At 35.9% G+C, this 53,056-nt stretch overlaps 4 protein-coding genes across 5 annotated transcripts; all 4 read right to left on the reverse strand.

The window, feature by feature from the left end:
- Positions 1–3,782: 3,782 nt before the first annotated feature.
- LOC115963609 (auxilin-related protein 2-like) lies at positions 3,783–9,461 on the reverse strand. Of its 2 annotated transcripts, none has more exons than XM_031082679.1 (6): positions 8,549–9,461; positions 5,255–6,926; positions 5,044–5,152; positions 4,839–4,936; positions 4,613–4,678; positions 3,783–3,938 (listed from the first exon to the last, which is right to left on the reverse strand). In XM_031082679.1, exons 1-6 carry the CDS (start codon positions 9,208–9,210, stop codon positions 3,798–3,800), a joined length of 2,748 nt encoding a protein of 915 aa, XP_030938539.1. In that variant the 5' UTR covers positions 9,211–9,461; the 3' UTR covers positions 3,783–3,797. The 2 variants fall into 2 exon arrangements, with proteins under 2 accessions (XP_030938539.1, XP_030938538.1); XM_031082678.1 differs by having other exon boundaries at positions 5,044–5,176; positions 8,549–9,460.
- Positions 9,462–34,744: 25,283 nt separating this feature from the next.
- LOC115964755 lies at positions 34,745–35,278 on the reverse strand. Its single transcript, XM_031084010.1, has one exon. It carries the CDS (start codon positions 35,276–35,278, stop codon positions 34,745–34,747), a length of 534 nt encoding a protein of 177 aa, XP_030939870.1.
- A 1,154-nt stretch (positions 35,279–36,432) lies between these two features.
- Positions 36,433–41,500, reverse strand: LOC115964756. Its single transcript, XM_031084011.1, has 5 exons — positions 41,208–41,500; positions 39,525–39,551; positions 39,218–39,371; positions 38,470–38,820; positions 36,433–36,546 (listed from the first exon to the last, which is right to left on the reverse strand). The coding sequence occupies exons 1-5, from the start codon at positions 41,498–41,500 to the stop codon at positions 36,433–36,435; spliced, it is 939 nt and encodes a 312-aa protein (XP_030939871.1).
- A 476-nt stretch (positions 41,501–41,976) lies between these two features.
- Positions 41,977–44,567, reverse strand: LOC115964757. Its single transcript, XM_031084012.1, has 5 exons — positions 44,313–44,567; positions 44,011–44,142; positions 43,784–43,924; positions 43,604–43,636; positions 41,977–42,081 (listed from the first exon to the last, which is right to left on the reverse strand). Exons 1-5 carry the CDS (start codon positions 44,565–44,567, stop codon positions 41,977–41,979), a joined length of 666 nt encoding a protein of 221 aa, XP_030939872.1.
- Positions 44,568–53,056: the final 8,489 nt, after the last annotated feature.

The following is a 53,056-nucleotide window of genomic DNA, read 5'->3' on the forward strand; positions in this document are numbered from 1 at the left end:
GTGATGCAGGTTTGGGGATTAAGAAGCTAATGCTTTTTAATCAAGCTTTGTTGGGAAAATGATCGTGGCATTATGGGGAAGAAGAAAATGCATTATGGAGGAAGGTGGTAGATATAAAGTATGGCACTACTTGAGAGGCTCTAAGAAGGTTAGGGACTTTATGTTGGTGAAGGCTTATGAAAGAATATTAGAAGTGGGGAAAGTTTCTCACTGTTTATTAGATATTCTGTTGGTGAGGGGTCTAGAATATGATTTTGCATGATTTAAGCATGATTTGTGGAAAGACAAGACCACTCTTTAGGAGAGATAACCAAGCCTTTACATTATTGCTAGGGTCAAATATGCTAAAGTGGCAGATTACGTGGAGAATAGGAATGGCCGTTTTTATAGGAATCCATTATTCATTAGAGAGGTGCAAGACTGAAATAGAATATATGATTCAATTACTGGATGATGCATATACTACAACATTATGTCACGAGGAGGAAAGACAAACTAGAAAATTGGTATGGCTCCCTTCAAAGACTAAAGGCTTCCAAGTGAATAGTTATTATAAGCAATTGAGAAGAAGTAGGAGAATCTCTTTTTTTTTTTAGACATGGAACCCAACCAAGGCAGGGCCCTTTGGACCCACCCCTAGAAGTAAACCACATATACACAACCCTAATGCCAGAATGGTGTATCAAGTAATCCAGGGTAACTCCTAGTGGGGATTGAACCTAGGATGTCTAGGTGTACAGCTCATCCCAAGCCTTCAACCACTAGGGTGCTCCCTGACAGGTTGAGAGGAGGTAGGAATCTTTTTCCTTGGCAATGTATTTGGAAAGCTCACGTTTCGCCAATGGTGGATTTTTTTTCTTATGGTGTGTATCGTTAGGTAAGATCTTTGACTACAAATAACCTTAAGAAGCAAGGGTTAATCATTATGGATTGGTGCTTTATGTGCAAAAGACAAGGAGAATGGGGTAGGTCATCTCTATCTCCATTGTGCAGTGGCTCAGCAATTGTGATCTCAAAATTTCTGTTTCTTTGATGTGGCCAGTGTAATGCCTTCTTTCATGTTGGAATTATTCAGTTAGAAGGGGTACTTTGGTAAGGGAAGCAATAGGAAGGTACAGAACATTGTTGTTCCCTTGTGTTTAATGCAGTGCATTTGGAGATAAAATAAAATGCTCATTTGCTTTTAGGGGTAAGAGATGCACACGTCAAAGTTGAATTTTTTATTCTTGGAGGCTTTGTATGATCAAACTTTCAATTCTCATCTAAAAATTTCCAAGAGTTCTTGGATACCTTGAGTTTGAATTAACCTTTGTTGTTTTCTTTACTTTATTTTTAAATTTTCATTTGAGCTTTTCCTTTGTATACCTCCCGTGTAATTGAGTTGTGCCCCCTTTAGCACTTTTTTTTTTAATGGATTTTCATTGCTTATCAAAAGCATTATCTCAACACCCTTAACACCAATTCTCAAATACAAAAGGCACAATGGGACAGTCTAACCAAAAAAGCCACAAATCTTAAGCCTACAAAACTGGGATTTCCAACTAGATCCAATAATAAAGACAAAAGACCATAGCTCCCAATGGAGAACGGAAAATATAATTTGGCCCAAGCCTTGTCTAGTGCTAACAAGTGGAGCAGAGTTCAGCTAATCCCCCCCCAACACCCCCCAAAAAAAGGCCAAAAAGAAGAAAAGAAAAAGTCTATAGAAGTGATCTTTCATCACACTATTGCAATTCTCCTCTCTCCTATTATCCGCAAGGTGGCTGTCCAAACAAAGAAAGCAACATTCGGAAGCAATCTATATATATAAGCAACATAATTTCATTAAAAATAACAAAATAAAGCGCAATCCTAGTTCATGGGTGTATACAAATGCCATGGATCTACTCTCCCTCAAAAGTATGCATATTCCACTCTTTCCAAAGACACTACACGAAACAAGGAGCAGTCATCCATATTTCCCCACTATTGAGCTTGCCCAACCTCCTCCAAGAAGCCAACATAGCAGTTACTGAATTGGCCATTACCCAAGTACCACCAAACAAACATAACAGTAGGTCCAACAACTCATCAACTCCCTAGCAATGGGACAATCAAGGAGAAGATAATCCACACTCCCTATTGGATTTGCACATAAACCACCAATCTACAACATTTGGAGATAGTCTTAACACACCTAAACAAAGGTCAGCTGAATTCACTAAAAATCAATGATTGTACACCAACCCCTTAATTTTAATCTCACCAAACGCCTACAAAGTAACAACTTTTTATCTCATACATCCATTCTCATTTCCCCAAAATTTGTTAGATAGAGAATACTAACCTTCCTAACTCCTAAACCTCCAACTTGAGAAGAGAACAAACAAGGCCCCCACAAAGAAAGTCCTCTTTGGTATATAAACTCCACCAGTGACAGACCAAGGCATGGTAACAAAAGACACAAACAAGTATGCAAGTTGGTTTATGTAGACAAAGTAACATACACATTTGAACCAAGTGATATTTGAAATCATGCCCCAAGGCCCACACAAAGAAAGTCCTCTTTGGCATATCAACTCCACCAGTGACAGCCCAAGGCATAGTAACAAAAGTAACATACACTTTTGACAGTAGATTTCCTTTTAGCCTGCCAATCTCTTCTCTCTCATCTTAACCTCAAAATTCTAGATCATAATAGCTTCGTAAATAGAGCCTAATGGTAAGCCCGAAAAAGTCATTTGAAGAGAGCTGACCTTACAAAATAATGTATCAGCACTTACAAAAAAAAAAAATGTATCAGCAATCTCCCCAACACCAACCACCCCAATCAATACCATAACCCTTTACTGAACAGATTTTTAGGCCAAAAGAACCTCAAAGAAAAGAAGGAAATGCTCTAGTTATCTAAGTTGCTCTAGATGTGAATTGTGACCCCACTAAAATTAATGGTATTGTCCACAAATAGAATATTAGAAATAATAATCTCAGGTTTATCAAAGGTCTTCAGCTAATCATTGCTATCATAATATTCAGGTCCTACACCACACAAAAGAAATAGAGAGGGGGAGAGTAAGAATGGGGGAAAATTCGCTATACAAAGACTCTATATCTTCCAAAGAAACCAACAGCTTGGACATTCACCAGGAATAAATCTCCCTGCGTGCATACATGCAAAATTACATATCCATTTCAATATCATTCTCACTGATCATATCACTATCAACTAACTAACATGGGCAGATCACCATAGGTAAGGCATATAAGCTTTGAAAGAGAATTGTTTTATTGTCTTAAACTCATCGTTGGTAACTACAGGGACATAGAACATTCAACAAATCAAATCCCTAAATTCAACATGATGAATTCATTTTATACATAGATCACAAATTTTCATTTGCATCAAACACTAAAACAATAAGAAGGTGAATGACATGCAGCTAGAAAGCACTTTGTTAATCAATTCAAACAGCAGCAAGCTGAGGGTGATAGAATTTGCTATTTGAACAAGCACACAACTTGGCCAAGGAATTTTGAAGAAACAAAACAGTGCTGCACCTATGTGTTACATAAAAAATTACTGTATTAAGAGGAAGCAGGCCAAAATACTTCTAGGCAATCAATTGATGTTATATGAGAGGCATAAAAGAGCATGAAGGAATATAGATAATGATAACATATATTATCAACAAACAAACAAATACACACACACATATATATATAATATAAGAATCATACATATTGCAAATCCAAGTAAAAAGCATGCGCACAAACACACACACATATAATGTACAAAGAGAACGCAATCCAAGATACTACTAAGCATTAATTGATGTCAGATAAATGGAATATAGATCACAAAAACATACATATTGCATAGTTGAGAGCAAAGCACGCAAATTCCCCTCTTTCCCTGAAGCCCAACGCTTGATCTCAGCATCCAGTGTTTCCGCAATCCTCTGAAACCATGCATGACAGTATTGCACAATTAATAAGGACTACAGTAACTTCACATGAGTTTCAGTACAGCCTAGCATCTAAGACACACAAAAGCAATGAAACAACATGTGTACATGTGTGCGTACAGAATATGACATGCACTGAACGAAGAAAATAAAATACAGCAATCCATACAACTATTATATTTTTTTTTTAATAAGTAAAAAATTATTAAAAGACTAGAGAGCACCACCAAGTACACCATATGTGTACTTGAGAGGCACCAAAAATAAAAATTACAAAAAAAAAAAACAATTTTATAATTAATAATCATAAAGATGCAGTGTTGATCAATGGCATTTTTCACTGAACTAGAATAAAGATGCAATGTTGATCTGTGCAACAATGTTATTAAAAAAAAAAAAAGGCACAAACCAGCCTAGTCAGTCCTATTTGGTTCAGTTTTAGGTTTATAAAATGAAAATCATTTAAATCTAACTATATATTTCCCATAAATCAGGCCTACCCATTCATAAAATGATGGGATGGCAAGGGTGTGTAGTCATCACCATTAACATTTTTTTTGGAAAAAGAAAGGGGGAGGGAGGGAGGGGGGGGGGGGGGGGGGTGGGTGGCACAAAACAAAAACAAATGAGAAAATTAGAACATTTGATAGGAAACAACAGGTACTTACATGTCTCTCGGCTTGATCCCTCTGAGTTTGAAGGTCCCTCTCATTCTTCTCAGCTAGTGCTTTAGCCTAAAATGCAGACAATAATAACAACTTCAGTGACACTGCACTGATAATAAACACATCGAATGAACCATAGCCACCATTTAGTCCAAGTGGAATATGTACTTTAAACCCATCCTGTATACAAGGGGACAGAGAATAAATTAGTCTAGTGACAGACACATACCGCACGCTCCTGGGTCCTCTGGTGGCGTTCCAACCTGGCTCTTCGTCTGTCTTCATTTTCTCCTTCAACATCCTGGAACTCCCCAGATGATGGAGCAGCTTTCACCCAGAAATAAAAATAATAAAACATCCAGCAGCAAAATGAGATAGGAGACCACAAAAGAAGTAATATCACTACGTTATTACTAAAGCTGCGTTCAAACTACCTCCAAAAATTGACGAAAGGTCGTCAACAATATTTGTTGCTGAATTTGCTTTCCTAATGTTTGTGGAAACTGTTGCAGATTTTCTCGCGACTTCAGGTTCTTGCCTGTTCTGAAATTGGGAATCAAATGGTTCCTGAGATATACAATCAGGAATTCAGCAACCCAAAATTGCATGCTAAAGTAAATATATGTTTCAACCTCAAATACTCACCGAAGGGTTATTCCTAGGCCTTGGCGCACTGCTGGCTCGACCCATGCTAAAGAAGGATTCAAGATCATTTTCATTCTTTTGTTGGTTCATCCTCGCAGCAGCTGCAGCCCTTTCTCGAGCCTCTGCTGCAGCCCTTTCTACAGCAGCTCGTTCTGCCCTTACTCGTGCTTCGGCTTCAGCCCTTGCTACTGCAGCTCTCTCCTTTGCTTCTGTTGCAGCCCTTTCAGCCCTCTCCTTTGCATCTGCAGCTGCCCTTTCACGGGCTTCAGCTTGTGCTCTCTGGACAGCAGCCCTTTCAGCACGCTCTCGAGCTTCAGAATTTGCCTTCTCAACGGCAGCTTTTTCAGCTCTTAGGCGAGCATCAATAGCAGCTCTTTCACGTGCCTCCCTAGTAGCCCTTTCCACAGCTTGCCTCGCTCTCTCCCTTTCCTTCTCAAGCCTCCTCTGTTCTCTCTCCTTCTCCTCCCTTTCCCTCTCAATTTCCCTAGCTCTCTCCCTCTCCTTCTGAAGTCTTTTTTGTTCCCTCTCTTCCTCTGCCCTTTCTCTCTGCAACCGTTCACGGTCTATCCTTTCTGGTTTCTCTCTTAATACTCTCTCATCTTGCGTAGTTCTCTCATCTTTTTCAAACTGCACAGTATCTCTACTTCTAGCAGCTTTTGTACTCTCTCTCTCCCTTACTTCCCTCGCATGTCTGAATTTAGCCTCAGCTCTATCCATAGCCTCCTTCATGGCAGCGGCAACTGAGTTCATCTCCAATTCTTCACTAGGAACACCATTTGCTCTCTCATCAACATTATTTTGACTCCTACCCATGGCAAAGTCATCAAGGTCATCAAAGGGAGATGCAACTGAGTCACTCGCTGCAGCAGAAGCTGACTTGGGACCCTGAGAGAATCGAGCAGAATTCGGGAAAGAATTGTACTCATTCATCTTTCTTGAATTTGTGTAAGCAGGGGAACCTGATCTTCCCCTTGAATTTGAAACCTGTACTGGCCTGGGGGGAGGGGGCCTTGAAGGTGGTGGAGCATTCGTGGGTTGTGTGAAAAGAGGAATCTCTGATACAGTCAGCCATACATCTTCCGATGATTCCAAATTTTCTTCAGATCTAGGAGACATATCTACATGAACATTTGCCTCATTAGAACTAGCATTTACATAGGAAGGGGGAGAAGCTGTTTGACCAAAAGATTTATGAGAATCAGATGAAAATGTTGGCATGTCGAATGGGGTCTGATGAGACTCCTGATCACTTTGAACAGGTGTTTTCCTCTGTGAGTGACTTTCAGGACTTCTCACAGACGTTCTTTGAATTGATTCTTTACTAGTGGAAGTTCTGTTCCAACTTGCATTCGTATCTGTCCTTGAAGGACTCTTGTCCTTCCCCCTGTTACTCCTCTCTGCTGAAAATGCTGGTACAGATTTCCCAAGGCCTTCAAAGGGGTCAGCATCATCATTTGCTCCTCCATTAGCAGCAGAAAAATCCTCACTTTTTGTGCTTCGTGAATTATTGAGCTTACTAATTTCTTCTAATGGATCAACAAAGTGCTCAGGAGATGAAACAACAGGATGTGAAGTTGATTCTAATATTTTAAAGGGGTCTTCCACGTCGCTGGAGGGAGATCTAGCTGCATTGACAGTTGGTTCTGAGGACCAGCTGGTCTCTGAAGTTGGCCTGTGAAAAATGCAACATGGTGCTAATGCATAAATCAACTAATACAGCTACATTACAGCAAATATGTAGATAAATATTGGCATATACTTACACAAGATATTACAGTATATAATGAAACCAACGGAGTAAAAGGTATTACATAACACTGTTACTAATTTTTCTTTCTTGTGTTTCAATAAGTACATACTAGTACTTATCAAAAAAAAAATGTAAATACTAGTGTTAACTAGAAAATATTGGTGAATGTTACCGTGTCTGTCCCATTTCTACATAATCTCAGTCATTATATTCACGTGATTACAGAGATTGGACGCATCAAAGACTGACTAGCATGTTAATGCCAAAGAAAAGGATAGTGAATGTCAAAAGTATCTCAAACATAATTTTCATTGGGTGACACTTTTTTCTTTTGATAAGTAAATGATGTGACACATAATGACATAAAGGACACTAAAGACTCTTCTATCCCAAAGAAAGATGCTTGTTCATGTTGGATGCCATGATACAGGAATTGACTTTATACCAAAAGACATTTTAATAAATTCATTGTTAACATGGAGGCATAAAAAAACAACCAACAACAACATACCATGCAGTTACTGACTGTATAATCCTGTTTTGTGCATGTAAGTGCATTTGTCCATTTTTATAGTTCTACCATCCCAATTAACCGCAACGCCCACAAATCACAAAAAATTTATGATTAATCATCTTCAAAAGGTTCCAACATGGTTATTGACACTGAATGCTATCTCCAATGATTGCAGGAGACATAAAATTTCCTCCAAAAATCTCAAGTTCCAAACATGTACCTTCCACAATCACAGAAATATATTTACAAACCAAAGTTTATATCTGATACAGAATATACAGAAATTTCTTTTCTTCTCCTTGATTAAAAAAATAAAATAAATCCCACAATACAAGTAAACTTGAGTAATTAGAGCGTGTTAGTAATTGGATTACACAACTTGATAACCATCTCTCTTCTATTTTTCGGTTTGTCTTTTCTTTTTCTTCTTTGAGGGGGAGGGAATTCTTGAACTGCACGTCTTGGGAGGAGGAATCGATGTAACATTGAACAGAACCCAACCTTTACCAAGCAAACACACTATCCTTCTCCAGTTTACGCATATATTTAAACAACATCAGCTGGCGATTTTCCTTATTATTTCAAGTGCCCTCTCAAATGACTTCTCTTAGTTCATTAGAAATTTTCACTATTCTCCAACCCATTTTTTTTCTATTTATTTACTTTACATTGAATGAAATCAAATACAATATGTTTTCCAGAATTTCCTTTGTCAAATCCAACCTCAACCCACAAATCAAAATCCAAATCAGATGCTACCCATAATCCAATTCCACTCCACCAGTAGTTAGCTCTAAACCCAATTAACTATTACCACAAAAATGTCAATCGAATCACACATAAAAACCAATATAACAGCTATATAGTTCAAAATTCAAACCCAACAAATTCAACTATGCAAAATAAACTTAGCTAATCAGCAAAATGCCAATCAAATTCCACATCAAAACAGATACGAATCAAACTAAAGCCAAAGAAAAAACTTAATTGTTTCAAATTGAAGATCAGTAATCTTAGTTAGAGCAATTACCTTTCACTAGGAACCCTAGAACCACCGAAGCCAGGTAGCAAATCATCGAAATCCGGCACACTCTTCTTCTCCTCCCTCTGCGATCGCTTTACATTTACGCCCGAACCCTTTGACTCACGCTCCACCTTCCCGAATCCCCCTAGAAGATCGTCAAACGCATCGCTCCCGCTCCCAATCCCGCTACCGCTCCGTTTCGGCGGCGATGAAGCTGCAACCGATGTGAAAACGTCTTCGTACTTCGCGTTTGCCGACGAGCTCTTGAGCCCGGGGACTCCGTCAAAAATGTCATCATCGTAAACCGGCTTGTCGTAGACAGGTGGAGGAGGCGCCGACGATGAAGACGAAGACTTCACCGGAGCACCGGAATCGCGAAACATATCGAAATTGAAGGAGGAAGAAGTCGTGGTGGTGGTGGCGTCCAATTTGGGGGCGTAGCGAGCGGAGCCGAAGAGATCGCCGAATCCGGAACCGAAATCTTGGGATTTCTGCTGCGGGTTGGCCGTGAAGAGAGAATCGCGATCTTCGAAGGAATTGGAGGAGGAGCGAGGACGCGTTGACGATCCTCCGATGGTGGAGGTGGATTTGGAACCGGCCATCGGAGCCGATTTGCCTTGGGGTTTGAAGCCGAAATCGGAGGCTAATAGGCCCTCGAAGTCGTTCATTTCGGCCGGAATTTCGGAGGGCAAAATCGGAAAAAGGAAACGAAAATTTTCAGATCTGAGGTATAGGAGAGAAATGAAGAGATCTGAATTTGATTTTGATATTGACAAGGTCCAAGCATACAGTGAAGAGATATAGAGAGATAGAGAGGATTGGAGTTGTTAGCTCCAAGGCCTTCTTCCCTTCTTCTTCTTTATTCCTTTTTTTTTCTTTTGTGTGTGTTTTTTAGTTTTTGAATTGTATTCCTTTTCTTTCTTCTTCTTTTTTTTTATTTTTTTTATTTGATGGTTTGGTTTGGTGGTGGTGAAAAATAATGTTGGGAGAGAGGGGAAAGCAAAGCATAGGCAATGCGTCTATTTTTGGGTTAAAAGGTACATGGTGTTAGAAGTTTTATGAGAAAGAAGCCACACCAAACCTTTCAAATAATATCTAATTTATCTACTACTGCCATTTCTTTATTCCTTTTTTTTTTTCTTTTTTAATTTGCTGTGGATGGGTTTTGTGTTTACCTGTTGGCATGTTTATTGATTTTTTTTTTTTTTTTTTTTAGATTTAGTATATTTATGGTTTGAATGATTCTCTCAATTTTCACATCACACCAAAGCAAAAATGTGTGACTTTCAATTTTTTAAAGATGACCGATTATATGCTTGTCCTTTTTAAAAATAGTATTCTTTTGGTCAATATGGAAAGTATCATTTGGTGCTAAGCTAACCGAGGAAAAAAGCAAAAGAAATACCAAAAACAAACAATATTACAGTGAAAAAATATAGGGGAAGTGCATTATCTCAAAATAAATAATGACACAATAGCAGTAAAAACTCTAATTTTTTTTCTTTTCTTTTTTATGTGGGGTTATATCATCAATTCACACATTAAATTTGTGAAATCACTAATTATTTTATTGTTTCTAACAAGGTTAAATATAGTTAATATTCTTAAGGTTTGGGTTAGGTCCAAAATTTTTCAAAATTGACTAATTTGATCCCTAATCTTCGTGAAAGCGGAGAAAAACGAGTAACGGTTTAGGAACTAAGTTGATTAGTTTTGAAAAGTCTTAAATGTAACTAGTATTAGCCCAAAATTCAAGAGTGTTAACTATATTTTATTCTTTCCAAAAAAAAATTTATTTTACTTTTTTATTTTTATTTTTTCCTTTTTAGAAAAACAAGATAAAAATAGTTGATTAACTTATTTGTAAGGACAGAACCAGATTTTAAACTAGGGAAATGCATACCCAAAAAGGAAAAAACTTTGTTGAAGAAATGGTTAATAACCTCATACACCATCCCATTCCTAATGATGATGCCCTCTTTGTTGTAACCATGTGTAATATTCTAGGAGCCAGAGTTTGATCTATTTGAATTAGTATGTGATATACTTCTTCTTCTTCTTCTTCTTTTTCTTTTTTTTGAGAAAGAAACCATCTTGTGTGTATTATTCAAGATGCTAGTAAATCAGCATTAACAAAGCCAACTATATCTAGGAGAATAGACTCCAACCAAATAGAAAGCGGAAAAGAAAAACGAGCTCTTCTAGCTAAAGCATCTATTACAGCATTACCTAGCCTAAGTGTATGAGAGAGCGACCAACTCTTTAAAGAGTTTAAATGGGACAGATTGTCTATGAGAAGATGACCAAGAGCTAAATTAAACATGTTTCCATTTTTTTGAGCATTGATGAAGATTTTAGAGTCTCCTTCAAGGATGGAATTATTCAAGCCAACCTCCTTGATGAAAGAAGCAACATGCCTTGCTGCCATCAGTTCCAAAACAGGTACAAAGTAGGGATTTTGGATTTTTTATTAGAAAGGGAGGCCACCACTTTACCCCTTGAGTTCCGGATGACCACCCGAATTTTGGCTTCCCTTGAGTCCTCAAAGACAGTGCCATCAAAGTTTGTCTTGTAACAATTGCAGTTTGGGGGCTTCCATTTGACCATTCTGAGTAGCTTAGGCCTTGTTTGGATTTTTTTTTTTCCCATCACTCATCACTCCTCACTCAATTTCCGTCACTCGTCACTCATCACTCATCACTCAAAATACCCCAATTTCTATACCCCACCCGTTTGGCAAATATTTTCAGAATTTCATCACCCAATTTTTTTGTATTTTCTGTGGGACCCACTCTTCTTAAAACCACCAACAAATAAACAGTATTAAACGCCACCCAAAAAATAAAAAAAAAATCTCTCTACCTCCTCCTCCTCTTCTTCTTCTTCTTCTTCTTCTTCTTCTTCTTCTTCTTCTCTCAAACGCTCTCTCTGTGTGTGTGGTTCGTGGTCCAATAGATCGAAAATGGGTCCGATCGTTTTGACTCAGCTAGCAACGGGTCTGGGTGTGTTAGCCAGAGTAGCCTTGGTCAAATCAGTCATGGACCAGAAAAACATGGCTGGCTTGTTTCCGAGGTGCCCATGTTCTGACAGCAACAACCGATCGTTTCCAACATTCTACTCCTTAAAAACTTTGAAACCCACCACAGCCACAACAGCAACAACATCAACATCAACATCAAAAATTGGAGATTGTTTGAGAAGTGTGGGTTTTTTTTTTTTTGGGAGAAATCTGGGTTTGGTGATGCTTTTTTTTTTTTTTTATGATTGAGAAGTGTGGTTGATTGTTTGCAACCAAACCCAAAAACCCAATGAAAAGGAAAGAAAAGAAGAAGAAAAAATCCAAGCCCAGAAACCCAGTGAAAAGGAATGGAAAAAAAAGAAAAAAGAAAGAAAAGGAAGGGAAAAAAAAAAAAAAAAACGAACGAACTGAGATGAGAAAGGCGAAAAGGAAGAAAAAAAAGAAAGAAAGGCCGAACAGAAGAACAGAGAAAGAAGAAAGAAAAATGGAGAAGAAAGGAAAAAAAAAATGAGAGTCAAAAGTTGCGGCTGGTGGGTCCTGTGTATGTTTAATTACGAAAATGCCATTGAAAACAGAGTTATAGAAACTGAAAACAGCTAAAATGAGTTTTCAAATTCCATAACTCATCACTCAAAAATTAGAGAATTGAGTGATAGAAACAGAGTTATTGAAATCCAAACAAGCTTTTGAGTCATGGGTCCCACTATTTTTGAGTTATGAGTTATCGAAACAGAGTTATGAGTTATGGAAACTCAAAATCCAAACACCCCCTTAGTCTTCATTGGGAGATCACTAAATTTTCTGTATTCGAAAAGATAGTGGTTAGCTTCATCTGGAACTTGAGCTAGCGGTTGAACAGACTATTTTAGGCAAGTTTTGTTTCTCCTATTCCAAACAATCCAAGCGATAACAACGAATAGCTCCATCATCTGAGGTCTGGTGAGAACCACGTTCCACAAATCGACAAAACAACCTCTAGCAGCTTTTCTTCTATCAACCCAACCAAAATCTCGGTCCTAGACAACTCTGCTAGCATCACAGTTCCACAAAGAGTGCAAAACATCTTCGGTGTGAGATTGACAAATTTCATATATCTCGTTAGAGACTATTCTCCATTTCCACAAGTTGTGATTTGTTAGGAGAGAATTTGTACAAGCCCGCCATAGGAAATGCTCAGTTTTACCTGGGATCCGTAGTTTCCACACACCAGACCATAAGCCTCTGGCAGCAAATGAGGTTGAACTTGAAAGATTATCTTTGGCTTATTCTTCACATAATATGTTTTACCCCGGCTTGACAACATAAGACCCATCCTTGCTCTTTTGCCAAATAAGAATATCTTCCTGGGCTACTGTGCTGATAGGGATGACTTTTATTTTTCTAGCTTCAAAAGGCAGAAATTTTTGATCAATAATCTATGAGTTCCACCAACCTGTCTGTGGATCAATGAGGTCGGCAACAATAGCATCGAAGGGTAGAAAAGAAATTGGAGACATCACCTTACTATCACTATCACCTAGTAACCACTGCTCACCATATACCCAAATCTTCTACCCATCCCTAACTCTCCACTTCGCTCCCATCTTAATGACTTTCCTAGCTATTAGAATGCTCTTCCAAGCAAAGGAACCAGAGCTTGATTTTGCTTCAAAGATAGAGGAAGGAGGAAAATATTTGGCTTTAAACACTTTAAAGAAGAGAGATTCCTCATCATGGATTAGTCACCAAACCTGTTTAGTTAGCATAGTATTATTGAACTTGCTTAAATCTTTCAACCCTAAACCCCTTTCATCTTTTTTTTTTTTTTACACAAAGTATCCCAATTCTTCCAATGCACCTTCCTATGGTCTCCATGTTGACCTCACCAAAATTTCTGGATCATCACCTCATAGCAAAAGTCGAGATTGCTTGGACCACAACTTTAAGCAAGATTTCTTTACCTGCTTGGGATAGAATCTTCTCCATCCACCCCTAAAGTAGGTGGTGCCTGGGTCCTTTGTGTATGCTCCACTTCTGTCTAAATTTGTTCCTTTCTAGCTTTCACGCCATTCATGCTGCCTTCGTGTTTGTCTGATTCTGCTGTACGTTCTAGTGGGTGTTTAACTCTTGTAGCGTGAAGAACATATGGGTTTTTTGGCACATGTCCCTTGCTTTTCACTCCTTCCCTAGGCTAGGCATTGTTTGGGTGAAGGCCCTCTCCTACTTGCCTAGCCCATGTTCCATTCTTTCCTGTGTCCGTGGGCCTCTTGGCTGGGGATCCTATCATGCCACTTCATTGTTCCTGCTATATCATTACCTCTATTTTATTTCTCATTACCCGTGGGCTTACAAGCTAATGCTCCTGCCATGCTAGTCCACTTTCCACATCTTTACCTCTTTTGGGTTTTACTAGCCAACATTCCTACTGTGCCAACCCATTTAATTTCCTTGAGCTTCCTTAACCCATTTATTTCCTCTTTATCTCTTTTACTCCCATGGGTTTTTTGCTAAATCCTTTAGGCTTCCTCGGCCCAATTACCACATCTTTACCTCTTATTGCTTTTCGGGCTTATTGGCCTTTAAGCCAACCCAATGAATTTACTAATTCATTTCCTGAACTTCCTGGCCCATTTACTCTCTCTTTACCTCTTATTGTTCTCATGGGCTTACTACTTCATTTTTTGGGTTCCTTGGCCCATTTACTTCCTCTTTACCTCTTATTATTCTAATGGGCTTCCTGGCCATCATTCTTACCATTCCAGCCTGTTGGGTTTGCTTTACTATTTTCTCTTCTCAATTTCTTCATATTTGTTGGGTTTCTTCTACTATTAGGCCCTTTGTCAAAAGTGGGTATCAACACTTATATATATTAAGCACCACTTGGATGGTTTGAATGTCCCCCAATTGAGCTCTATAGAACCGCAAACTGTCATCTACAAAAACCAACCAAGAAATCTTAGATTCATTCCTACAAAGAAAGTAACCTTTGATTTTATCAACTTAGACAGCTTGCTTAATAAGCTGAGTTAGACCTTCATAGCATAAAAGAAACAAATAAGGAGAGAGAAGGTCCCCCTGTCTGACACTCCTAGAAGGTTTAATAACACTCAAGGGTTTTCCATTCACCAAAATTGAATATGAAACAGTGCTAATACATTCAGAGATAAGTTGGATCCATTTGCTATCAAAACCCATCTTTCCCATAAGTTTTAAGACATAAACTCACACAACTCTGTCATATGCTTTGCTCATATCTAACTTCATGGCTAAAAACCCCTCTTTCCAGATTTCTTAGTTTTCATATGGTGAAGGGTTTCAAAGTCCACCAGGATATTATATGATATTTCTTTATCTGATTGGAAAGCATTTTGGGAATCAAACATAATATAAGGGAGAATTTTTTTTAATCGATTTGCTAGCACCTTTGATATCAACTTATATAAAACATTGCAAAGAGCTATACTTGAAACTACTCATGGGTTTTAATTTTTTTTATTTATGATGATAATGATGCCCTGTTTTGCTTGCATAGACTAAAAACTACTTATATGACACTAATATGTACGTAAATTTAATATTTGATAATCTTTATTCATGTGTTATCCTAATGTCAAAGTAGGTTCATGCTTCCTAGTATATAGTGACAAATAACTTTAATTATACAATTGTTGTAATAAAGAGATGAGGCATGTACAAAATTGAATGTAATTATTTAAACTTTTTTTTTTTTTTTTTTTTGCATGAAGATTGCATTACTTCATCATATGCCTAAAAAATTTGTAAATACTCAAATTTGACTGGACATGCATTTCTATGGAAGTGCTAAATGTTGCTAATGATATATGCTATGAGTTGTTCCAAATGAGGAAGGACATGTTATTTTTTTATACAATATAATCCAATCATCCTATTTTATTGAGTATTGAATGTTTAAGCTTGGCTCAACAACAAATATAAAATGTTTAAGATTGGCTTAAACTTGAATCAAGTTTACAAATGATGTTTGAGCTTGTTAGATAGTTTTAAAGTTTGAGCTTATGGTGGGCCTTTTTGCATTGTTGGGTTTTAACCCCTCCTGCTGCACTACGGCCCATAGATTTGTGGTAAGAGAGCTAAGACTGGCCTGAATGGGACAACACTGTAGGCTAGCTTATGCACAAGTCGAGCTGTCCCAATATGGACGCATTCTGGCAGGGGCATCGCGGGTTGAGCGTATGTTATGGGCATGGCTAGAATAGCTGTTACAAATGTTGTAACAGGAGCATGATATGGCAGAATAACTAAAATACTAAACGAAATGAATAAGACTAACGACAGTAAGGAAAGTAACTAATAAAGTTATAGCAGAATAATACAACAAATGGAAATAACGCTACGGCAAACAATTTAATAACTAAACGGTAAACTAATCACCCAATAAGCATAAATAACAAAAAGAGAAAGCTTGTCTACCAGAGAAGTAGGCATAACTTTTCAGCAAAAACGAGTTTAAGAAGGGAACCAATCTCCAACATGAGTAATCTCAAGGAAGGCTTCTGCCAAAGAAGTTACGTACTTTAGAAAAAGGGCCTAAATTGTTTTAAGTTTCAATTTTCAATCCCTTAGAGAGTAGGTCTGTCAAGACGGAGAGAAAAAGGTAGTCTATTGATGCATACCCTATTCCTTCCACTTATATCTCTCTAGTTTTTTGTGTGTTCTTTCTTTTTCTCTATTCTTTCTTTTTCTTTTTTTCTACCTCTCCTTCCTTTCATTCCTCCCTCTTCACTGTTTACAGCTACCACTTTTTATACTATCTGCCATGGTGGGATTTACTATTTTTACCACTCAACTGCTTTCGGGTCCTAATGGGTGTCCTTCTAGGATTGCTCACTGGTTTGCTAGCTACTCAGCCACCACCATTACTCTAAATGTGTTGGTTACACCACTCTCCATTCCTAGACAAAATTGCTTGTTTTTTTTTTTTTTTACCTCTCTCTATTTTTCACTTCCCTCTTTCGGATAAGGATTAAGCTTCTTCATTACCTACCTCTATGGCATGCATTAAGCGGCCCCAACCCATACTTACCTCTTTTAAGTGAGATGTCATCCCAGCAAGACATCTCTCCTCAAAAGAGCTTAAGCAGAAACCCCAAAATAGACCTCTTTTTTCTCCCCACCGCCAAACCATATCCTCTAAAAGCCTTGAACCGTGGCCCACCTCTCATGTATTGGTTGGGTACAAGTAGGTGGTGCCTTGGCCCTTTGTGCATGCTTCACTTCGTCTTAATTTGTTTCTTTCTGGCCTTCACACCATTTTTTACTACCTCCGTGTTTTTTTTTTTTTATTTTACTGTACGTGCTAGTTAATGTTTATCTTTTGTGGCATGAAAGATGCATGGGTTTTTGAGCTCATATTCTCTATCTTTTACCCTTTCTTGGACTGGGTGTTGCTTGGGCAAAAGCCCTCATTTTCCTGTCGAGCCCATGCTTTCCTTTTTTGTGTCTATGGGCCTTTTGGCTATTAATCCTGCCATATAACTCCATCATGCTTGCTATGACTTTGCCTCTCCTTTCATTTCTTGTTACCCCATGGGCTTGCAGGCTGATGCTCTTGCCGTGCCAACCCACTTCTTCGTCAATCTTTTACTCAGGGCTTCCTTGGCTCATTTTTCACATTTTTACCTCTTTTGGATTTTGTTGGTCAACATTCCTACTGTGCCAGCTCATTTTACTACTTCATTCCTTGAGCTTCCTCAGCACTTTTACTTCCTCTTAACCTCTTTTACTTTCATGGGCTTTTTGCTAAAATCTTTGGACTTCCTCGGTCCAATTACCATATCTTTACCTTTCATTACTTTTCAAGCTTATTGGCCTTTAAGTTGACCCATTGAGTTTACTAATTCATTTCCTGGGCTTTCCTGTCCCACTTACTTCTTCTTTACCTCTTTCTTCTTCTTCTTTTTTTTTTTTTTCCATGGGCTTACTGCTTCATTCTTTGGGCTTACTGCTTCATTCTTTAGGCTTCCTCGGCCCATTTACTTCTTCTTTACCTCTTTTCTTATTCTTGTGGGCTTGCTGGCCATCAATACTGCCATTTCAGACTGCTGGGCTTATTTCTTTATTCCTTTATTGTTTTCTCCTTCTCACATTCTCTATTGTTAGGCTTCTTTTGCTATTGGGCCCTTTGTCAAAAAATGGGCATCAACAGAGCTCTACTTGGCTTTACTTGATTCATTAGTCAAGTCAAACTCAATCTCAATATCAAGTTTAAGCTTAAGCTAAATATCAAGTTATTGAGCTCAAGATCCAAGACAAGTACATTATCAAACTCATATTAAGCATATTATCATTTGGTATATATATGTGGTCCTAACTCCTAATTAATTAAAGACATAGTGTATGAGTTTATTTTTTCTAAGCCCATAATCAATCTAAGCTTGACTTGTTTTTTCTTAAGCCATATATATTGTTCATGAGCTTGTTTATGGACTTCTTCTTCTTCTTCTTCTTCTTCTTTTTTTTTTTTTTTTTTTCTCGCTTAGGCTCAACTTGTTTATTAAACAAGCTTAAAATTAAGACTCAAACTTGGCTTATTTATAAACAAACAAATATAAATGAGCACTTTATCTAGCCAAGTTTGAGCTATTTATGAACAAGTTGGTTTTTCATTTACAGCCCGTTCTCCCAACACCTCACAGACACTTATACTTGTGGAATGACCATTGCGCCGAGAGTGTGCAGTGGTAGTGATGTTCCACTTTTCGAAGGGCAGGACTAATGTGCTAAAAATTTAGGCATTATTTTATTACTTTCTCTCTCTTCTATTAATAAGGAAATAATAAATAAAGAATATCTAAATAAAGTGGTAAAAGAATAGAAGATGTAATGTATGATGTATTGCAAAGTGGTGTATTAAAATAGATAAAGTAATTTTTTAATGTATTAAAATAACATTTTTATAAAACAGCTGATGCTAATGCTCTTAGAGCACTGGTATTAGATGTGCTATTTGTTAATTTTTAGCATTTAGTACACCAAATACCAAAAATACACTTTCAACATGTATGTCATAGGCCAAATTATTTTTATATGTAATACAGTATACTTCTACTAGTAAAAGTGTATTTTAATTATTGTTGAGGCTCATTTTTTTTTTTTTTACAAAGCCCAATAAGAGAAAAGGCCCAGTAACACGGGCAGACCAAAGTTAGCAAACAAGAAAAAGTCATTGAGCCCAAATGGCAAGAATGAATGGCTCATGGGCTCATAAAGTGGGTCCTGAAGAAGCAAACGGGCCTGAACGGGCCCGAAAAGAGAGAAGAAGCAAACCCATTGGCAGTATGTAGAAAAGCAAGAATGTGCCATAGCAGGCTCAAAGTAATGCAAGCAAAGAAAGTAATGGGCTAATAGAAGACCCATCAACCCTAAGGATGAGGTATAAAGTAATTGGGTCAAGGAAGCCCAAGAGAATTAGTAAAAGCCCATGGGAAAGCAAGATTGGAAAAAGGCTGAGGAAGCCTAAGGCAAGCAAATGGGCCAAAGATGCCCAAGAGGGAAATGGGACATAAGAGCCCGCAAACAATGTAAGAAAAGGCCCAATGAACACACTGAGTCACTGGGAGGGAAATAAATGGTAGGCCCAAAGAAGCCTGACAGGATTGAGTCAAATAACATTACAACAGGAATAGCAGAGTGGTACGACAGGAAAATGCTAGCAAGGCCACACAGTGAACACAGAGTAGGTCGGGGGGAAGGAAGGCCCATGACTGAACAAGGCCCAACCCCCAAAAGAAGCAAGTCATAAAGAATGGCAGATCGAAAAACAACCCACGCCATAAGAAGCCAAAATGCACGACAAAACATACAGACCAAGGTGAAGAAGGTGAAGCACGTGCAAGACCTAGACACCACCAACATGTACCCAGCTAATATAGGAAGTGGTGGGCCATGGGTCAGAGGTAAGAGAGGGCATGGCCTGGTGGTGGAGAGGGGGGAAAAACCTATTCTGGGTTCTTACTCAGGCTCTTTTGGGGGAAATATCTTGTTGGGATGACATACCACCCAAAAGAAGAAATGATGAGTTGGAACCACCTGGTGCATGCCATGAGGGATAGAGAGAGAGAGCACACACACTGTAACGGGTAGAAAAGCCACAGCAAACTAACAAACAAAATAGCATTTTTTGTTTAGTAGTGGGGAGCGGCACAACCAGCACAGGTAAGTGGTGGTGGCTGAACCACTGACGACCAATAAGTGGTCGGCAATGACACTCACACCAGACAAAGGTAGTTAAAGGTTAAAACAGTAAATACTAGTCACGGCAGGCTTTATAAAGGACCCCTTGCTGTGCACTGAGTGAGGGGGGATTCGAAAAATCACAGTAATAGGAATTTTAGGGAAAAGAAAGAAACCATAACCCAGAAGTAAGCATTGAGAAGGGAATAAAGTAAAAAAAAAAGTAAGAAGTAACAAGAGAAAAAGAAAACAGAGAGTTTAGAATGGTAGGTATGTACCAATAGGTTGATCTCCTCTCTCCCTCAATAGTCTTGCTCTCTATAAAAGGCAAAAGATTTGTATTTGGGCATGGACTATTTAGGCCTGTTCTCTCAAAGCAATTAATTTCTTCTTTGAGATTACTTGCGTTGAGGAAACGGTTTTTCCCTTCTTGGTTTCAACCCCGTGTACTACTTGGTGTGGCAGACTAACGCTTTGAATTTGCTAACTCTTTTTATTCTTCACTTAGCTTATTCTGTGTACAAAGAGCCTTTTGTTGCTCACTTTTATTTATTGTGGCTAAAAGTAGTGATTTTGTTTCTTATATCATCTTTATTATATCTGTCTGCCATAACTTACTCACAGCGGTTCTGCCTGCCGTGGCTCTGTGATTAAACTTTGGCGAACGGGGCATAGTTGGTACACAAGCCGGACCAAAGTGAGTTACAATTGGACCAGTTCTAACTCCCTTACTTAGAATATTTGGGCCAATACCGCAGGAGACAGCCCAGCCCAACATTGAAAAAAAGGCCCACTACAATTATGTACTAATTTTTTTAATGATTTATCTCTCCTCTCTCTCTCTCTCTCTCTCTCTCTCTCTCTCTCTCTCTCTCTCTCTCTCTCTCTCTATATATATATATATATATATATATATATTGTTTTTGTTTTAATAGACGATGAGTGCTATTTTAGGTTATTTTAATGGGTGATGTATTAAAATAAAAAATTAAATGTATGATGTAATGTTAAATGTTATGCTAAAATAGATAAAATAACTTTTGGTATATTAAAATATAATTTTTTTTAGAACATATAATGCTAACTCTCTGGAGAAGACATAAATATTATACAATTTTTGAGTTAAATATTCCTTACTATTGAATACAATTAATATTGTCATATTTATATACTACATTTTATGTTATTATAGAATCATGTCAATGTTGTTGGTGGGGCCAACTCAAAATCATCTAGGGTGTTTTAGGCAAAAATTTTAAATGGAGCCTTATTATATATACCCAGATATTAATTAACAATTTCATTTTACTTTTAATATCATTTTTTAATGTAAATTTAAATTTCTTACTTTTTTAAGATACAAAAATACTAATTAAGTTTTCATATCATAATTTGACTAATATTTCTTTTTTCAATCGGCAATTGGTTATATCCTTGTTCAATTTTTCACCAAAAAATAATAATAATAACAAAAACAATGATGATACACTATAAAAGAAGTATATATAAAAGTGCAAAAGTAGACACTTATATACTATGAAAAAATTTTCCTTTAAAAATAATAAAATTTTGAAATAGCAATGTTTTCATATTTTCTAGGAATTTAATATTTGTGTTTCATGTTATTTCTTTGTGTCCTTTTCTATGTGATAAAACATTTTGGGAAACAGAATTGCAAAACTGCACTTGGTATGTTATGCTATGCAATGGAGTGAATTAAGTTTTACATAATTCTCTATGCAATTTACTTTCTTAGAAAATGCTATGCGATCTTATGTTTACCTATGCCCTTTTGACATTGCTTTCTAAAATAAATCATTTATATATAATATGTGCAACTAACCCATATATCTCCCAAAACTAACCTGATCTAACACAACTTGCTGAGTTGGGTTGGATTGTCAAAATCTTTTTTATGGTGGATCGTGTTGGGTGTGGGTTAATAGATTCACAAATTTGCTTAATTCAACACAACCCACCTATATTTAATATATGTTTTAAAAATATATTATTTACTTCTTTTTTTTATCAATTGAGTTGGGATAGAACTATATAATATCCTACTAACTATAGAATAATAAATTAGTTTATGTTTATTTAATTTCTCAACTGAATTGAGATTGAAACTATAGAATAATGAACTTGTTCATGTTTATTTTTTGGGCATCCAAGGACCGAGGAAGGATGCAATAAGGTGTAACTATCACTAGAAGAGCACTCAAAGTCCAAGGAGAGGGTCTGCCCGAGAATGGGAGGAGAAGAGACAAAATATTTCCTAGAAGTCCGAATGGAAGGAATAGTGTTTAGATTAAGGATCAGAGTGATTGAAGGAAGCTTCTAGTGAAAGTTCACATAATTCCTCCACATTGAATGACTGGCAACAGTTTTATCAGCCGCATTAATTAGGAAATGACCTGAACAATGGAATTCATAACTAAGCAGCTCCTTCTACTACTTTCACCTGAAGTTTAAGAGGACAAGTGTCCAAAGGGATTTAGGAAGATGGTAAATGTAAGGCAAAGATGCAACAAGCTGGAGAGTATATAAGAGAAAGGGAACTTCCAGATAAAGAGGGAGAGGAAAAAATACTCTAAGGATAGAAAGGAGAACAAGAACATTGAAAGAAAAAAAGGGAACAGTGTACCATTCTGTGTGAGAACTGCCTCCTCGAGCAAGCTTGTAATAACCTTCATATATACATAAATTTTGATCTTTAGTCATTTTTGCCCTATTATTGTCCTCGGGCTAAGCCCCCTCTCCTTTGTTTTTAACCCACTCTCTTATAAATATCTATTGATTTGAGCCTAGTTGGGCTGCACAAACTTCACTGTTCTAAGTGGGTTCGAACTCGCCTGATTTTTGTGTCCTTACAATTTTATTTCTTAACTAAATTGAGATTGAACTATTTCATATCTTAACAATTAAATGAGATGTTATTTTGATTTGATTATTTGTGTTGGTTTGATGCACTACCAATATAAATTTGTTATTATTTTTATTGGTTTAAACTTTGAAGCACTAATAAAAATAGTTTGTGTTAGTTTGGTGCTATGCTTATGTTTATTAGGTATAAATTTGTTCTTATTTGTGTTGGTACGGTACTAATGCTCAATTAAAAAGAATGTTCAACCCATGGGTCCAACCAAATCTAGGTGGGTTGGATTTTTTCAACCCAACTATAGTAGGTTAGATTGAACAAACCCATCAACCTGGCCCAACTTCACGCATGCATACTCCTTAATTACATGTCATCTTAGAATAAATTACACATATTATTTATTTACATGTCATCTTAGGATAGATTACACATGTCATTCTCATCCTATGATAGTTTATACATGTCATCCTAGTCTAGATTTCACATGTCATCCTAGGATAGATTACATGTCATGCATTCACATGTTACCTATGGTATATTATACATAATATACATTTACATGTAGAATAGATTGGTTTTCTTTTATTGCACATGTACATACATAATATCCTTAATTTTTAAAACCAAATGCCAAATATTTAGTTATTATTTTAAATGGTGAGATTAAGTTATATTAAATTCGAAACAAGGTATCATCATTTTGGATAGGTGTTGTAGGGTGCCTAGTACATTCCCCACATGTAAACGAGCTTCCAAATCCATGTCTTCTAGTTCAAGACATTCTTCTATTTTTTATTTTAGCTTAGGAGTCATTATGATTTAGGAGTCATTATGATTAGGAAATAAAATCAATTGGATTTAGGTGACCAATTCACCTTAGAATTCCAATTGTTAGTGGCAACTACCAAAAATGAATATAATTAAGGAAGTTCACTTGCACATACCTCACCCTAATGTTGTACACATGTCACACATTTTTGTAGTTTATACTAAATTCACGAGGTCAAGTGAAAAACCCTCAATGGTAGAGGGGACAACGTCATGTGGCCGAAATCCAAGTATGACAGCAAACAAATAGAAAAATTATTTCAAAATGTTAACATAAGCAGGAAGTCTTATTGAATATATTTTTGATTGATCAAGATGTTTTTGGATGACAATTGACAAAACTATGGAATTGTGTTAAAGTTAAAATTATATATCTTATAGTTCCTTCAAAATAGCCTTGTTTTTCAATGACATTAAATTTAATATGGTTATGTGTTTAAGTTTAATTGATGGATAATGTGTAGTGTTGATATTGTACTTTGTTCGACTCTAAATCTTGATAGAAGTTTTAGCCCTAAAAATGAAGGATTTCATGATTTTAATAGTTAGACCCCATTTTTTGTTGATTTTCATCAATCTCTATGCGGTTGACAAAATTTAATTGAGCTTTATCCAAAATCTAACCATGTGTTTAGATTAATTTTGGAACTATCAGATCATTAAAATTCTTTTAATTTGACTGGTTATGGGCAAAAAATGAGTTTGAATCAAATGAGATATCACGTAATGAATTAAATTACCCATTTTGCATTTTAACTGTGTAAAAAGTATGTAATTCTCTATGGAATGCGTGCCAAAATTCTAGTGTAATTTTAATGAAAAATTAGTATTAAATATACCATTTGGATCTCTTTTGTTGAGCATGACATTAAGGTTTAAGAATCAAATTAATTAAGGAATTTAATTGATTTTTGTAAGTTATGTGTCCTGTTTTTCTTTAGGTCCATTTACTTTGTCATGTTTGGTCCCTTTTTTTTTTTTAATCAAGTCATGCATGTGATTTTTTTTTTTTCTAGAAATCATGTTAATTTCTTTCAATTAATGGGCATGCCAAGTATTATTATGAATTATTAATTGTTGATTTAAAGTCCACACAATTCCTTAAATGCACTACAGTCTAGGTTTTAATCCCTTGCGTAGGTGAATTAAGGATTGTCCCAAATGCTAGAATATTCCAATGCATGTGATGTCACTGATCCTTGCATTAAGATTGTGTGACAACCCATCCTAAGGGTTAGGAATCCTATATAAATATCTCTTTTTCTTCTAATCATCAACAGCAGTCATCAGCCCCATTTAAGAGGCCTAAGGAAAATCAAAGCGCTTTCCATTCTAACAACTAGACATTAATCTTTCTTCTTTTTTTGGGCTACATTCTTCAACATCATCCATCCATTCCACATTTACCCAAAAATCCTAACACTCCTACAACCCAAAAATCCTAACACTCCTACAACCCAAAAATATGACCACCTCAACCTCCAAATCAACCCTTCTAAAAATACTAGCAACAAAAAAGAAAAACCCTTCCTTGCATAACCCCAAAAAACACATAAAAATTCTTCATTTTTCCCATTCTTACCAACACAAAACCACATAGAAACCAACCGAAAAATTTCTACGAAAATCCAATGTAAACCCTCAAACAAAGCTCAAAAATACAAAAAGCAACACCCTTTCTTCTACAAACCCAAAACCATAGAAAAATCCCTTCTTTCCTCATCTACCTGAGACCCCCATCTATAGCAACATTAGACTTGAAGAGGATAAAATATGAGCCTGATGGGCCTATGGTAATAGGCCTGACGGATAGGAACTGTTGGGCCGGTGTAAAGATGATCCAACGCTCTTTGAAGACCCATTGCTGAAGGGCACAGTAAGGGCCCATGATCTAAGATCTCTATCGCTCATTGCCTAGAAACGCCCTAGAATTCCAATATGGAAATCCGAGCACAAGGGTGATTCTAGAAGACACGCACGCTGAAAATAGATCTCCTCTATAAGGAAACCTTGCTCACCACGCTCAGAAAGACTTGAAGTGGAGTCCCATATGGAAAAGACTTCGACACCAAGAAGGAAAAGCCGACTCTCTACTACTATAAAAGCCCTAATACCCTCGCAAATTAAGGTACGCATAATTTACCCTCTCTAGCACTCTAAAGTTGTGAGAATAATTCTAACTTGACCTTCGGAGAGTATTTAGCAGGCACCACATCGGTGCTCTCTAAGGTTTTCTTTCGATTGTTGTTGTTGTGCAGGTTCGCTTTGAGTCGCGAGTGCTGTGTGACCTATTGGTGATATTTTCGGCATCATCAAGACTAAGCAACTATAACCAAAAGAAGTAGAGCGGCAAATCACATCAAGACCAGTAGTAACCACAACAAGCATGATAAGAAGACTACAAAAGTGAAATATTAATAACCAACAAGCTACAACCACAAAAAATACATAGAGATTTTTGAATAAACCTTACTCTTTTCCCTCCTCTTTTATTTGTTCTTTCCTTTCCTTTTTTAATCCGGATTTCACTTGTGCTTTATGTGTTATTTATTTATTTATCTTTTTTAAGCCACACAAAACATGGAAGCCCTAAAGCAGAGTAAAGAAAAAAGGATGTAGATTAAGAGTAGAGCAAAAAGAAGAAAGAATTAGAATAACCAAAATAGTCAAAACAGAGTAATATATGCTTGCTAATACATGCTTGTTTACATTAACACATATTTTTCTATACACATAAATGTACATATTTTCTTCTTCTTTTTTGGCTATCACAGATGCATACCAATGCACACAATAACATAAACCTAAAACCCCCCCAAAAATCCCCAAATCAATAACATACATGCAAAAACAACCAAAATCCTAAATCAAACCCATACATATAGATCCAAACCCATTGCTAAACAATCATATCCAAACCTAAATCAAATTCAAATTTTTGAACCCTCAAGCCAAAAAATCCAATCCTCAAACCCACAAGCAATGGGAAAAGAAAGAGTTTTAGGAATTTTTAACAAACAGTGGGCAAGGATTAGGAAGGAGAGTTTGAGAGTAAAGAGATAGTTTTAGGGATTTTTAATTTAATTTAAAGAAAAAGAAAAGTAAAAGAGATTTAAAATAAATAAAAGATGAGATAAGGGTGTCAAGTGTCTAAGTCTCATTGGTCCTTTAGATTTTTCCTAAGTCCTGATTGGTTGAAGGGAAATTTCATTAAGGTGAGTTGGACCGGGTTAAGCCTAGTCCAACTCGTGGACTCAACCCTTTCAGTATACACTTAAGAGAATTCACATTGGTAATGCTAAAATAGCTAAAAAAAAACTATTTTAGCACCAAAAAAAAAAAAAAAAAAAACTCCTATATCAATATTGTTGTATCTAAAATTTTCAAATCCTAATTTTTTTTTAATTACTCCCAACTCTCTCTCTCTCTCTTTCTCTCTCTCAGACCTCTTTCTCTTCCCCCTCCGAAAGCCTCAAACTCATCAACCCTAACCTTGAGCTCCTCCAAACATCAATGGAAGATTGTCAACAACTTCATCTCTTTGGGGTGTCACCATTATCAGTCATGGGTTTGCAGTGGTGGTTATGGTGGTTGTGGGTCATTATGGTGGATTTTGGGTTGCTTTTGGGTTTGAATTGGTGTGGTTATGGCGATTATAGAGGTTGTTGTGAGATTGTTTGTTGTTGTAGTAAAGATCAACGTTTGTTTTTTGTTGTGGCTTGTGAGATTAGCACTGATTGGTGTTTTTGGCTCCATTGTGATTGGTTGGTGAGATCGATTTGGGATTAGTTTTTGTGATGGTTGTTGGTTGTTTAAAGGGATTAGTTTTGATATTTGGGTTTGGCAAATTTTTCCAGTGGTTGTGGCGGTGGTTATTGGTTGTTATTGTGGCTGTTAGGGCTATCTACGAGTCGATTCAGGTCGGATTTGTGCCCAACTTGGACTCAACCCGACAACATTGGGTGGGGAAAATCTTAACCCGTAACTAACCCAAATGGAGTTTTGGATCAGCCGGATTGAGTCTTATCAGTTTCGTTTTGCAAATCTTGTTGGATTTTGGCCGAAATCTTGCTAGATCTCGTCAGATCTGACTGAATCTAACAAGATATAGCCAATATTCCTTTGGATCTATTGAGATTTAGACGAGATCTCTTTGGATATGTCAAGATCTAGCCAAGATCTCATTATATTGATGGAGTTAGAGTTCGGGCTTATTGAATTTTTGCCGAAAGTCGCAATTTTAGACAAGGAGAGAACAAGTCATCGGGCGGGTCAGGTTTGTCGGTTTCTCAGACAACCAAACCACCACTCGAATCAATAGTTTTGAGTCCTAGCACCAACGACCCATGACTGACCGAACCACCACTTGGATTGGTCGATTATTGGGTGAAGAGCTTTGGGTTTAGGCGGTTCTTCGGGTCTAGGCAGATGGTGGACATAGTGGGCATGTATTTTATGCATTGGTTCAAAGATTTTTATTAGGTTATTTGTATTATTTTAATACATTGTATGTTAAAAATAGGAGATGAGATAAAGAGTGTATTGTAAAGTGAAATGTAAGAAATGATAAAGTAACTTTTTGAGTTGATAAAGCTTGAAAGCTTTAAATTTTTTAGCATCAGCTATGATTGCACTAAATTTTAAAACTCCCCACACCTCTTGAGCTGAGGTCATTTAAGCCCAAATCCACATCCCCCAATTCCCTTCAATCCAACCCAAAAATAAAAACCACCGAAGCCCAACCCGAAAATAAGCCTAACCCAAAATCATAAGCCCACAAATAAAAACAAGCATCAGCCTCCCTAAATAATCGAAAGTCCAAACCCAACCTTCCGTCCAACCCGATACAACCCAACTGAAACTTTCTCAAGCTCAAAACTTATTCCTAATCTCAAATACAAACCTCATTTAAACTCAAACATCAGCCCACTTTTATCTTTTATCACCAAAAAACAAAAACACAAAAATCAGCCCACTTCATTTAAAATCCCAAGCTCAAACTTTTAATCCATCTTTCCCCATCCAGGCCCAATCGGAAAATAAAATACACTCAACCCCAAGATGAACCCAACATGCTCCAGCCCATTCACTTAAACTCTTCTAGCCCAAACTGTGAAACAAATTAAGGCTAACCCATGATAACATCAGCCCAGTCCAATACCCCAGCATCTACTTGGACCCATCAGCCACCAAATCCATACAAAATCACGAAAATGACAACCTCCCAAAATTACAAGTCAACCACAAACCTTTTTAAATTTCATTTATGACCTCAAAATTTCAAAAAATTATATTTTTGACCCAAAACTTTTCCAAAATACAATTGTCCCACCCTAAAACTTCCTAAAATTATATTATAGCCCTAACTTTCAGAAATTGCAAAATGACCCCAAAATTCAAAAAATTGCTCAAAGGCCCTTTTTTAGGCCAAGAAATCCCTTTTCAATCTCATATTGTGCCAAAAAAAAAAAAAAAAAATTTCCTCCAAAAATAATAAGATTGTTAAATGACATTTTCGTATCTTTATTGGGATATAACTTTTCTAATGTCCCTTGTTATTTCATTCATTGTGCTTTTGCACGCATGAGATACAATACTTTAGGAAAAAAATTTGAAAAATTGACTTGGTATGATATCTTCGATTATTCCTTTTTTCCCCTTGAATTTTGTACTTTTTTTAATAATGTTTTTTCATACTCATGTAGTGGCGGCTCTAAGAATTGTTTTTAGAGTGGTCATTAAGAAATTTAAATTATACAAAATCTAATAAAGCGAGAACTTAAATATTTGTTACAATTGTGAATTAAATCACTAAGGAGAGCAAAATTGTTGCGATTGCAAAGCCAAAAAGAGTATAACTATCGTCACCATAAAAAAGAACTTACAACCACAATATTCTTCTTAGTACCATTTTTTAAGGAAAAATGAAATTAGAGATTATTTTATTAAATAGGTTGAATGATCTACAAATTTAAATGATTAGCGATTTTTATCTTTTTATTTTATAATAGGCTTTTTTTTTTTTTTTTTTTGGATAGGATTTATAATAGGCTTTTTGTTGAACAAAATGTTCACTTGTTGTTGTTTGGTCTTGTCTTGTTTTTGTTTGGTTTATATTTGTTGTTATTTGGGCTAATATTTATTGTTGTTATTTAAGATTTAAAAAAAAAAAAAATTATAAAAGGGATTAAGGATTATATTTGGGGTCATAATTAATTTTGGAGTAATGCTACATTCACAACATTTTTACAATAAATTTTATACAAAAAACTGTTATTGGTAAGTAAAAAAATAATATTGGTATTTGGGTCAAATTAGAATTACTAACAATTTACTACATTGAATTTGTTGTGAAATTATTGTAAAAATTTTGTGAATGTAACATTACTCTTATTTTTGTTGAACCCAAATTTTTGTAACTCTCAAGTTAGGGTGTTCAACATTTTTATTATAGTAGTTACAATAGGTTTTTTTTTTTTTTTTTTTTTTTTTTTTTTGACAATGAAGACTATTATTTTATTAAAATTCAATCGGGATCAGCAAAGAGTACATCATGGAGGTGAGGTGGAATATCCTCCACCCACACCGATAAACCTCTAACATGTCTCGCATGTTTAGCTAAGTTGTGTGCTACTCTATTACCAATTCTACGAATATGTGTAAAAGCAATACATTTACTGGTAACAAGAGTGGATTTGGCAGATTCTAGGAGATGACCATAAGTTGTCAGTGAGGGTTTGGTGCTTCGAAGGGTGTTGATTACTGCTTCCGAATCTCCTTCAAGCATAAACTCATGAAGGCCAAGTTCCTGTGCGAAGCTTATCGCTCTTGCGACAGCCATGGCTTCGACTATGACTGGTGCAAACGGTAAGGGAGCTTGTTCTGACAGTGAAGCAACTGCATTCCCATGACAGTCGTGGGCCACAGCACCCAAACAAGCCTTGCCCAACTCTGGAAAAACGGCACCATCAAAATTCAGTTTGACACAGTTCCCCGGAGGAGGACGCCACTGTACACGGTTCTGGGGTCTCATTACTGCTGCATTGTTGATGATGGTTTGTTGACTTTGCTGGAACGTTGCAAGGGCCTGCGTTGCTTGTTGCAGGACCTGGGTTTTGGGATAGGCAGTTATACTCACTCGGAGTTGATTTCGCCGGTGCCAGATTGTCCATATCACCATAGCTATGAGGTCCACGTTTTTTCTTCTTTCATGAGTCGACTTGATCAGGTCCGTGATGCTTGGTGCACCAAGTTGGCTTTGGTCTTCAAATCTTGGAGTACTATCCCATATTTCGTCCAACATGGAGCAATTCCAAAGTGCATGGGCAGTTGTTTCGGCCTCCACTCTACAATGTTGACACCTATCCTTATTCAGAATTTTCCTTCTCATCAGATTGTGCTTAGCTGGAATGACTTCTTTGCAAACCCGCTACATGAAGTTCCGCACTTTATTAGGAACATTGATCCCCTAAATCAGATTCCACACCTCATTTTGCTACTGCGGATTACCTGCAGAATCAAACATAGAGTTTAGTTTATTTAGGAACTTAGAGCTCGAGTTTACCGTATAGTTACCTGAGGGGGTGAAGGGCTAAATTATTTTGTCCTCCACCAGAGTAGGGCTCAATGGGATACTAAGGACCATTGCAACTTCTCCAGGTGAAAACAGGCCTTGTACTAAATCTGCCTCCCATTTTCTTATACTTGGATTGATGAGGTCAGAGACTTTACCATCTTCAAAACTTGGAACAATATCTGAAAGAATCCGTGGATGCTCCTATGATGGTAGCCATGCATCATTCTAGATACTAATATCCTCCCCACACCCAACCCTCCATCTTGCACCCTTTAATAGGACGTATCTTCCCTTCAGAATGCTATGCCAAGCGTGTGAACCAGAGCTAGAATCTTAGGCTTCCCATATACTATAGTTTGGAAAGAACTTCGTATTAAAGACTCTATAAAATAGGGAATCCTTATTCTAAAGTAGTCTCCATACTTGCTTAGCCAAGAGAGCATCATTGAATTGGCTAGATCCTTGAAACCCATTCCGCCTTCTTTTTTTGGAAGGCAAAGTGTGTCCCATTTCACCCAGTGGACTTTCCTTCGTTCTCCTTTCTGTCCCCACCAAAACCTTGTTATTAGACTCTCAATTTCTGAACAGAGCCCTATTGGGAGTTTGAAGCAGCTCATGGTGTAAGTTGGAATGGCCTGAACAACTGCTTTCATTAATATCTCTCTCCCAGCTTGTGAAAGGAGTTTTTCCTTCCACCCTTGCAATTTTTTCCAAACCCGTTTCTTTATGTAATTAAAACTTGCTTTTTTGTTTCTACCCACCAGCGAAGGTAACCCTAAGTGTTCTTCATACTGAATAATTTCTGGAACTCCCAAAGCCAACTTAATTTGGTTTCTAGACTCAACCTTTGTGGATTTACTGAAAAAGATTGTCGTCTTACTATGGTTAATCTGTTGACCTGAGCACTTTCTATACACATCCAGTATGTCCAGAACTCTTTGGCACTCCTCGAATGTGGCCTTTCAAAATAGCAAGCTATCATCTGCAAACAAAAGGTAGGTTAGACGTGGATTATTTCTACAAAGAGAGTAACCGTTAATATGTCCTTGGTGGGCTGATTTGTTAAAAAGCCCATTGAAACCTTCAGTACAAAGTAAGAAAAGAAAAGGGGAAAAGGGGTCGCCTTGTCTGATGCCTCTTGTTAGTGTGATCATGCCTTTGGGTTCCCCATTCACCAATATTGAATAGGTCACCGTCTTGACACATAACATCATGAGTTTGATCCAGTGATCTGTGAACCCCATTTTTTCCATGACTGATTGTAGGTATGCCCATTCTACTCTGTCGTACGCTTTACTCATATCCAGCTTGATGGCCATGTATCCTTCCTTCCCTGTGTGTCTCTGCATACTGTGTAAAGACTCAAAAGTGTCTGGCCCCGGGGCCTTAAGTGGGGCCATTTGATTAGTGGCTTGCTTTACCTCCAACTGAGTGAACTCAGAAGACAGCTTCGCGTTCATCTCCTCAATAATCACTGTCTGGATAGAATCAGTAGTCGAGGCACAAAATTGCTGGTTTTCTGAACTGAGAAGGGTCTAATAATATTGCACTAGACATTCAACTATCCCTTCATTATCCTCAACCACACGGCCATTGGAGTCCTTCAGCTTCTAGATTAGATTTTTCCTCTTCCTTTATGAAGCTTGGCTGTGAAAGAACTTTGAATTTCTGTCCCCAAATTTTGCCCACATGACTTTGGATCTCTGAAACCAGAGTCTATTTTCCTTGTCTACCAACTCGGCTATTTCCTTCTTCAATTCTCTAACCTGTTGATTATTTCCAGATCTCATGGCTACTTTTTCAGCCTCTTTTAACTCCTTTCTCTTTTGACTTAACACCATTCTGACATTGCCAAAATAATTCCAGTTCCAAACTCTTAATTCTTTACCACATTTTCCTATTTTACGAATGACATGATCATGAACCTCTCCATCTTCCCTTGATAACCACACCGCTTCTACAATATCCGAGCACCCACGATCTGAGAGTTACATTTCTTCAAACCTGAATGGTTTAGAGAAAGAAGGAATATCCAAACCATCCAAAGTAATCCACAGTGGCGAGTGATCTGAGGAGTCCGAATGCAAGTGATGAATTTTGGACCCTGAAAATTTCATGAACCACTCATGGTTGGCCAACCCTTGGTCTAATCTCTCCCACAGTGAGTGACCATCAGCAAAATGTTTTCTCCATGTGAATCGATCACCCACGTACCCTAGGTCCAGAAAACCACACTCATCTATGACATCCTTAAAAAGTTGCTTCTGATTTTGGCTTCGATTATTACCTCCCAATTTTTCTGAGTGTCTTATGATTTCATTGAAGTTGCCAGCGCAAAGCTAAGGGAGGTTGTGTTTAGTATTGAGTAACTGAAGTTTATTCCATGCTTCAATTCTCTTATGAGTTACCGGCTCTCCATAAAAACCTGTAAACCTCCACACTTCATCGCTGCCTTTATCGATTATAGAATCTATGTGATACTTAGAAAAAGAATTGACATGTACATTAATGGAGTTCTTCCAGTATAGGGCCAAACCCCCGCCACCTCGGAGATTTCTTTCCACGTAGAACATATTATCAAACTTGATATTTCTTTGAACTTCTTTTAGCCTAGCTTCATCCGCCCATGTTTCGACTAAAAACACAACGGAGGGATCTTTTGCCTGAATCACTACTTCAAGCTCCTTTCTTGTATGCAGGTTCCTAAACCCACGACAGTTCCATACTAAGAGACTCATTATGCTTGGTGGACCATTGTATTTTGTTGACAATCTTCCGTTGAAACCTGTAACTTCTTAAAAGGTAACTCAGGAAGAAATTCCATATCCTCTTCTCTGTTTCTTTTTGTGACCGTAGGTCCTTGATTAGTTTTAGCTTCCATATTGTTATCACGAGCCAACCTTTTCCAAGTGCGCAGGGTTTTGTTTGCTGGAAGAGGTGAAATATCTACCATGTGAGTTGCATGCTCTTGAGTTATTTGATTATGAGCTGGCTAGGAGGAAGTTAACGTGGCTGCATTTGTGGCTGAGTCATGAGAGGTATCATTTAAGTTGGGTGCCACGTTATTTGCTAAGTCATGTGAGGTAATGTTTAAGCTAGGGGCCACATTATTTACTAAGCCATGTGAGGTAGTAGTTAAGTTGAAGGCCACGTTACTTGCACGACTGTCATATGTACCAAGTGCAACGTCTATTTCCTGAACCTGTGCATCAAAATCAATGGGATTATTATGGCATGTAGATAACGTTGAATTTGAAGTGATTACCTCATTTAATAGGGTGCTGTTATTGTGGGATTTTGGCATGAATTGCACCTTTGTTTCAACGGTTTCCATATCTGAAACGTGCATCCGATCAGCCCCTTCCTTCTCGCGGGAATCAGATCTTGCCATTTTCATTGCCGTTTTCATTCTCGTTGCCCTGTCCGCCGTCTCAGTTGGTGTTTTAGACTGTTTTGTGGCTCCCTCCAATTCGTCGCCCATACCAGAGACCATGGTGAAAAGGATTTTTCCGGGGTTGAAAGGCATCGCTTTCAACCATGGCCCGTACTTGTGAGGTTCAGTGTTTCTGTGTCTTTCCTTACAGGCTAGATGTCGCAGTCCTTCCCATCGTGTGATATAAGACCGAACGAATAGCAGAAGTTGGGTAATTTTTTGTACTTAAAAGAGATCCAGATCTCTTCATCATCATCCAGTGCGACTCTTCGACCTCAACAGAGAGGTTTTGAGACATCAATCTCCACATGAACACGTAAAAAATCACCCCCCACCAACTCATTAGGATTCTCGCATGGAGTTACTTGACCGAGAGTTTCTCCTATTTTGATTGCCGTCTCTGGATCCAACATATGTATCGGTAAGCCGTATATTTGCACCCAGAATTTCAGTTTCATGAACCTTAGATACCTCATTGGCGTTGACCCATCGAACCACTGTAGGAGGACTGCGTGTTTGTCGAACGTCCAAGGTTCGTTAGCTAGAACACACTCTGCATCTGCTTTGAGTTTGAAGACAAATAGAAGAATGTGATCTCCCGCTTCGCGCACTTTAAAATCCTTTTTGGCTCTCCATAAGGGTTTGAACGTGTGACCAATTGCTTCCATGTTAAGAGCTCTTTTGGTAAGGAACTTGGCCGCCAATATGTACTCCTTGTTTCTTAAATTTTTGGATCTTGAAAGACTAAGCTTGGCGTCTTCCTCGTTTGTCAAGTATAATTTTTTCCAGTCATATAAGATTTCTTCCATGAGGGTAAGCGGTATTGAGAGAATAGAGAGAGAAGGGATTAGACCACGCGTACAGGGGACGGAGGTCAGAGGAACCCTACTGCTATGGAGGCTTAACATAGGGGAGGGTTTATCATTCCAGAGAAGATAAGGAAGATTCTACGCTCTAGTATCTCAGAGAGAAGCTAGGGCGAGAAACAATTGATCTACGTGTAAAATATCACTTTCTTTCCAATAGGTTAGTGTAGCATATAATATTTTTTTAGCAATTATATATATACATTTTTTTGTAAATCAGGTGCAAGTCAGGGAGGTCCTGTGACCTCCCTGCTTGCATGTGGAGCCGCCAGTGTACTCATACATGGATGTGACTAGAGTTCTTGTTTACGACAAAGGGTTGACACAAAGGCTAAGCTTCTGCTATTTGTGCTTAGCCATACATGCCCAATCCTAAGATCCTTAACACCAATTTCTAGCAACTCAACCATCAATAATCGTGCTAAATCATTGAGGAACACTTATCCATAATTGTGTTCCTTGCATCTTTTTTTTTTGATAATCAATTGTGTTCCTTACATCAAACGTAACAAGGGATCGACAAAGCGTATCACTAATATAGTAATGTGAGGTTGGTGCATATTCCTGTGTTGCAAAGTGCGTGTACCATGCAGTTTCTTATTTAAAATCAACATACGTATATGAATCAAGGAAAAAAATGTAAAAAAAAAACGAGCCCTTACAGATATATCTGCATATAGTTTGCTCTGTGATGTGAAGCTCCCAGTACAAGAATCCATTAAGATTTTTAAACTCAATTATTGAAATTCCAATGTTACTGAGACCAACTTTTTCCTTCTTTCTTTCTTTTCTTTGTTATTTATTTTAAATTTCCTCTGTAGTCAATACTTTAAAGCGACGCTACTCGTCTAATTGACCAGAAGTGTATCTTTCATGTGCCTTGATAAAAAAAGATCCCCAAAGAAACTGTTAAAAGCATCATTGAATGCTTTTTCATAGCCAAGGAATTAGAGAAACCAAACACAACTATTGCATTCAAACAAAAATTGTTTCTAAATGAGTAGTGTTCAAAGTATTTTCCCTCCACCCATACACCGGTGTTACTTAAATCCATGAAATGATAAGAATTTACAGAAATCGTCATGTTGTTGCCTGGTTCACAAAATGATGCTTGGTAACTCAGAAGCCAGGACAGGTGACCAGACTATTTCATTGATGTCTAGAATATCACATTTGTTTTCCCTTGGAAACTTCAATTTGCAGCTATCAACCTGAATGTTATATGGACTTTTCACAGTACAAATGTGACTCAAATTCTATTGACACACACACACACACAATGAGAGAGAGAGAGAGAGAGGATGCATGCCAATTTCTTTATTTCTCTAGAGCAAAGGTATTAATAAGGTGGTGAAAACATTCATACAAGTAAATATTTTGGTAATTCTTGAAAAGAGTTCTGCTGTCAAAATTATTATTTAAGAAAAAAATAATAGAAGGTCTAATTGTATATTTTTTGGGTTATTGTTTTTTGTTATGACAAACTATAGAAATAGAAGCCTTTTAATGGGAGTAATAAATTGATTTTCCTCAGTTTTAGAAACTTTCAAGCTTATGAGTCTATACTCTAGTAAAGTTGAAATTGTCAGAGCTCACCACCACACACCACCGGTGTGATGGTCATTCTACAAGTATAAGTGTTTGTGGCCTGTGGGGTGTGGGAGGTAAGGGTTGTGGTTCAAGTCTCCAAGAGGAAGCTTCTGATGCGAGATGTGGAAGTGTCAAAAAACAGAACACGTCTATTTCTAAAAAAACAAGAAACAAAACACGTTTACTTCTGAAAATAACTTCAAATCCACGAGGGTTCCTCGAATCCACAAGGAGAAAGAGTTTGGAATCCACTAGAAAATAGAAAGAGAAAAGCCTGAATTTTATTGATTGAATAATTGTTCAAAAATGTGTACAATTTAGGGGCCTAATTAAGGACTCTGTAAAACTTGACAGATAAGAAAATATATTCTAAAATAACTCCTAATTAATACTTAACTATAACGAGAACCAAATTTGACCTAAAAAACATTAAAAGCACCTAAAAACAAGGAAATAATAACCATAAACCTAAAATAATGAAAATTACAAATTAAATACCAAAATTAATAAATTACAATTGTAGGGATGATAGGCCCAATAGTATGTATTGGGCCGGAGGCTCTGTCCGAGGACGCCTAATAGTCCAAGGATGGGTAAATGTTGTTATGGAGGTCGGCATTATTGAATAAAGAAAGGAGTTTGGTCATGATGGTCCAAGAAGATGGTCTGAGGAGGGATACTACCTTGGCTGAGTGAAGCAGAGGTCAAAAGGTGCAGTCTACCATCTAGAAGCAACGTTCCAGGAGATTTTGTTGATAAAGATATACATCATGAAAGTATAGGACAAAAGAAAGCTATGAAATATCTAAGAGAAAACTGCTACCACCGCGTTGAATGCTTTCTAGCTAACTCTCTGGCCACATTAATGAGGAAGTGATACTTGAACAGTAATTTTCAGCCTTACAATTACTCCTAGAGACTTTAGGAAGGTGCTAATGGGACAATGATCAACACCAGCAATCCAATCTATATGTGGAGGGTAGAGATGGAAGAAAGAAGATAGTATAAAATAGAAGGAAGACCCTGAGGAAAAGGGATAGAAGAATTAAGAGAAAAATATTGTAACAACAAAAACTATGCTTGTAATCAAATTCAAGAGATATATACAAGAACTGATCTCCTCGGATTGTGCCAAGGACGATTTTCTTTAGATAAAACCAGTACATCTTTACTTTATTGTCATCTGGATCCATTATAATTGTCACCCAACTCATTAGAGCCTAGTTTTCTAACCCACTCTCTACATATTCATTGTATTAGGCTCTTTGGGCCTAGATCCTTTTACCTTTTGGGTTTAGGAACTAAATTGTGTCCTTACAACAATAATAAAATAGTAAATTGTGTCCTACGTCAAACCTCTCCACTTGAAACAAACTCATCCTTGAGTTCATTTTTGAAATCTAAAATCTTCTACTCCAAATAAACAAATACTTTGAATGCTTGAGCCCCTTTATCTTCTTTCCATACTTGCAACTCATTAATGGAATAAACAAATCAACTTGAATTTCTTTTTCCGTGGTCTTCATGTAATTTTTGAGATTTACCAAATAAGAACTGACAATTGAATCAAATCTATCAACTCCAATAAAATCAATAAACTTTGTTTCGGTGTCTCCCACCAAGATAATAGGAGCTTGAATGTTGCAATCATCTAACTTGACTTTATCGAGATCGTTGACAACTTCTTCTATAATTTCTTCTTTAATGGTCTCTATTATCTCAATTTCAAGATCTTTCTCGATAATAGGGTCTTCATTAATCTCCTCTAAAATCTTGATTTCAGGTTCTTCTTCTATAACAAGGCCTTCATTAATTTTCTCAGAAATCTCTATATTTTCTTCTTTGACTTCTACATATTCTTCAAGAACAATATTTTCTTCAACATGCAATTCTTCCTTTAATGGTGGAATATTTGGCTCTTCAAAATAATTCAAGTATGAACTTCTTGACCAATAATAATCTTGTATTGTATATGACAAGATTTCTTCACAATCCAAAGGATAAAATTTGATAGCAAGCATCTTTTTCATCCTTGGCCATAAACGAATTTTGTCTTTACTTTGTTGGATTCTATCAGATTGTACTCGTTCCCACCAACGTAAGGCATACTTACTAAGTTTATACAAAGCATGCCTAACTTTTCTCTCATAATAAATATTCTCAAAGTCAAATAAATCTTATTGTTTCCATGCTCCAACGACGGCATCCTAGCAAAGATATTTGTGAGTGCTAGTTGTACATCACATACTACTTAATAAGTTTTTTGTCACCGAAATCGCTACCGTCTCATACCTCAGCCACCAAACCAGGATAAGTCAAGGCTCTGATACCAACTGATGTGGGATGCAGAAGCGTTAAGAAGCAAAACACGTCTACTTCTAGAAAAACAAGAAACAAAACACGCTTGCTTCTATGAGGGTTCCTTGAATCCATAAGGAGAAAGGGTCTGGAATCCACCAAAAAATAGAAAGACAAAAGCCTGAATTTTATTGATTGAATAATTGTTCAAAAAACGTGTACAGAATAGGGGCCTATTTAATGGGTTCCATAAAATTTGACAGACAAGAAAATATATTCTAAAATAACTCATAATTAATACCTAACTATAATGGGAACCAAATTTGACCTAAAAAGTATTAAAAGCACCTAAAAACAAGGAAATAATAACCCTAAACTTAAAATAACGAAAATTACAAATTAAATGCCAAAATTAATAAATTACAATAATTAAATAGTAAATTGTGTCCTACATCAGAGCTTCACATATATATACACTTAAATTAGGTTAGAGTAGAATTTATATCTTGTATAAAAAAAAGTGTCATTGCTTAAATCTTAGTGGGAATCATCATTTGTCCTGTAAAAGATACAACTAGAGAGATAAAAGAAGCTTGAAAGCTAGAGAGAGTTTTGGGAATTTCTCTATATTGCATTGAATGAATGAATCTGTACAAGAATTGAGTTATATACCAAAAATAGAAAAGAAACTAACTACTTGAACTATAAGCAAAATTTGTTACAGCATGTGTGATAAGCCACATGTGTGTTTTACACGTGAGAATAAATAAACTATCTAAACTACTTGTAGTATAGCTAACAATTAACTAGACTGTATTGTTTAGCTTGTTTTCCTTCTGAACTTCTTTATTTCTCTTTTGATCTTTCTTCCTCTTTTGATCTTTAGAATCTTGACACTCCCCCTTAACATAAGAGCCAAAATTATGAATATTAACAATGCTCATCTTGGTAAGTAGAGAAACAAGCTATTGGCTACTAAGAGCCTTTGTAAGCAAGTCTGCCAATTGTGAGTGTGTAGGAGTGTAAAACAATCTAATTACTTTCTCTTGTACCTTGTCCCTAACCACATGGCAATCTACTTCTATGTGTTTAGTTCTTTTATGGAATACTGGGTTCTCTTCTATATACATTGCTACTTGATTATCACAGAAAAGTAGAGCTAGTTATGGATGATAAACGATGATAAACCTCAAAATCCCTCAACAATGCTAACAGCCAAGTTATCTTACACACAGTCACAGCCATAGCTCTATACTTTGCCTTTGCAGATGATCTTGAGACTATGGACTACTTTTTAGACTTTTATGAGACTAGAGACTTTCCCAAGAACACACAGTAACCAGTAGTTGATCTTCAAGTGTCGACACATGCCGCCCAATCAGCATCTGTGAAAGCCTTTAAGTGTAAATCTGATTTGGAAGATAAAAGAATGCCTTGACTAGGACACCCTTTGATGTATTATAAAACTTTATAGGTAGCATCCAAATGCAGTTTTCTAGGTTTAGACATAAATTGGCTAAGTTTATGCACTGAATATGTTATATCAGGTTTGGTAATGGTAAGGTATAACAACCTACCAACCAATCTTTTGTATACCCCTTGATTAGGTAGTAACTCTCCATGAAATTTACTCAACTTTAGTCTTTGTTCCATTAGAACTCTGGAAGGTTTACAACTTGTCATCCTTGCATCTTTTAGCACCTCTAATGCATACTTTCTCTAACACAAGGTTATCCCTTTATCTGATCTAGCCACTTCAAGTCCAAGGAAGTATTTTAAATTCCAATGGTCTTTAAGTTTAAAGCTGATTCGAAAAGACCTTAAGTTCTTCAACAGCCTTGACATCATTACTTGCAATGAGGATGTCATCAACATAGACTAATAAAGCTATGAATGAATTCTAGAACTTCTTAGTGATAAATAGTAATCTAATCTAGATTGTCGAAATCCACACTTCAAAATGGTGGTTGAAAACTTGGAGTACCACTGCCTTGAAGCTTGCTTAAGTTCATATAAAGACTTGTTAAGCTTGCAGACCAACTCCCTCTTGCTATGAAAGCCTTGAGGAAGCTGCATATAGACATCTTCAAGAAGCTCACCATGAAGAAAAGCACTATTCACATCAAGTTGAGTCAAGTGCCAACCTTTCACAGTAGAAATAGCAAGTAATGTCTTGACAATACCCATCTTTGCCATAGGGGAAAAAGTTTTAGTGAAGTCAAGACCTTCATGTTGAGTAAATCCCTTAGCAACCAACTTGGCTTTGTACCTCTCCATAGACCCATATGACTTATATTTCACTTTGTACACCCACTTGCATCCAATAGCTTTCTTATTTGAAGGTAAAGGAATGGGGGTCCAAGTATGATTAGACTCCAAGGCAGTAATTTAGCATCCATTGCCTCCTGCCACTTAGGGTCCTTGTTAGCCTCATGATAAAAATTAGGCTCAGAAACATTGGTAATAAGGGAACAAAAATAGGCATAGAATGGAGATGATTTGGATGAATCAACATAATTAGATAAGGGATATTGGGTACTTGATTTAGCTGGAGAATGACTAGACTTGTTGGAAAAACTAGAATGAGTAGACTAATCACAAGCAATAGAGTTGCATTTATATGATTGCAAATAAGATGGAGGCTTGGAAATCCTTTGAGATCTCCTTAGAGGTGGATCTGTATTCACAAGTTCGGAAGAATTTGTTATAGGAAGAGATGCAAGTGCTGCATCATCTGCAGAAGGAATAGGAACTTAAGAAGTTGGAGGAATAGGATCAGGTGGAAGAATAGGGTTAGCTGTAAGGATAGATGGAGATGGAATAAGCTTAGTTGCAGGAATAGGTGGAGATGAAATAAGCTAAGAATCAATAGATGGAGAAACAAAAGGAAATAGAGAATCTAGAGGGGACGCCATAGATGGAAAAAGATGAGGTAAAGAAATATCTGAATGGGGAGAAGAAGAATAGGTAGAAGAAATGAAGGGAAAAATGGTTTCATGAAAAAACAATCCCTAGAAACAAAAATTTTCTTGGAAACCAAATTAAGCAACTTGTAGCCCTTGCACCAAATGGATAACCAATGAAAACACAAGGGGGTGGATCTAGGTTCAAATTTAGACCTATTATGGGCCAAAGTAGAGGCAAAGCAAAGGCATCCAAACACCCTTAAATGATCATAGGAAGGAAGTTTGTTATATAGTTTATATAGTTTCTTAAAGGGTGACTTGGTTTGCAAAATAAGTGAAGGCAACCTATTGATTATATGTACAGCAGTAAGAACACAATCACCCCATAGATAAAGAGGTATATTAGACTGAAATTTAAGTACCCTAGCCATGCTGAAAATATGTTGGTGTTTCCTCTCCACTATTGAGTTCTATAGTGGAATGGCAACACATGAGTGCTAATGGATAATACCATTAGTAGGAAAAAAATATTTGAAGAAAAATTTTGGAGCATTTTCAATTCTAAAGACCTTGATCTTGGTGTGGAACTAAGTACACATCATATTATAAAAGGAAACTAGAAAAAATCTGATCTTTGATTTAGATTTCATGAGATAGACCCATGTGGATCAAGTGGCATCATCCACAATGGTAACAAAATACTTAAATCCTTCTTGAGTAGGTTTATAAAAGGGACCCCAAACATCAAAATGTATGATATCAAAAGCATGATTAGATAAGTGATTAAAAGAAGGAAAATGAAGCCTTTTCTGCTTAGCAATAGGACAAAGAATACAATATTTATTGCTATGAAAATTGATTACATCAGGAAGAGCATTGTGCAAAGCACTAAGCTTATTATCAAATGCATGCCTAAGTCTAAGATGCCAAATATATTGCTTAGAAACAATATGAATGTTGGAAACAGAATGAGCAAAAGAACTGAAAATTGACTGTAGAATTGAAGAAGCTTCTGAAATGGATTTGCAATTTGTTGAGTTTTGTAGCAAGTAAAGATTGTTGTGCAATTTACCCACTCCAATTGTGTTCCAACATGAAAGGTCATGTATGAAACAAAAGTTGGAAAGAAAAACAAGGCAACATGATAGAGATTTGGTCAAATTACTAACTGATATCAAGTTAAATGTGAAAGAAGGAACACACAGGACATTCTCAAGGACTAAAGTAGATGTCACTTGAATTGTTCCTATATGTGTGACAGTAACTCTTTCAACATTAGGCAACTAGACAAAGGTAGATATAGAACTAATGATATTGGTAAACAAAGTGATAGAGTGAATGATATGGTCTGTGACCCCAATGTTAAGAACCCAAGTTTCATCATCAAAGGCAGTCTTATTTGCAGGATTAACAACAAATACAGAATGTTGCATACTTAAACACATGGAATCTTGAAAAATATCACAAGAAATACCTGAGAGAGCATTGGGATTGATGGCAGAATTAGCTGAATGCATAGCAACATTAGATCAAGATGAAAAAGCATGAGAATTCAGCATGGATATCAGTTGTTGACATTATTTTGAAGTGAAAGGAAAGAAGTTGTTGTTCTATTGTGCAGTTTTAGACTGACATTGATCACTTCAACACTGACCTGATTAGCCATTGCAGGTTTTCCTTTTTGCTTGTAACTAGAAGAATAACCAACTAGCTTATAGCATTTCTCCATGATGTAGCCAAGTTTGCCATAGTGGCTACACACAGGCCTTCCTTTCCCAGTATTCCCTTTATAATTCTTGCCATCATTGCTCGAAAACCAAAAATTTCATTAAAACCTTGATTCTTGACAGCAAGGGCAATTGATTCAACTAAAGAACTTACATTGAATTCCAAAAATCTTTGCCTTTCTTCTTGAATCACCAATGTAAAAGTCTTATCTATCAAAGGAATAGGCTCTATCATGAGGATCTGAGTTCTAACTTGTGAATAGGAATCATTCAATCCATTAAGAAACTACATGATTGAATCTTGATGCTGAAAATTGCAAATCTTGTCATTCACACCACAAGTGCATTTGCCACATGAACGACATGGTAAAGGCCTGAAATTTAGCAATTGATCCCATTAGGATTGGAGACCTACGAAAAAGTTTGTCACTATTGAATCTAAGGGCCTTGCATTACAGTGAAAATTTGCTTTTGAGACTGTGAAATTCTCGGTCCATTGGCTTGAGAAAACCAATTCTTGAAAGCATTCCAAACCTCAAATGTTGTGTCTTTGTAGATAACACTAGCTGTGATGTGAGGTGAAACTGAATTCAAGATCCAAGAGGAAATCTTGCACTTCGACCAAGCTTGCTTCTCGAGTGGAGTGATTGCCATTGAAGCATTGATGCTTCCATCAACGAATCTGAGCTTGCTTTTAGTATCCAAGGCCATTTTCATGGCTTTAGTCCAAGTAGGGTAATTGTCTTCAGTCAAAGGCTAAGTGACCAAAATCGCACCAGGTGTTTCATCGTGATGTAGAAAGAATGGACTCTGAGGATCCTCCATTGGTGAAAGTAAAAGTTGAGAAGAAGAAGAAGAAGAAGAACTTGGATCAGAATTGGACGCCATTGAAAGCTCGTGCTCTGATACCATGTAAAAGATACAACTAGAGAGATAAAAGAAGCCTGAGAGCTAGAGAGAGTTTTGGGAATTTCTGTATATTACATTGAATGAATGAATTTGTACAAGAATTGAGTTATATACCAAAAATAGAAAAGAAACTAACTCCCCAAACTATAAGCAAAACCAGTTACAACACGTGTGATAAGCCGTGTGTGTGTTTTACACGTGAGAATAAATAAACTATCTAAACTACTTGTGGTATAGCTAACAATTAACTAGGCTCTGTCGTTTATCTTGTTTCCCTTTTGAACTTCTTTCTCTTTTGATCTTTCTTCCTCTTCTGATCTTTAGAATCAATCTTGACATGTCCATTACAAAAAGTCTTCAACTTTGATATTAAACTTATTAGAATAGAAACTTACAGTTTCATCAGGACCCAGGTTTTGCCTGTCCAAGGAAACATATCAAAGGAACATTAAAATAAAAAAAAATAAAAAATTAAAAAAATCCAACAATTAAGACAAAGATTCTTGAATCACTAGCCTCTATATATATATATGTATGTATGTATGTATGTATTTTTGGTGAATACAACACTTGATGATGGATCGACCTTGGAGGATTCTATCTCTTGCCTACTAGATCCATCAACGCTCGAGGACTCATATGATCTTTGGAATGTTCCTTAGATTACAAGAGACCAACAACATTAATTTGAGAGTAAAAAAATAATTAAGTAAATCTATATTTGAAAACAAAAAGGAATCCGAATCATCTCATTTCCTCATGGCTCATGCAAGTCATGCATAGCTTATTACCAACTATGGTTTACAAGAAGCAAACTAAAAGTGCGAACACGAGTCTCTCTCTTAGTCTCATTGGTCTTCATTTCACACCGAATAAAAATCCTTTGTCCTAGTTTTTCTTTTTCATTTTCCACTACAAGGAAAAATGTTTATTGAAACTAGAAAAATTGTTGCAATAACATTAGTCATTGCAATAGTTGATACGGGGTGTTGCAATAAAATTTGAGGTAATAGATTTGTGAACAAAAAGTTTTGTTGCAACAAATTCCAAATATTTTAATGACAACTTTGGTGCAATGATTTATATATTGTTGTAATAAATAATTTACAGTTTCGAATATCTTGTAAGTATAGGCTGCTACTTTACGAATTTTATTGTAATTGATTGCAAATAATTGACCAAAATAAGTCGGATTAAATTATTACAATGATATCTTAATTGTAATAGATAATTACTTCACTTTTTCATTGCGATAAATTATGAAATAATTAATATCAAGTTATTGCGATGATATATTCGTTGCAATTTCGTATTTGTCATTGCAATAGATTGTAAAAGAATTAATATCAAATTATTGCAATGATAACTTCATTACAATAAGCTATTAGTTCGAATTTTTTGTTGCAATAAATTGCAAAAATAATTGGTATCAATTTATTGCAACAATTTCTTTAATTTAAGTTATTGCAATAATTTTTCCTAATATATGCTTCTATTGTGACCGAAAATTGTAAAAGTTATTGCAACTTATTATTGTTGATGCAATAATTTAATATTTTTAAGTTACTATTGCAACAATTTTAACTTGTAGATGTGATATTTTTTCTAATACTACTATACATACTTTTGCTGTATTAACCCTTGATTTTTATTTTTTTTTGGTGTGTAGTGATTGTGGTAGATGTAAGCAAATATAATTGCTTCCCAGGCATTGTGGTATTTTAAAACCATATACATCCATTATATAGCCAGGGATTGTAGGTTTGCATTTCACATGCTGCATTGCCTAAAATGAGCTCTGAGAGAAAAATTGCATGGTTTTAAAAACTGGAACGATGACGGAACCAGAAAAGTAGTGACTTTTGGTTTTTTGGTCCGACTGGTCGAACCAATGATGTCATAAATAATTTAATTAATTATTTTAAAATTATAAAATAAATAACAACTCATCAAATATATCCAAAAAAATATTAAAAAAAATTATAAAATGAGTTTCATATCTTATATTAGATGGTAAAAGGAAAGCAAGTATAAATAATCAAAATTAACATTACAAAAATAATAGTAATGTTATATCTTTTTTTTTGTTTTATTTATCATTTTTTTTACAACGGTATTAAGAATAAGTAATTTAATTGTACTTTAAAGATCTATTCTAAATAAAAGGGTATTTAATTAGATGATAGTAGCCTAAATGTTAAAATACAAATCATTTTTTTAATGTTTAAAAAATATGTTTGTATTTGTATTCTTTTATTAATCAAAATTAAGTTATTAACACAATTATTCAGTAAAAAAAGAAATAACACAACCGAACAGTACACACTAAAAATAAAAAATGAAACACCTGGCTAACATGCATGGTTGTACATCTCCCAAAGTACCCAACCCAATTCCCAAGTGCCAACTGCCAAGCATTAATACTTTAGATGCCTTTTATACTTTTCATTGATACTTGGCTTTTGAGTTTTTTCAGTAGTTCTGTGGGTTGGTTTTTCACTAGTGCGAGTACGGTACCAAGACCCAAGTATTCACAGCCTTCTTTTTCTTCCCTCAAAACTTCATTTTTTTTTTTTCTTTGTATCTCTCAACTTGAAAGCTTTGCACAAATATCTCCCAGTCAAAGATATTAGATCCGACTTCCAATTTGCTCATTTTTCTTGAGGTGGTTGGTGATGCTGGCTTGGTATTTTTTTTTTTTTTAAAGTAGTTTTGTAGCTAAGTTAGAGAATCGTTGGGAAATGGTTTGACCTTTCCGGTTCCTGGGTTTCCTGGTTGAACCGCGGTTTTATAGGTTTTTCCTTTTCTTTTCTTTTTTTTTTTTTTTTTTTTTTTTTCATATTTTCGGTTTTTTATGATAACCAAACCGGTATGTATATCGGTTTACGGTCGGACCGGCCGGTTCGGTTTGGTTTTTAAAACTATGAAAAATTGTCCAACCTCCTAGACTAGGCAATGCCATGTGAAGGATTTGCCATTTGCTCTCAAAACTTCAAACAGCTCTGCAAGACAATAGAAATTGTGGGCATATGTCCTAAATATAGTATCTATCTCCACACGCAAGACCACTCCCTACGCATTAACATTTCTCTATTCTTTTACCCAACCAGCTTTTATCTTCCTTCTCTTTACGTGCTGATCATATAACTCTAATATAAAATATACATATATTAGTTATAAAAAGTAAAAACTAAGGTCCGATTGCCCATTTTATGGTATGCTTGTCATGACAAAAAAGTGAAAAATGTTGGTACTACAATATTTTTTATAACTTTTGCCATCACATGCCACATGGTGAGTTATGAATGGTAGAGGAAAAATTGTGGAGGCACAGTGGTGAGATCAGTGAGTGCGTGGGTTGGATATTTGGGTTACAATTTTGTTTTGTTGGCTAGTTGTTTTTGGTAGATGGTTGTGATTTTGCTTTGTTTTTTTGTTTTTTTTTTTTCCTTCCTGCAATGGGTTAGATCGGCCATTGGTGAGTGCTTGGCTAGGATGCGTTAGTGGATAGGAATGTTATTGGTGAGTGTGTGGCTGAAATTTGGTGGAAGAGGAAGGTGCCTGAGATTTTGTTTTTGCAATGGTTGGTTGTTTTTGTGGTGGATGGGTGCTGGTTTGTTGTGATTTTGGTGGATGGTTGTGGTTATGCCTTGGTTTTTTTCTTTTTCTTTTCTCCTTGTAGTGGGTTGTGGTTGCCACGGTGGTGCCTGTGGCTTGTGGTGGTGGTGCGTTGTGGTTGCTACAATGGTGGTTATGGTAGGTGGAGTGATGGTGGAGGAGGTGGTTACTGTAGTTTTTGTGCGCTTGTTTTTTATTATTTTAATGAGTAGTTTATATTATTTTAAATGAAGTGGTAATAAACTCAAATGCCTACCTCTTTCTATTTCATTTGTGGTAAACTAATCTCAAATAACTCATGGTTTTCTTTTGGGTAGGATGATAATGAGCAAAGTTCATCCTCGGATTGATTCGGCATTGCAAGTCTGAACCGATAAAGGGTAACTTCTTCCTACTAATTATTTCTTCCTTTGCTACTTTTGTCATTTGGCTAAAATGTCAATTAATTATTTTAATTGTCTCAAAAACTCCCACCAAATAAATTACCAGCAAATTTATAGAGAAATTTAACAAACTTTGGCCAAACTCATGACACTGTCACCAACGGTTCTATCTTATAGGCCCACTATTTGCATCATTACTGGAATGTGTGAATGTATGGAAGATTTGTTATTTTATTTAATTTTGAGTAGGATTTTTCTTTTGTCTAAACTTAATACAATCATTGCTTCCCACTTTTAATTTGTTTTGGGTTATTATAATTTTTTTATTTTTCTAGTTTTGGCAGGTTAAACATTATTTGTTTATGGTCACTTTGGATTTCTCTGGTAGAGGTGTGTGCTAGCTTGAGCATAGTAAGTAACTTCTTATTAAATTCTTGTAAAATTGTATATTGTAATGTTGATCACTGGTTTGTGGCAAGTTGTTGAGTTGGAACAAGTGGGTGGCTTGCATAGTGTTATAGGGTGGATTAAATTCATATTGGGAATGTTTAATTGTTTTATGTATATTTGTTTAAGTATTAAGGTCTATATAGACTTGTGCATTCATGAATGAGATAGGACTTTATCTAAGTAGATTATAACTTTAGACTTGTGCATTCATAATTTTAGCAACTTTATTGTGAATACTCTAACATATGTGTTTTAACTAACAAGTAAAAACAATTCACACTAGGAAAAATAAAAAATAAAAAATAAAATAAAATAAAAACCTTAGTGAGCATTACTAGGGCAATAAATAAATCGAGTTTTGTCAAATTGTGAAGCTTGGCAATAAAATTAAAATGTTTAAATTCAGTTTGAACTCAAACCAAGCCTAGGAACAATGTTTGAACTCGAGCTCATTAAAAAGTCTAAAAGCTTGAGTTGGCCTTAGCTTGGCTTGATTCATTGCTTAAGCAAACTTTGAGCTTAATATGAAGTTCGTGAGCACGAGATCCAATACAAGTACATTATCAAGCACATTTTGATTTAGATGAGTAGTCTTAATTACCAATTAATATCAAGCTCTTAGCATGTGTTGAGGTCCCCATTTTTTTTTGGCTAGGTAGTCTTCTCGTTGATAATCTCTTTAATGAAAATTCAGGGAACTTGTGTACAGCGGTGGTTGATTGAGATGTGAACTTAAGTCCCATGTTCATGATATCTTCCTAGTGTTAGGAAACTATGTCATTAATACATGGAATTTGCAGTTAAAAGCCAGGCCTGTCTTCTTTGTTTCATAGTACTATTTACCACCCAAAAAAAAAAATGAGAACATATTATTTGGTTAGCTATTATGCAAATGTGTGTATTGAACTTTATAATTTTTCACAACAGATTTGCATTGATTTTTTCTTGAAATAGCATGAAAGAAGCTTAGCGATTTTGGGATTAAGATGGTTTTGTAATATCTTTTGGGGGGTTTTTCCTTTGATAAAAGGATTTGGTTGTCTAATTTACTAACGAGTATTTAAGGATTAGTTTCCTAGAGCAACTATATGGGTCTTGTTGTCTCATGTATTGAGACAAATTTATTTTAAAGTGTGTTCATTTGTATTTGAGATGATTTTGACATATGTGAATGTGATTATGCTTGTTGCATGCCGAGTGTTTTGTAGATTACCTCTATGAGTTTTGAGATTGGATTACTTGACTTTTGGTTGTGATAATTGTTATATGAGGTTATGGGTTGCATTCCTAGTTGTTAATATATGCTAACAAATGTAGCTTTAAGGTTTATCTATACACTATCTTATATTGAGTATTCTTCTCTAAAACACTTAAACAACTATAGCTGGAGGTATGTTTATTTTCTTCCGCAACTCTAAATTTATTTTTACATTTGGTATCAAAGTCATCTTTCATGTGATGTTTTTATTAGAATATATATATAATGTATTCAATTGGTAATGGATGTCTTATTGTGTTATTTAGTAACGTTGTTAAATATTTAGGTTGGTGATGCTGAAAGTGACCACTCTCCTACAGCGCAAAATCAATCATCAAGCTTGTGGTTTTTTTTTTTTAGTTCGCAACTTTGATATAACATTCTAGATATTTGGAATGTCTTGTATTAGGCATAACAATTATTATAGCTAGAAATTGTATTATTGTATTATATTAATTTCATAGTTTGAATATGTTTGATTATTGTGGGGTTTATATTGGCGTGTCAACTAGATTTAGTCCTTTATTTAATTTTGATTTTTCTTTAGCTATAAACAGCTTGGGAAAACAAAATGTAGGGAAAATATTTCTGTCCAAATTTTTTTTTAAAAGGACCTATAGCGGTGCTTTTGAAACTGCCGCTATAGGCCCTTTAAGCCTAAAAAGGCCTATAGCAGTGCTTTTGAAACTGTTGCTAAAGCTCATATTAAAGACCTATAGCGGCGCTTTTAAAACCACCGCTATAGGCTAAAAGACCTATAGCGACACTTTTAAACTGTCACTATAGCCTTTTTTTTTTTAAAAAAAAAACCCTATAGTATTGGTTTAAAAAGCGCCTGGATAAGGTTTCAAAACCACCGAGACCTCTACCAACGGTTTTAAAATTGCCAGTGTAGGTCATTTGGACCTATTGTCACACTCGTTGTGCAGCGCTACAAACCATCGGGAAAAAAAGCGTCAAGATAGGGCATTTTGGACTATACCAACACTTTTTGGGGCTATTCTAGCGGTTTAAAAATGCCAGGATAGTCCCAGTTTTTTGTAGTGGTTGTAAATGATAAAAGAAATTGATGAGTCTATGTGGGTCCATTATACCACCACTCTCTTCACATGGACAAGTTGTGACAAAATTGTGGGAATGGTTGTGTTAAAAGACTTTGGTTACGTTTGGCATTGGCCTAAAAAACCAATTTTTTTTACTATATAGCTTATTTTTGCTACTATTCATTGGTCCTATTGCATTTTTTTGTACTATTCATGAGTCCCACTGTACTATTTTAACGATTTAGTTTTTATCATTTGTATCTGGCTGATTGGTTGAACCCATCTGAACATATATTATTATTATTATTATTATTATTATTATATTGTCAATGACATAACATTCTAGCTAGAAATTAAGATATTAAATAAAGTATGGGTTTATAATATTAAATATTGCTATTAAATTACATGGAATTTGATTAATGAAGATATAAATAAATAACTATATATATTAGCAATAATTTCAAAACGACACACTAGTTTTGACTAGTATCAAAATATTTTGTTTCCCTGACCAGATCGAAACAATCTTTGATATATTATTGACTTCATTGGGTAGTGGACATTGGTTCATGACAGTGACAATGACAAAAACCTTTTGGCTAAAGTATATATGAGATTATGAGGTAATTGCACTGAACTTACTAAGGGTTTTTTTTTTTTTTTTCTTTTTTTGTTATTACACATTCTTTCGCTCTAATTTTAGAATAAAACATTCACCTCCTTGCGTAGAGTATTTACACCGACATCAATAACAAAAAAAATAAAAATAAAAATAAAGCTTTAATAAATCCCAAAAAATAAAAAGGCCTTTTAAAAATTTCATCAATTTCCTATTACAAAGATGTACAAATAATTTTTCTTCAATCTTCGGTGATTCGGTCATCAATTGCTTATTAATTTTGATATTTTTTTTCCTGAGTGAATATGTTATATTTTTAGTTTGTCAATTGATACTGTAATTATTTATTTTTATATATCAACCCTTCTGCTATATTTTTGGATTCTATAATAGCTCAAAGAAATTAAATTCTGTAAGGATGTATTGTAAAATGTAAATTTTACCCCTCCAATCTCAACATGCCACATCATCATATTACATATTAAAGAATAGACACAATCACACTTAATCGATTCTAATACCCATTTGAAAATCCAACTTAACTGTAAGTTTATTGAGATGTTATTATATGTAGTAAGATGTATTGAGTTTCAAGTAAAAAACTTATGTGACAATATATTATTGGATGATATAAAATATAAGTTTTACACCCCATCCTTACCAAATTTGGACTCTAGATCAAAAAGATTAAAGATATCTCGAAGAGCTAAGAGAATTGGAACTATTTCACAGGTAAGAATTCAAATACAAAGTAAAATAAAAGACCACATAAAGAAATGCTTTCATTGGTCTCATTATATCTGATTGATTAAAAATAATTCGTCACTATTTTAGTGAGAAATAGTTAAGAAGAAAATTCTAATGCTGATGAAGCAAAACCTGTACTGTAATGACAGTTACACCATGTTAATTGTTAG

The sequence above is a fragment of the Quercus lobata genome, chromosome 10 (genome assembly GCF_001633185.2).
Source record: "Quercus lobata isolate SW786 chromosome 10, ValleyOak3.0 Primary Assembly, whole genome shotgun sequence".
NCBI classification, from domain to species: domain Eukaryota; kingdom Viridiplantae; phylum Streptophyta; class Magnoliopsida; order Fagales; family Fagaceae; genus Quercus; species Quercus lobata.

Bases quoted from the DNA above. Each gene is read 5' to 3' on its own strand.
- LOC115963609 (XM_031082678.1), bottom strand. From the start codon at position 9,210: ATGAACGACTTCGAGGGCCTATTAGCCTCCGATTTCGGCTTCAAACCC. The intron at 5,177-5,254 runs GTGAGTATTTGA...TGTATATCTCAG, and splicing joins GGCCTAGGAATAACCCTTCG to GAACCATTTGATTCCCAATT. The intron at 3,939-4,612 runs GTAAGTACCTGT...GCATGGTTTCAG, and splicing joins GGGATCAAGCCGAGAGACAT to AGGATTGCGGAAACACTGGA.
- LOC115964755 (XM_031084010.1), bottom strand. From the start codon at position 35,278: ATGGAAGAAATCTTATATGACTGGAAAAAATTATACTTGACAAACGAG.
- LOC115964756 (XM_031084011.1), bottom strand. From the start codon at position 41,500: ATGGAGAGGTACAAAGCCAAGTTGGTTGCTAAGGGATTTACTCAACAT. The intron at 39,372-39,524 runs GTATTAATTATG...GGTGGATTCCAG, and splicing joins TTGGTTCCCATTATAGTTAG to ACCCTTTCTCCTTATGGATT. The intron at 36,547-38,469 runs GTAAATCTCAAA...TATAACATTCAG, and splicing joins CAATTGTCAGTTCTTATTTG to GTTGATAGCTGCAAATTGAA.
- LOC115964757 (XM_031084012.1), bottom strand. From the start codon at position 44,567: ATGGCCTTGGATACTAAAAGCAAGCTCAGATTCGTTGATGGAAGCATC. The intron at 44,143-44,312 runs GTAATGCAAGGC...TCAATCATGTAG, and splicing joins CTCAAAAGCAAATTTTCACT to TTTCTTAATGGATTGAATGA. The intron at 43,925-44,010 runs GTAAGTTCTTTA...AATGATGGCAAG, and splicing joins AAAGATTTTTGGAATTCAAT to AATTATAAAGGGAATACTGG.